Source organism: Rhopalosiphum padi, chromosome 3, assembly GCF_020882245.1.
Source record: "Rhopalosiphum padi isolate XX-2018 chromosome 3, ASM2088224v1, whole genome shotgun sequence".
Lineage (NCBI taxonomy): Eukaryota > Metazoa > Arthropoda > Insecta > Hemiptera > Aphididae > Rhopalosiphum > Rhopalosiphum padi.
Genome location: NC_083599.1, coordinates 24,391,682 through 24,463,770, shown reverse-complemented (window position 1 = coordinate 24,463,770; position 72,089 = coordinate 24,391,682). Strand labels below are relative to the sequence as shown.

Sequence of the window (72,089 nt, the reverse complement as noted above, 5' to 3'; positions counted from 1 at the left end):
AAGAACCCACTTGGAAGTTGGAAAATTTCCAATACTGAACTTCTTGTATTAAAAATTGTATAACAAATTATGTAAATTATTATTATTTCCTCTAATTTATTAAACATTCGTTATTGAATACTCCCGAAATGCCAAATTTGAATGTTTTAAGTTTTTTCACGATGTAAGACACTCAAGATTTCTACGTTATACCTAAAAAAAAATAAAAATAATCTTGCCGTCAAATCATAAGTTATGGCGTGCAATAAAGATTCTGAATACCATTTGTTGCGACTCCTCGTGAGTCGCGAAGTGGACGTTAGTAGTCGATAATTACCGATGAGCATATTTCTTATCGAACGTCTCGAATAAAATATTTTTATTTTCAGTGAATATGAATGGGACAAGACACGCTTGCGATAACAATTAATACTGTTGTTGGTATACGGTATACTTATACGGTTCAAAAATCGAGTATAATAATAGAACGATTTTATGAACTCTGAACTGTAGACTGTCCTTAATATTTTCGGTTTAATGCCATAACATTCTTTATTCCATCAATATATTTTCGTAAAAACGATTTTAAATCGCCTATAAAAATATATTGTAAATTTTAAGTCTTAAAAGAAATACTTTGTCTATTATAATTTGAAGGAAATTCCTACGTCTGTTTTAAAATGCAACATAGCGGGCCATCTGTCGATGAAAAAATATTTCTATTTATATTATTTTGAGAAAATTTAATATTGCTGCAGTGTAGGTGTCGCATCCACTTAGTGTAATCGTATTTTTCATGAAATGGATATCCATTTCATGAACAACGATCATATCGTGTAAGTCAAATTTTAGTTCATGAAATGGAAACTCTTATTTTACACTTTGTGTAATATTTTTAATTAATTACATCAATAGGTAACTTTTTGTGAAATCGAAATAATAACATTGATACGAGTACATTTTATTACATTTATTCATGATTATTATAATTATGTAATATTGTATTATAATTATATTTTATAATAATAATAAATTATATAAATATAAATAGTTATAATAATCATTATAATAATAATTAATAATTTATTATTTATATAAATAATAAATTATTACTTATTTTTACAAATATTAGAGCTATGGCAACGAATGTTGCATTTTACCGAAGCTTTAAAACAAGCACAACGTTTTGATTCACATTGGCGTTTACAAATGCAACTTAAAAAACCTTGTCCCCCAGAAATATGAAAAACTGTTTCACGTTATGTAAGCTCTTTATCATTATTAACTTCGGTAATTTTTAAAAAATTAGATGTCGCGGGTTTTTTATATACGCGTAATAATAACATCACGACAGCGCAGCGGCTATAGATATAGAAGCTTATGATTTGCGCTGAACTTTGTCGTTCAAATCGGACGGTAATGGTGTGTTTAGTTTTGTAATATTATTTCATCATTTTAATTTTTTGTATGATGTATTATGGTTCTTTATTTTTTTCATCGCACTCCTAATAAAAGCATAAGAGGACATACCCGCATTTGTTGTCTCTGTCTTACTAACGTACATCATAACAAATTTTCGTTCAGAAGAATACATTTTGTGATGTTAGCTTTAATATTAGAGTGAATTTACCTATTATCAAATTTAAAGGTAAGAATAATATCTAGACAATGACATATGCTTTTAATGATATTATTATTTTAAAGTGAGTTACAGCTATGTGAAATATTACAACTTTAAAATGTTCATAACTCTAAAATAATAATATCATTAAAAGCATATGTCATTGTCTAGATAATATTCTTACCTTTAAATTTGATAATAGGTAAATTTACTCTAATATTAAAGCTAACATCACAAAATGTATTCTACTGAATGAAAATTTGTTATAATGTACGTTAGTAAGACAGAGACAACACTGCGGGTATAGCGTCCTCTTAATTCCAAATAACATAAAACAAAATAGTTTTTTGAAATACAAGCCCTGATGGCTGATTGTTATAATTTTATTTGAAGTGTAAATATTTTGTATATTTTAACAATTACTTACATTTTTATTTTGGCCGCTAATATTTCTTCAATTATTAATTGAACCTCATTTTTGGTGGGTGGTTTTTTCCCGGGTTTGCCTACATAGTAGGCATTTAATTTTTCATAATATTCAGCAAATGAATCAAATTCCATTTTATAAATTGTATTCCTTGTAATGAACGTTAATATACGGCTCGAGAAAACGTACTGGCATCATATAAAAATAAAAATAAAAACTTTCCAGAGTGCTATTACACTCATACAATTGATGCGATTATTTATCGATAACAGGTGTCGATAACATATTACTTATTAGTATAGTACAGTAAGTTCTACAATAGGTACCTATTTAGTATCTTAATACTTACAGTTTAAAGATACTAGATTCGTGTACTCGTATCAATATTATTATTTCGATTTCACAAAATGTTACCCATTGATGTAATTAATTAAAAATATTACACAAAGTGTAAAATAAGAGTTTCCATTTCATGAAATGGATAAAATATATGTCCATTTCATGAACTAAAATTTGACTTACACGATATGATCGTTGTTCATGAAATGGATATCCATTTCATGAAAAATACGATTACATTAAGTGGATGCGACATAGGTATTAGAAAATCATTGTCGTGTGAGTGGTGTGTGTGCGCGCGTGTGTGTGTGTGTGTGTGTGTGTGTGTGTAAGCGCGCTACGCGCGGACGCACGTAAAATATCGGAATGTATATGTTCGGAGTTTCGGACCATATTTACACGGACAGTATATGCCGAGACCGTATTACACGGGAAAAAAAATTATACGCATTGACAGTAGTGACATATAGTTACGATGGTGTACAACTTCTTATAAAATAGAGATGTTGGTAGTAAAATTAACTTTTGAAATTTTTTTAATTATTATGTATATTTAAAGTATATTAATTCTTAAACTAGTTATAACTTAAGTTTAAGTAAAGTATATATATATATACATAATTGCCTGAAATATTCTTTATTACATTTATATATATAAATATAATATAAATTAAATCTTAAACGTATTTAGAAAAATAGTAAATACTTTTCATTTTACATGAATACAATTTTATTATTTGGAACGTCTGAAAAACAAAAGGAAAGCTAATTATAAGTCTACAAAATGTACGCCCCTTGGTGTTTTAATTTTTTTGATAAAATGAATGCAATTAAAGTTATTGGTTTGAGAACTTTAGGTTTTTTTCATTTATTTATTAAAAATTATTGGTTACCACTATCAAAAAAATTAAAACACTACAACACAGGTATAGTTCTTCACAATGCGATTTAAAATTTTGGCAATTTTGATATAAATATCGAGGGAGTAAAATTGTCCCGCGAAAAACAGTTTTTAACCATGTTACGCGTGTATAAGACAGAGACAACACATGCGGGTATAGTGTCCTCTTAATAAAGCCTAACAAATAAAAAACCTCTTGTCGGTTCTTGTCATTTTATAAAAATCCTGATTTGTATTATAATTGTAATAGATTGATTAAAAATACAAAAACATATAAATAAAATGGTCACTCAACTTTTTAAACGTAAAAAAATGTAAATCGTAAAATTTTTTTTTGTAAATTTACGAGACACGTCACAATAAAAAATTTAAAATCAATATTTTTGATAATAAGCCCGGAATGATAAAGGTACAATAATAATTCACTTCAATTGAATAAGAATTTTTTCTCAAATAAAATCATAAATACATTAAAAATTAAAATAATATAAATATTATAAATAAAAACGAAATATGTGCTATTAGTGTACCAAAAAGTTCACATTGTGATTATTATTTACCACAAAACTATAGGTGAAGCGTGAAGCGCTGCCTCACTCTCAAAACCGCCACTGTATATTAGGTACATACTTATTTTTAGTATTTGCTATTTAAAACGTTTATTGAACAATGTCACGCTCACGATCAAAGAATGTGTTCATTACACTTGTATATTTTTCCACTTTGCCAGCACAAACGAATTAATAATATCTTAATTCGTGTTTGCCAGGTATTGCCCACGAAGCACGAATTGAGATTTTTAGATATTATACAGAATACGAAACGTCGCCGTCGAAACGATGTTCTTAATCATATTATTTTTGTCATTTTTAAGGCTTTAACGGTTCTGTGGTTACACTTAACAAAATCATTCGATAATAAATATTAAATGTTATTAACTCACCAATTCACCTAACCTATCCTATTCACATACATGTATTATTAAATATACACTCAAGTCCCAAGTACATGAATACAGTTTCAAACGACACAAACGTCGTTGAGACACACTTTTATGTTATACAGCACAACCTATGTTTAAAGATATATGTAAAGGTCAAGCTACCGAGAACAACAAAACAATAGAAATACGATAAAATGCAAATATTAGAGTTACCTACTCCGTCACAATCATAGAGTATTACCTATATAATATGTATTTATATTTTATAATACTAGTTTAACTACCTAGGACGATACGTGTGCGTTGGTATTGTTGGTAATCAGTTATCCGAATATCAGTAAGTACTTTCAAATTTCAATGATGACCTAATTGTTTTTTCAAATTAAAAGAAATCCAATTTGAAGTTTAGTCTATGGAAAAATTATTTTAATCACTTTTATTTCAATTTAATTAATTTAATTAAATATTATTTAAAATTCATATTAAATTCATTAAAATAAAAACAATTAACTTGCATTTTTCAGTGTATTAATTAGAAGTTTTGGGGCGTAAAATCATTTTTTAAGGATTTATAGGGCATTACATTCCCAACCCTATTTATAACTAATATTTTATATTGCCTATTTGAACCTCTAAGAAAGTTTTAACTATTTTTGCAGTGATTTAATACATTACACTGTTTGGTAGCGTTAGTGTAACGTAGAATATGGGGTCCGGGAGAATACGATCTCGCATAATACGGTCCGAAAAATATTTTATTTCGGATTTATACGGTCCGGGGCTATACTTTTTTTTCCGAATTTATACGGTCCGTTGGAATACATTCCGAGATTTTACGGCTCCCCATACAAAATTAGGTACTCATCACAAAATCATAGCAAAAAATAATTTAAAATAAAATTTCAATCACAAAGCCAACTGCAAGTATACGCCATATTTTTTAAAATGTAGGTTTTTTAAAAAAAATATTCTTACTTCGTTCGACACTTAGTCGGAAAATTATATAAAATATATAACATACCTATAAATACCGCTGTAGAAAATAAATAGTACTATCAATATCATCCGTAAATATTATATTATACTCGATTGTATACTACGGTCTTAGATTTTACAACTTGATAAGTAATATTCAAACTATATTATTTTTAATTTTATAAAATAGAATTTAAAAAACCAATTTTAAATTTTCAAAAACAATTAATAAAATCGGTGCATCCCAAACGGATTCCGTCCATTGTTTGCTTATTCCAAAACGGCTACCGTCGAAAAAGGTTTTACAAACAGATAAATTCCTAAACGGCTCTCGTCGAAAAAAAAATTTACAAACGTCTAAGTTCTCAAACTGCTTCGGTAATATCGGTATACCAATTTGAGCTCCTCTAAGTCTCTATAGTATAAGTAAACGAATTTATTTTATGATTTTTTATTTCAAAAACAACAATTATTAATTTTGTTATATCTATTTATAGTATATTGAATAAATTATGCATTTTGATTGTTATTATTTTTTTTTTATTTTTACCGTAACATGTAGGACGTATTGGTATTACTATCGAGCACTGTATACCACCGATATATTGTATTTTTATATTTAAAATGTATAAAACTTTTTACTGAAAATATAAGATATATTGATAATATCAAAAATACCGAAACATTGAACATAATTTCTATACCGAAATTATATATTATACGTACTCGTGTACTCGCTAAAAATATTCGTATGAAGTATATAAAAAAATTCTGCCAAAAAAAATTAGGTATAATTTAATTTTTAATTTTTATTAAATATTTTTGTATATAAATATATGTTTTACATTTTTTTAACTTTTAAATTTAATTCGCAATAATACGATAGTAAGTATATTCTTTTTTTATATAATTTTTGTAATTTACTTAGTTTTCACCAACACATTTTTAACCATACCTCTTTTGAGACAGTTTGTATGAAGTGAAGAGGAATTTGTGTTATTTTTATAACCGGAGCCGTTTGAGAATTTACTTTTTTGTGAAACGGGAGCCGTTTAGGAAAATTGGAGCCGAATGGACTACGTCCAATAAAATAATATACCATTTTCCATTTGTCACCATTCATCGTATACACACCGTCTACTCAACATTTATTAACCGTATTTCTATAAAGTATAAAATGAATATTTTTTTCATGTTTATGCACTTCTTTATAAATATTGTAATGAGTATACGCGGAGTATATACACGCCCCTGGTCATATGACAACATAGCCTGTTTTAAGACGGCGTTTTACCTAAATTGCAAGTTGTCAGATAAAACAGTATTAATGTATTAGTATTTGACACAATATACTTTAATTTTTTGTATAAATAATTGCTTTCTTTCTGCGCATGTTAACTATAATGTTTGACAATAACATTATTGTCATTATTTTGTTTGATGTGATTTATAAATATATTACATTTTACAGTAGAGCAGTCGATATTGAATAACAATCGATCTTCTTTACGTTCTGTTTGTTATGAACTTATCATATTATTTGATATTATTATTTGCAAAAACAGTTTTCATAAAACAAAATTCAATATACCATTTCATTCATAATTAGGTAATTATTACAATACCATAAATAAAAACAATTTAAAATAAAATTACAATCACAAAGTTAATTGAAGTATTTTATTATCACTACAAAAACTTATAACTCGTGTAAAAAATTAGCCGAGTTAAAAAAATTTCCTGTAATGACATTACATTTAGTAGGAAATTATTAATTCTTTAAAATATGTGGTATAATATAGAAACTAAGTAAATTGCAATTTTGTAATATTACAAATACCTATGGGCTATGGGCGATAAATAAAATCAATTATTGTAAACGTAAAGTTAAACACTTGATCAACATATTGTTTATAAATTAATAATTTATTTACGCAAGGTGGTTATTTATTTGTATTTATTTAAGTATACTTTCACGTCCTGTCAAATAGGTAAACAATAATAATTTAATAATTTATAAAAGGTAGACAAAATTGTATATGGGATCATACTATTAAATTATTATACTATATTATTTATATTATTTTTGCTGTCCTATGTATAATTTTAGCGTTATTGCGTTTGACAAAAATAAAAAAAGAAGAACACACTACACAACTATTATACACCTATAATATAGAAAAATTGCAAGAGTAATATTATACTTTGTTCCTTCACATACACACACACATTCACACAACCGGAAGTGTCAACGGTCGTCTTCGATTTGTAGACTGTATATAATATAGTAATATACAGTAAGTACTACTGTCTACTACTGCATTAATTGTTATCACGGCCGTGTCCAACTTCATTCGTGTTCGTTAATCGAAAAATGAAACTAAATTATTTGGACCTAGTCACTTAGGATGACGACGATGACGTAATAATTAGGGCCATACGGGGAGTGCTTCAGAAAGCACAAAACGTATATTTACGTTAAATTTTTTTTAGGTAATATCCTAGGTAAATTCTTTTTTAACTAGTAATAATATGCAAATATAAATTTATTTTAATATATTTTCATACTCTTCTCCCCCCCCACCAACACCAATAGAAATCCCGAGAGCGCCACAGCAGTACAGCATCCCCCCATCAAATGGCGCGAGTGATGTAATACTTATAATTAGGTGACATGGAATAGACGATAATCACCATATTTAATTTATAATTAAATCGTTATTGTTATGATGCATTGATTAAATGACTGAACTACTGAACGTCTGAAGTATCTAATGGTTTGACTAAATTTGAAACATTTACGGTAGATGTAGCCATGTAGATTCCTTGTATATGATCGATGTCAATGCATCGCGTCGAGACTACCACTAAAACATAGTACAGTTTTTTAGTAGTATCATTGGTTATAAATATACTAGTATTTAAATTCAATGGTATAGTATATTTTCAGTTTTGTCTACTATTTGGAAGTGGTCGTTACTTAGAAGTTTCTATTAGCGGAGTTTTTTTTTCATAGAATTCAACTTCATGATTATCAATATCGATTTGCAATACTTTAAAAGCAAATTTCAGTAAACTGCCGAGCATGGCAATTTGAAAAAATTTGGTATTATTCCTATATTTTTCCGTAAATTTCACAAAAATAAAAATAAAAATATTATCATATTAATTTAAATAATAAATTGTTTTAAATTGAATAGGTACTCATAGCTTATTTATTTATTTTATTTAATGAGTATTGAGTATATGTTTTAAAATATAGACAGAAAGTGTTATCGGTGAATAGTGTTAATTAGAGCTTAAAACTTACTGCTTTTGATATTACTAAATATGCCGTTATTGTTTTTTTTTTTTTTTGTTAAATACAACTATTTTATAAAATTATATAAATGATTAAATAAATATCAATATATTAAATATTTGTAAATCAACAAAATATATTATTTCTAAAATAATTGAATAAATAAATAGCTTTAAAAATGTTCTTATAAAATAAATCTTTTTTAATATTACAATTATAGTTATATATTTGTGTTTAAAATATCAAATTGGAGATGGATCGTAGTACATATATATATTCAAACTACGTATTTTTTCAATACGGAACTATAAAGTGCACAGTGATCAATGACTTCTCACAAAATCACCATCTACATACAGTATGATCTATTTAACGTAAGAAACTATTATTTTTGTAACTTTTTTGAAAATAGGGATTCAAATTATTTTAAATCATTCTAAAACCACATATTTGATCAAATAAATTGTTTTTTTGCCATTTCTTATATCGTTTAAAATGATTTTTGAAAAACATCAACAAGTTTTATTTTTAATTCACGAACGATTCATTCATTATTCAATTTTTATGATGTAGTATCGTAGACTACGATTCGTAGTATACTCAAAAAAATATTTAGTTTTAGAATAGGAATTATAAATGCGTTGTCAAAAAAAAAAAAGCGACTTAGTATGATACAACAAAAATATATTCATATTAAAAAACGTTACTTAATAGTTTTTAAAATAATAAGTGTTTTACGTTAAATTGATCACCCGGTATGTATTTTGAATTTTTAAATTTTTATTCGGTGATAGCTTATTATTTCTAAATTATCCATAATAAGAGGACACTATACCCGCATGTGTTGTCTCTGTCTTACTAACGTATATCATAACAAATTTTCGTTCAGTAGAATACGTTTTGTGATGTTAGCTTTAATATTAGAGTAAATTTACCTACCATCAAATTTAAAGGTACGAATATTATCTAGACAATGACATATTGTTATTTTATTTATAGCTGGGGGTGGGGGATTTAGCGTACCTAACATTTTGTTTTGATCACTTGTCATATTATATGTGAATTCGAACTTTAATAAATAATAATAATAATTTACTGAATTGGAATGATGAAGACCGTCGACGGTAATCGATAATGACAATTGTAAATAATATTATCGACACGAATGCTGATATTATAACGTAGAGTAAAGTAATAATTATGAATATAAATTATAATTATCACGACAATGATTTTCTAATACCTACACTGCAGCAATATTAAATTTCCTCAAAATAATATAAATAGAAATATTTTTTCACCAACAGTTGGCCCGCTATGGTTTATTTTAATACAGACTTTGGAATTCCTTCAAATTATGTTATACAAAGTATTTTTTTTAACACTATTAACAATTGCAATATATTTTTATAGGCGATTTGAAATCGTTTTTACGAAAATATATCGATCGAATAAAGAATGTTATAGCATTAAGCCCGAAATATTGACGACAGCCGACAGTTCAGACGACATTGAAATCCTTGAATTATTATACTCGATTTTTGAACCGTTTAAATAAACATCTACACTACACGACTACAGTATTAATTGTTATCACAATCGTGTCTTATTGTCCCATTCGTATTCACTGAAACTAAAATATTTTGTTGAAGTCGCGCGATAAGAAGTATGTGCGTATAATATTAGGGACGCTCATCGGTAATTAGTAATCTACTTCGTGACTCATGAGAGCTCGTGACGAATGGTAAGTATATTGGTATTTAGGATCTTTATTATTACAATTTACCGTTTTGGAGCAGATTGAAAAATGCAGATTTAAAATGTGGCCCCCACCACCAATATTTGCTATAATAGCCATCTGTGGGAACAGGGTACTTGGCTACTTGTGCAAGTACGCAAGTATTGGCGTACTTATCAAGTACACCAGTCGTGGGAATGCGGCTTAGACAATATTTAGAAATTAATTATGATTACAATTAGCTATTGCGGCGGCACAGTCGTAACAGGCTTACCAAACGTATTTTTCGCCTTTGGTCGCGGTGGGCAGGCCGACGCGTACGTCTATATTACTACGGTCTACGGCAGTGGTCGGAACTTTTTTGGACTCCCGGGCCACATTCATAAATTAATAAGAGTTCGCGGTCCAGACAAAAATAAAAATGTTATATTCCAAATTATTTATCAAAAAAACAAATTTAAAGCGGGCTGTATACAATAGACGAGCGGGCCGGCGGTTGCCGACCACTGGTCTACGGTGTATTATATTAAATATTAATACGTTACACGGCACTAGTGTTGATATAATGAACGCATATCATCGTACTTAATTCATATAATATAAGCTCGGGATTACGAACTTTTGGGGCAACACATGATTCGCCAATGTACTTTGATAAATGATTCTCCAAGTTTTCGTTTAACAAAAGATTTTTTTATTTTACCCGAATGTGACAATCATTGTAAAAAAGTGATTTAATTATGCGATAATATTTTTTCATATTTTATTGTATTCAAAATGAAGACAATTTAGTCAAAATAACATATGTAATAATTAAAGTAATATTTTTAATAATAAATTAACCGAAATTTGATTCTCTTATTTTATTGTAGTCATCTTGTTTTTTTAATATTTGATTAATTTTCATAAGTAGATAATAAACATTTTACCTTATTATATGATATGCATACATCATTTCAAGAATCTAACTACGAAAAAAATATTCGGAACCCAATATTAAGTCCTTCTACTTTCTAACAAACGCCCCAATTGTAGTTATCGATACTTCAAAACAGAATAATTCATCAGTAGATGTTCAATTAGAAATAGAGGTTTCAGAACATTCAGAACCTCTTACAGGTGTAACTGCTTATTGTTTATTAATTCATGATCGTATTGTAGAATATATACCTTTCACTAGTGAAGTAAGAAAACGTATAAATAATTTAGAATTAAGGTTGCATAATATTTAATGAAACAACAACATATATTAATAAATGATTTTTTTATTTTAATCAAACAGTGTTCTTATTCAATAAAAAAATTATTATTTTTTAAAAAAAAGTGTGTAAAAATCAATTTCAGATGTTTTTTTTTTCGTGTTACAGGAAAAAAAAATTGGCTTGAGGCGGAAACTCCTCCTTAACTTTTAAAATCTCCCTGCCCAAAAGTGCTCAGAACATATAAATACATACTACTAATAACCGTTAATTTCTCATTGGTTGTCAAAGTTTATCCTTAAATATTTTTGTTTTTATTTACAATTTTATTAACAGCAAAATATAAATTATTTTATATAAAGATTCTACCTTTTGCTTTCATCAAATACAATACACTATACAGAATTTCTGGCTCAACTGAGAGATTACCTGCCCATGTTCTAAGTGTTGATAAACCTACAAGTTTTTATTAAATTGTTTTTTTTTTTATTAAATTATCATTACCTGGTAATGGAAACTTTTTTTTCGCGTAGATACCTATACGCTATTGGAGAAACACTTCTCAATGATATGGCAGAGGCAATATCTTCAGGTGTCCATTTGTAAATTGTTTTATTGTTATTTAAAATAGCGTCAATCTGTGTTGGTGAGAATAATTTTGAAAATACTGAATTAATCCGTAAATTAAAAGTACCATATATTTTATTAAGAGAATCCTGTAAATTTTGTTTTTGAGCTTGTTGAATAGAAATTATTTCTTTTAATTTAATTTGTTCATTTTTAAGTTTTTCATTTTCCAGTTTATATTTTTCTATTGTTTCCTGCATTCTGCATATAAATAAAGGAATTATATGTTAAATTATAGAACAAAATGTAATAATGTGCATTTATTTCTTTAATTGAATACATGCCTTAATCTACTTGTTTACATCTGAAAAAGCAAGACGACTTAGAATCTCTATGTTAAATTTAGAATTTATTATTTGTTTGTTTGTTTTGAATAAATTATTTGCATTAGGTTTAGTCTTATCAAATTTCTCCAGCAAACAATTATAGATCTCAAAGAAGCTAGTCATTGGCACAAAACACAAAACAAGAACTTAAAGAGATAAGATTGAATGCTGAAAAAGATTTTGGAGACATTTTTGAACGTGTAAAATCACTGGCTGAGAAAGTTGACATTGCGATAAACATGCCAAGAATATCGAAAAGACAAACCAACAGGTGTAACATTCAAACAGACGATACAGAAATATTTTATCGAGTATCAGTATTTATTCCATACATAGACAAATTCATTAATGAATTGGAAGAAAGATTTACAAATCACCAAAGTAAATTGACAAGCTTCCATTCCTTATTTAAAGAAAGTGGTTATGAAGAAGATTTTATATCTCTTACAAAACATTATAGTGAAGATCTGGAAGATATTGGAAATTGTGATGAGGTATTCAAAAATGAGTTCAAACTTTTGCAACAAAAACTTAAATCTCTATCAGAAATGGATAAACCAAAAAATGCAATGGACGCTATTTACATATGTAATGAAGCCATGTATCCAAATATTTTTAAGTTACTTAAAATATTAGCAACTCTACCAGTTTCTTCTGCCATTAATGAAAGGACATTCTCAACTCTCAAGAGAATAAAAACTTACTTACGCAACTTTACTTCCGAGGTATGTTTAATTTAAATAATAGTATTAATGATTATAATCAAATTAATTTAATGTTGTAATTCATTTTAATAGGGAAAACTTAATGGTCTAGCTATGCTCTTGATCAACAAAAACGATTCAATTACCCCTGATGAAGTACTGGTTGAACTATCCAATAAAAAAAGAAGACTAGAATTTTTATTATAAATAATTAATAATATAATATATATAATATTCTGTACTTGTATATATTATGTGCATATTAAATAGTATTTAACTGTCATGAGTTATGTAAACCTTTGTATTTGTTTTGTTATTTTGCCTATTAATATTTATACGTGTAATGTTTTTGATTATTAGAAAAATGGGTAGTTTTAAAGAGAAGGTTTTAGTGTTAGTTATTTTTTTAAACCCCTCCCATAGCAAATTTGAATGTGGATATTTATAAAATAATTATATTTATAACATATATCTAAAACACTTGAGCTGTGCAAATTATACACCGACTTTGAAATGGTAGGAGCACACAAGCTGTAAAGGAAGTTTTTTCCTAATATAAAACTCATCGGATGTCGTATCTATTTAAGTCAGTTTTGGTGGCGTTATGTAAGTATTTAATAAATAATTAACTCACATAAGTTAAATAGAATACTTACATAGTTATATAACAATTTTCACATAAATATACGCAAATAAAAAATTGAGGACAGTATACTCGGATGATAAGAGTATATTACGAAAGTGGTTAAAAATGTTTTTGATCTACTATTTCACCATTTCTGCCTTATGGAATAGTTGGAAACGATTTTTTTGAACTAGTAGGCAATCACCGTTGCCGGGAGGCAGATGGGCTAGAATTTTCAGACTATGTATTAAATAACTATATACAACCAAATGTTATATTTACAATTAATAGATGGCTCAAATCTATAATGCACATCCAACAATATACTTTGACATTGCGTCATTAAAAGAAATGCAAACTGAAACCGATAAAAAAGTATATTCCAAGCTATTCCAACTAGAGATATCCAAAAAATTATCCATGTAATAAAACTATACGACCAATTTAAAATAGATAGTAATGTAGGTACTAAATTTTTATTAATAACTAACTATCTAACTATACTAAAGATTTTAAATTTATAATTTGTATTATTTTAAATTAAATTTAGTAGTACATGATAGCATATTAATAATAGTATCTTAAAATATTTATGTATAACATTATTTAGGTAAATTAAAAATTACAATTTGTAATAAAATAATAAATACAGAAAAAATGGTAGTTATTCATATATGTAAATGTATGTTGTACGTATTTTCTTATTTAGAATTAAAATAAATATACAATGACATATTTCACTTACTATAAAAAGTTATTCTAAAATTATTCATGCATCCTTTTGAGTTATACTTAAAAATTATATAATATTAAAGTAGTTTAATAGCAACTATTACGAGTATAATAATACAATATTAATGTACAATTCTAAATTTAAATTTACTTTAACGAAAATTATTCAAAAAGGAGGTCTTAAACGATTGTATATTATTAAAACAGGCGATGTAGAAATTAAAATTACAAAATGGAATAACGATGAAATACGCTATTTTATGTTCATAGTTTTAATATAAATATATAATACGAGAGAATCTTAACAATTATTATTTTAATTTACATATTAAAACATATAGCTAAACAATCGATAAAATAGTTATTTATTTATTTTACTAGAAAAGTAAATTTAATATTATTTTATCTATGATATTATATAAATAATAAAAAAAAACATTAATTTAAAAACTTAAATAATCATTTTTACTAAATTTAAAATGGCATGTCATATTATACATAGTATAATCCTCCTAATGGGGACAAATAAGCAGAGTCCTGAACATTATTCGTTACTTTGTTCATAGGTTTATTGGGGCTGACGTATACGGGTTTCGACTAATCTATTTAGATCTGAAGGAGGTAATATTTTTACTATGGTTATACTTTCTATGTAGGTAAGTATTGGGGTATCATCGACTTTATCCTCCTCAGTGTGTGTAGTAGTATTTGTAGAAGTACTCGGTCTTATATAATTGGAATTCCCAGCACTTGTTATCGGCAATACGGTTTTTACATTATTGTCTAGATCTTCATCATCTAAGTTAGTCAAATCAATTTCAAGAATTGTTTTTTTTGAAGGACCACAAGATGTAGTCTGAACATCTTCAAGACTACCACCGTGCGATATACTTGGTTTCCATTTACCGTTCGCATATATTTGTATCTCCTCGCAATGTTTCGGAACTTTCAAACTATTGATAAAAAACAAAACAAGCTCGTCTATATTCAAATCAGCTAATAGACAGGACTTCTTACAAATAGGACATATCCATGTATTTTTTATTCTGTTCAAAGAAATGTAAGCTTCAAGATCAAAGCAGTGTAAATGAGCACATTTGACAGATTTGGCAGGCAATTTTATTTTTGATTTATTTATTGGACATAAAAGAGATAATCTACAGCCTGCCACAGCTGAACTACCAGTATCAACATTTTTCAAAATGTCCATAACTTTTCGTTTTGTAGTTAATGCCGAAAAATATCGATCGTTATTCATTTTAATGTCTTCCACCATTTCTTCGATATTAAGTACTTCAACCAAATGAGCTACCAAAAAATATGTTTCTGAACACTCAGGCCAAATCATTGTAATCATATTAGTATTAACAGTATCTAAGTGCAAATAATCAAAAACACCAACATATATAGGGCTTTGTCTGTCATCCAAAATAATTTTCCTAGAATTGATCCACATTTCTATTGGTTTTGGTAATATTTCTGAAAAATCTCTTATCCCAGACAATTTTTGTCCAATACGGATCTGTAATTGGAAAGACTGCTTTTTATCATATGATATGTTTGTTAGGTTCATTCGTTGAAGATCGATTAATGACAAATAAAATTTGGCGCTAATATGATTGACTACTGAAAAAAAAATTATATTAATAACTTAAAAAATGTATAAGTATTAAGTGAATTATTATTAACTATTTTTATAAATGAGCTTACTATAATCTGGTACAGAAAAATCCATAACTTTTCCGAAATTAATAGCCATCGGTGGAACAACTTCTCTTATAACACGTTGAAATGGAAGATATTTAAAGCGTATCCTGTTTTTATCTTCGGGAAATGAACCATTCATAAATAAATCAAAGGCTCCGTTCAATATGCAATCCTCCTTTGAATTGTGGTATAGACATCCTCTCTGTCGTGGTTGACTCTGTTGTGATTGACTCTGTTGCGGTTGACTCTGTTGTGGTTGACTCTGTTGTGGTTGACTCTGTTGCGGTTGACTCTGTTGTGGTTGACTCTGTTGTAGTTGACTCTGTTGTGGTTGACTCTGTTGTAGTTGACTCTGTTGTGGTTGACTCTGTTGTGGTTGACTCTGTTGCGGTTGACTCTGTTGTGGTTGACTCTGTTGTAGTTGACTCTGTTGTGGTTGACTCTGTTGTAGTTGACTCTGTTGTGGTTGACTCATTTTTGGATAGTTTTCTAATCTGAAAATCATGTCATGTTTTTTATATATTATTTTAAAATTCCATTTTTTTTCTTTAATCACTAATCACAAGAGGTAATAAAAATGAAACGTTGGTAAACCAAGTTTTCAAATAAGACAACGACTACCTTGTTAAAAAATAATTTTACAATATAAAATAAGTTAATATTTACATGGCTATAGATAATATTTTACTGGACCATTATTCCAATATATAAATATACCAATCTAAATTAATTTCAAATAAACAGCTGGAAAATCTGGTTAATGTAGATTTGTCTATAATTTGGCAACAATATAATTTACTAGGGCTAGGCTGTATAATCAATTATTAAACAAATAAACTACACTGCGCATATATATATATATATATATATATATGGAACAGTTTATATTTATTATCATAACTCTTAAATTACCGTTAGTATTTCTATCACGGCTGTTTAATTTGAAAGTAGACATGTTTATCATTACTTAGTTATCACGATGAAACGTTAAGATAACGTTATATAGGTTTAATTTGTTATGATATACGTAAATACGTTAGTAAGACAGACAACGCATGCGGGTATGGCGTTTTTATAACCACTAAGCGCGTATAGTTCCATACATGGAACAAATATTAATTTTGAATTTCAAAAATTAAAGTTATATTAATTTGCGCAGTGTAGGGTTTTAATGAATCAATAATAAGTTAATGTCCTTTATAAATATAATTTGTCATTCATACATTTTTATACATATAATTCAGCACTATTATACTATAACTATAGCACTAGGTAGTATTAATATTGATGACAATACTGTAACTTTAAATGCTTTAAGAGTCCATGGGAAGTACAAAACATGTTCAGAAAAAGGAATAGATACATTCTTGCAATATAGTTCTCATGTAACTTTTTCAAAGGAGGGGGGGAGAATAAAAAAGAATTTAGCAAAACAATCTAACAATGTTGTAAAGATCTTATACCAAATATTACATACAAAACGGGACACTTACTACTGTAATACCTGGTGACCGGTCTTATCAAATTCCTCCGAGAATGGAATTAAAATTACCTAATTTTACTCCTTAAAAAAATTATGATAATTTCTGCCGATTTTAAATATAACTACAAATTAATACTATAATATTTATGTAGATCATGATATCATATGTAATATATTACTATAAATATTAGGTATATTACATATATTGTTAATTTGGTATCAATTAACAAAACTCATAAGTTAACACTGCATAGTTATTACTTTATAACTTAACTAGTAAGTAGTAGTTATTAGTTAAATGTATTAGTTTCAAGTGCTTAACAATGATGTCTAAAAAAATATGCACTATAAGAAATTGTAAATATATTATAAATGGTCAACAGAAGTTGTCTTTTCATTCATTTCCAAAAGACATTCATATAATATGTATAAGTAGCTGTTTCTTATGAAAATTACTCATAAATCATATAACACTAGAAATATTATTTTTAATAATATAAATAACAGTTCTCAAGAATGGGTTAAGATTGCAAACAATTCAAAATTAAATAAAGTTATGAGTACTTTTGGACATTTACATCAGAGTCTAAATTTTAGTACTTGTTCAAACAATTTTAAACCAAAAAATTATGTACCCAACAGGAATCCTAATAGGAAATTGTAAGTTATATATTCATTCCATTCAACTATACATTATATAAATTATAATATATACAAGCATTTATTAATAATCTAATTTAATACAAATTATTACATTTTAAATTTGTTGTTTATAAATATTTATTAAGATTGAAATATGGTGTAACACATTCATCAAATTTTTTAGCAGTTATATCTTCTCTTTTTTCAGTAATTTGGATGTATATGTGCAACATGCTAATTAATCCATCTAATAATGCTAATTGTGAAAAAGATGCATCACAGTTTTTAGTATTATTCAAAGACCTAAGATTGAATAATAAAGTACAATTACATAGCCTGGCGGATAGTGATTCTGATTTTTCAAATAATTATGAAGATTTTCTTAGTAATATAAATATTAACTACATTCTTATGAATAGCGAAACAGCAAATAGTGTAGCATATATAAGAGAATGGGTTTGTTCTCAATTAACTCAATATGTCTTGTATTGAAAAATTAGCATCCAGTAACAAAATCTGACAAGTGCTCTATTCAACATTAATTAACCTTAATCAACATGAAGGAAAATGATGGTTGTAACTACCCTTTTGAAAAAACACTTGAATTTACAAAGCATATAACTGCATTATTTAATTCGTCGATTGAAGAATTACTCTTCTTTTCTAGGCAAAAAAGAAAATATTAAAAGTGATCTAAAAAAATAATCAATGTTATCTGTAATAAAAGATATAATATGTTAAACGAGCTGTTCCGTCACGGCGTTGCCCGTGTATTAGATGCGTTAATAATGTGTGTCACGTCGATCAAACGGTTTTCAAAGTGTATTCGAATAAATACGTGTTTAATAGTCGCAAGCTGTAATGAAAGTGAAATACTCAAATACATCAAACGGCAGCGGCGTTATTATTTAAAATCTACTATTATTTATGTATTAGTTTAATAAAAAATACTAATCGACCCGACGACCCTATCCAATAGTTGCATGTATTTTTGAAGGAAAAACATATTCTCATTTCTTAAAATAACTTTATCAAAAATTTTGGCCACCCCTGGACTCTAAAATAATCTATTTATTTATCTTTTTTTTCATCTATTTAGTAATTCATTCATTAACGTCTAGATCGAACTGCTGGGTCTAGAGACTTGACATTTTGTACAGAAGTTCCTTAAGCAATATAGGGGCGGACTAAGGAAGGATTTTTCAAAATACGACCTCTAAAGGGGTAAAAGGGGTTTTTTTTATATAGCTATAGATATATGTATTTTTTAATTAATATTATAATATTATAATCAGAATTAAAATTTTTTAAAATAACAAGGTACAAACAATATTACACACAAATTATAAAAATTGGTACTTTATTAGTTGGATAAGTCTATTAAGACTTTCGGAACTCGCGTCGTATGCTATCTACCTGAACTTTGATCGCGTTATATGTTATCTACCTTTCGGTTGATATCTACTTAATACTTTGTACGGAGACTAATATTGCAGGTGTAACCGTATAATTATAAACATCAATAATACACTCTACAGTCTACACTTTACACATATCATAGCTAGTAGACATATGACTTTTGTAAAAGTGGTGTATGCTTAAATTATTTTCAAATTAAATTATTTTATTAAATTATTTATGTAATTATTTTTTGTTAAATCAAAATGGAACATTTTATTGACTTTTATAGACATGTTATTTACAATGATGAATCTTGCACCAATTTTTTAAAACAATGTGGTGTCTTACCCACTGCTAAAGTATGCCAAAAAGTTAATTCAAAATAAAATATGGCATAAAAACACGTGGTGCCACTAACTTATTGGAACGGCAGTTGATGGAAGAGTGGTGACGTTCACTCAATGCATCAAAGAATCTTTTTGACCAGTTTTTTGAAGACATGAAAAAGAGTTCTTTAATGTAATTAATGTCTAGATGCACAGACGACACCAACAATCTACAAATTGCGGGGTGGAAAATTGTAGATAACATACAACGCCAACACACAATTTTGGTAGATACATTTTTCATGTAGATAGCATACGACGCGAGTTCCAGACTTTCAGACATTAGCAATGTTTATTCAACTAAAATCTATAAATTAAAATATAATACTCAGTATAGTTCACTACCATTGTTTAAGTATATTACTTACATTTAAATATTTAATTATATATTACATAAATATTTGTTTGTTAAAAACTAATTAGTTACTGTTATTTGCTCTATATTTTTAACTAAACATGGTAAGCCTAACCTTAAAGAAGATATTTTTTAATTGAACCTCATACGAAAACAAACATTAATAAATATTCAGACCAATCAAGTACTACATTTTTGAATCAGCCAGTTTTAAATGAATTTTTTATCTAGGTACTCATAAAAACATATAATTAGTAAACTTTATATATTATTTAGTATTAACGTGTTTATAATAAAAAATAGATTTCAAATTATAAAATATTGCAATTTGTACTCGGATCCAATTTCAGTAATTTCAGGTGTTCCTCAAGGCTATCACCTACTATCATCTATCATCTACTTATACCTACCTCTTTATAAATTATATATCTTTGGCAAAACAAAATTCGAATTCACTACTATTTGCTGATGAAAAATTTTCAAAATTATAAATTATAAATCAGACACTATGCTGTTACAATCTGATTTAAATTGCTTTCAAAATTGGTGTATTCAAAATTATATGCAAATAAATATTAATAAATGTGCTATAATTTCATTTTCTTATAAAAAAAAACTAAGATACTATATGATTAATATAATTTATTTAATTCTGCTATCAAACGTGTATTTATTATTAATGATTTAGGCATTTATTTTGGCGTGAAATTACATTTTAATTATTATATTGATAAAACAAGAAATAAAGCAGCAATAGCAAAATTAAGTTTTTTAAACGTAGCTGTTCTGAATTTAGTAGCGCACATGCTCTAAATAAACGTTTATAATTCTTTGATGAGTTACAATCTGGAATATGCTTTCTTTATTTGGTCTCATATTAACATTACTCCTATACAACACCTGGAATCAATACAAAACACTCTTCTTCGTTTTATTTCTTATAAATATAGTGTCTAGAGACCTTCTCATTCATTTATGACGGTGTATTACGTTTTTTCAATATCTCAACTCTTAAAACTCGAAGAAATTACTTTAATATAATATTCCTATATAAATTAATACATAATAAAGTACAATGCCATGAATGACTAGAAAAAATAAATTAGAAAAACTCAAGAAATAAAGACTGGGAAATACTATTAATTTAGATTTATTTTATTGTTCAATAAACGATATAAGCTCGGTATTAAGCTTATAATCATTGTCTTTAATATTTATATTAACTGATGAATTATTTTGAATTATTAAAGACTTGAAATTACTTGTTAATATCTTTAAATTATATTATATGTTCTATCGATATGGTTGTGAATTTTGAATATTTTATTTAAGACTAGGCTGTTAAGTTTTATTAATTATTACACCAATATGTTGAATTATTTTTATATATTTTTTGAAATGTTTATTATTATTTATGTATTAAAAATTGTAACACTGTTTTTAATTATAATTTAGTATACTGATGTGTAACATACATTTTGCTGCTGTGAATTGTTTTTTGTAAATGGAGTTTACTCCGTATGAAATAAATAAATAAATAATGTGTTTACAGACTCCTGTTAAATGTTGAACCAGATTATTTGGTTATAATGTGCCAGCAGATCATTAGGATTTAAGTATTCAGAGTATCGAAGAAGCATCTAAAACTGCAATTACCTCAAATAATACCTCATCATCCGGTAAACAACACGATAAATGTACAGCGGCCCCGTGACACACACGACGAATAAATAATTATTAAATTGTGAGATAAGTTAAGGCTTTTAACTCAACTTTACTCACCTTAACAATCTAAATACCTAATAACTATGGAATTTTGCAGGTTAAAAAGTTGTTAACAATAGTTATAATTCATTAAGTATCTAAACATCAAATTTTTTTTTACTAAAAATAAACTTATAGTTTATAAACATTTAAACTTAAAAAAATAAAATGTGTATTTTTAATAATTTTAACCTAGGAAATATTTTTTATTTAAAAAAATATAAAATATTTAGAAAACCATACTATGTATAGAAAATGATAATATCAACATTTAGTAAAAGTTTGAACCATTCTTTACTCAGTAAAATGTATACTGCTAAACAAATATCGTTTTTAACTGAAAATAAAATATATTTTAATCCCCAATGGCCTATTATGTGGACCTTTTTACCTGCGCGAAAAAATATAACGTAATATCTTACACTGTCCTTTGTACTTGATGACACAAGATTAGAATGTCTAAAGACTAAAAACCATGTTTATTAGGCTCTTTAACTCTTATTACAAGCATGTTCTTCACTTGTGAAAAGTTTTTAGAAATCTTAAATGTGTGTCAAATTATAAATAATATTTAGTAAACATAAAAATGTATTTGAGTATAGTTTTTATACATTATTAAAAACCATCATATTTAAATTACGGTCGATTACACATTTAAAAAATGATATGTCATAATAATATTCTAATAAATTATGACATATTTAGATGAGAACAAAACAATAACGACTTTTAGATATAACAACAATACACTGCTGGATTATGGGTCACCTACTGCGTTATGAAATTTTATATTATCTGTTGTAAGAGTAAATTGGCTACTAAGTACAAACACATAAAACACATCACATAAACGAACGAACGTCGAACACTGACTTGTTTAAGCTTTCTTGTACAAACTTGTTTTGCACAGCTTAACGGCCAACAAATTTGGTTATTTTCTTATCAGTGGAATTCAATTGATGTCCCAAATGTAAGAGCTCCGACGGTAATGTTGTTGTCGTAACCGGACATCAAATCGTACATTAAGAGGACGATACATTCGCATATTATGTTGTCTCCGTCTTATACACGTACGACATAAACAAAACACGTTTACGCAGTCAGAGTAGAACTCGCTCAATTTTGGTCAGTTTAAAAAAAAAATTAAATGTTGAAAAGTTAAAGGTTATTAAAGTTTGAAAATGTTCGCTATTTCTCAATAATATAATTAACGTTTTATTAAGAATAATGGAAAAAACTTATTGTCTTGCTCTCCAAAATATTATTATCAGGGCTAGGACTTATATGCAACAGCATTTTTTTTTGCGACTTCTAATTATTAATTTTGTCAGTAATGTCCACAAATCACCTCATGATGAGATAAATGGTGGTGTTTTTATTTCGCATGTTTTTGCATAAAATGCATATTATTGCATATATTGAATAAAATTAATATACTATAGCATATTTCGTATTTAATTTTAGCCCTGCTGATTAAAGTATAAAACTTTGTTTTTTTGTCAAACTTAAATTTTATTTTTATAAATACAATCCTATGGTACAATAGGTATGTGATAAAAGCTTCAGTCAATTTAAATCAATACTACGGTCTACGATCCAATTGCCGATCATTTATATTCGAAAATTAAAAAAAAATATGTGGTCGTAGCATGTAACACGCGTATTTTCACTATTGAATGTGATTTATGAACAGCTAATAATTGATGTATTTCAATAAAAAAATTTTATTTCTTCATATTTTGGTAAATAAAATTCACTTTATAATTGTTTATTGCATACAAATCCTAGCCCTGATTATCATTTTTTAATTTTATAATAGGTATATTTACTCTAGAACTAAAATTGAACGAGTTCTACTCAGAATGCGTAAACGTTTTGTCTATGTCATACATGTGTAAAACGGAGACAACATGGCTGCATACTTGTGTCCCCCCAAAAAGGTAAAATGTTCACGTAGTAAATTCAACAGGTAACTTGCGTCCCGTTTTGGGGATGCAACTCAATTATATTATTCTTCTCATCTGCCATAAAAGTAGTGACTAAGTTAGGCACGATACGATTGCGCACGGTCCTTATAACATTTTTAGATTCTGAACGGAGTGATGAATGTATTGATTTTACAATGATGTGTGTTTTATTTTTTATTTTTGTGTCTGTCATCACTTTTTGGAGTAGTAATAATGCTTTGATTTTTGACTTCAGCCCCTCTTTGAAAAGGAAAATTCATCTAGTTGGTACTTTGGGGAGTCAAAAGTAAAAAATTTCCAATAGTTTTTAAAAGTGTCGGGAAAAACCCTGAAAAAATTACGGAAAAACGAGAATTTTTACGCATAATCACTTTTTGACAAAATCGATTTTTTGATTTTGCTGTAACTCAAAAACGAATCATTGTAAATACTTGAAATTTTCACGAAATGTTTATATTAGCGTTATATATTTACGTTTAAATTTTCAAAATATTTAGAATTTTTTAATCTACTTATAAACAATTGAAATTTTTGACTTTTTAAAGTTTTTTTTCTTAAAATGCCGATAAAAAAAATTTGGCTATCCAAAAAATCTTTAAAATTTAAAACAAGGTTTATTATAAGTTGAACTTATCGTAGTAAAAAAAAATCAAAAATCGTTAGTCACAATTTTTGTTTATAAGTAAAGTTCAAATATTTACGAAATATATCAAAATTGCGAAAATTTGCTAGGAATTTTTAAGTTGAAAATTCATACAATTTTTGTGATTTATACTTAAGGTTCAAAAATCCAATACAAGGTTATCTATATGTTTCCTTTAAGTAATTGTAAAAAAAAATTCCAGCGTCAATATAGAAAACATTTTATGAGCGTATGAAATTTAATTTTTTACGAAATCGCGTAAAATAACAATTTATTACAATTTAAATATAGGTAATAATATAATATATCCAACTAATTATCATTGACTGACAAATCATCTCCGTTCAGAATCGTTTTTCGTATACAATGATACCCGTCATTGCATTCAAATTTAACACATCCATTATAGTGACCTACTCTCCGTCTCTACTATACAGCAGAGCGATACCCACTTGCCCATTTTTTAATATTATATTATTCTTAGTTTCTGAATGTATGTATTTGTATCTGTATTTAAATATTAAAAATAATAATGGTAAAACTTGATTTTTGTTTAATAAAAGTTTGGTAACGTCACATTCAATTTTACGCGCAATCGTATACCTAAAAAGGTACAACGCGCGAAATCGTACTCCGCTGACGAAGTTGAGTCCATAAATATTATATATTATGTTATGTCTGTGACTAACGATAAAATGTTATCAGCATTTACGCACTTAATAAAAAAGATACAAGAATACGCACCATTTTCGCCCGGAAATTTCACTGACCGCTTTGAAAAACCAACAACTTATCTTATTTGATACTTTGGTAGATATATCGTATATTATGATCGATCAAAATAACATAAAGTATTTTGTTCAGAAATTAACACTTCTTAGTACATGTTTATACGTCTCGTTTTACAGTGTTCGTTGTGGTGTCAACGATTTAATATGGAAAAATCTTTAACTCCAAATTGTGCGCGAAAAAAGAGTTTTTTAATTCATAATTATAAGTTTAGTTAACATAAAATGCTTAAAAATGAAGTACAACGGTGGAAGTGCACAAATAAAAAGCACGATAACCTAAAAATACACGGAATTTAGTGTTGGTAAATAGTTGATTGATTTTTAGTCGAATAAACTATATTTTAGGTAAAGTAACTTGTCTATTGGCCACCATAATTATTTTAATTAGGTGTAAGTACTAGACGAGTATAGGCAAACAAATATTTGTATGACAACTACATTGAATAGTTCAATACAAATCTGACTATAATATTTAATACATAATACATTTAACTTAAATGAATAGTTAGACGAGAAGTAGTCAGCTATTGAATTTGGGTTGAAATAATAATTGTTCGTTTCTATTTATAATTTTCTCGGTTCTCCCAAGACGCGCGAAAGACCGTTATCGTATTCCCCTGCTCCCCGCTACTAGACTCTTTTATATGCTCGATTCCGCTACCCACAGTCCGCACGTCGGAACTTCCTATCAAATTTGTTTTCCGTTGCCTACCATAAACGGCATAAACACTGAATTCAATTTCGTTATTATTTAATACTTATTTGTATTTATGGTTTGTGACTGTGCTTTACTGCTGTGAATTCCGTTTATTAAAATATTTAGGTAATTATTATTAATTATCATCAGTGATCAATATTATTTTCATAAATTCACCTGCCGGCTGCCAACTACTAATTGTCCAAGTGAGCTCGTGGTCGTGTGGTTATTTACTTATTAAGTCAAAGCTTCTGAGATAGGTAAGTAAAATATTTATATATATATTATATACCTATTATTTTTAAATGATTTCTCAGCCATTTTCTATTAGCCGTGTTAAGCCTAGTTCACTTGGTGACACTATAGGAAGTTGCATGACACATTTTTAAAATACGACACTATAGTAAGTTAGTTATATTAGTAATAGGCCCTGGTACAAAAAATATTATAGTGCACCTGTACTTGTATAATATTATATTCATAGATAAAAGCTTAATTTATACTGTTGTATTTATAACAGAAATTTTTTTTTTTAACTGTGATTTGAATATTACGTAAAATTACAATTAAACTATTTAAGTCTGAAAATCATCAACGTAACTAAGTGTAAAATTGTTGTAGTGTCGTACTATAATATGTACAGGAAATGAAAATTTTTATTATTTTTAATTTAGGTATACCTTTTATTGTTTACTGTCTACTCTCAAATTTATATACACATATAATTTACAAGTTATAACTTAGTTCTTTTGTTTATAAAAATATAATACACATTAGTTACAAAACAGATGACTGGACAATAAATACATTAAAACAGTGGAACATGTCTGAAACAGTGATTGCAACGTTCAAAGGTAAATTAAGTTGCAAAGTGATCTTTAAAAATTGTATAATGTATTAATATAAACACTAATAATTGGATAGGCATGCACACAGGTATATAGCCATGTAGGGTCTTGTGCTTGTATGAATAGCAGTTTGAGTAGCATAACATTTTCACAAAAATATGTTTTTATTTTTTAATAATAAATATTTTCAAGACGGTGGTACAACCATTTTTTTAAGGGCAATGGGGCATTTATATTTTTGGGGAGCTTATTTTATCAGCCGAATACCTTGCACTTATGCCTATGCTAATATTTACACTATGAACTCGATAGGTACAATAGAAGTGGCACATTTTTATTTTTAAATTACCAATTACAAATTTAAATGTTAAATGGGTACACATGCAAACAAACTGTACACTTTGATTTCCAGAGTACACACTTTGTGTCAGGGAATGGCCCTGGATTTATTTAACAAGTAATGCTTACTTCTATTTAAAAAATGAAACCCCAGAATAGAACTAAAATAATTTAAATTATTACCTAAATTTAATTTAAACATTTTAACATCTTTATAATCATAAAAATTTAAACAAATTTTATAGATGAAGAAATCGATAAAAGTACATTTTTTAAATTAACTGAAAATATGATAAAATTGTTAATTCCTAAAATAGGAACAAAAGCAACATTTTTATTAAATTTAAATGAACTTAAAAATCATGATGATACTAATATTAATAACATTACTTATCAATTCAACAAGGTAAAATTAATACGATTATTAAATTTAAATAAGGGTGTCCAAAATCAAACTTATATTCAATAAGAATTAATTGATATTGCTAATATTGATGAAATACAAGTTCTTGATTTAAATACTACTAATATTGAAAACCAAGTAACAGTACTTAATGATATAACAACTGCTGTAACACAAATTAACAATCACTTTACCCATCAGGTTTGTTTTGTTACCATATAGCTATTTGTTATTAAATTGATTAGTAACCAATTATATAATATATTCCATTATTAATTATTAGACACATCAGACTGAATCACAACACATAAAACAAATATTGGAATGTTCTCTAGAGAGAAAAAATTTGTACAATTACTTTCAGAAAAATGGATGTTTGATTTTTCTTATGAGAACTAAACTGGTTCAATTGGTTATTGATTCTGAAATTCATAAAAGTTCTGCTGAAAAGTTATCAATTAATACTATACAACAGCTAGCTAGGTATTGTTGAACTTTTTCCCAATGAATCTATTCATACATATTTTATACCATACAAAAAAGAATAACATTATGTTTGTCCTAATCGTGGAAAATTGTGGGATCTCTATTGCAACATAAGAAAAGATATTAGAAAATTAGAAAATGTTTATAATAAAATAGTAATAACGGGAATCTAAACATCTTGGATAATTTAATTGTCAACAATGAAGGTTTAACATTTATGAATTAATTAAATTAAAAAATTAAATATTCTTATAAATAGCTAAAACTAGTATCAATAACAATGTTATGTTATACAGACTTTGATGACAATCTCTTATGGCTAAAAAATAATCAGGAACTTGTACACACAGTTATAGAAAAATGGACACAAACTAGTAGTTACAAATATAATAAATTAATATCAAGCGAAAAAGAACTTTTTTATTTTCATGAGTATCCTGCAATTAGCGATCCATATGAATACCAGTTGATTAGTATAAAATATATTAGGGTACTTATCAATTAATAATTATTACTTCTTAAATATTTTTAGTTGTAAGGTTTAATTTTCTTAAAATATTAATAAAAAATCTGTACCTAACTTAAGAACTTAAAGTTTACAATCTGGTTTTATAGATAGAAATAGATTTTAATAGGATGAATCCAGGAAAAGAAATATCTTTGTTTAATATATTTCCCAATTTTGTCAAAACTATACCAAAGTATATTAATAACTTCAAACCTAAATTGGAAAAAGATACAAAATGTGCACTTTTGTTAAGAGAACTTAATACACCTATTGAACAAGGCAACTATTTGACATTACATTTTTTTATTAATTATATTTTTTTTGGTTTTTTGATTTATAAGTTACAACTTTAACATTAATTCAAATTGCAGATACTCATGTACCTGCTTTAAGTCTTTTGCCAAGAATATTTCCATCTTTAACAATTAGCAAGTCATCTTGTAAGAATTTTGTAAAAAAAAAAATTGAAAATTGGAGAGCTTCATACATAGGAGTCTAGGAAGGTTTCATTTGCTTTATAAAGGTAAGGAAACATGATGAATAATAATAACAAAATACTTATTATGATTTTCAATATTTTTTTTTCACAGAATGCCGCTCAGTTAAAAGAAACTAAAGCTAATAAGTATGGATTAACTGTTCAACCATATATAACTTTGCTTTGTCCTCATCTGAATAATGACCTAGTGATAACAGCATCGTATGTTGTTATTAACAAATTTATATTTAAAGTTGAAACACCTCTAAAAGCTGTAGATATATGTTTTAAGAGTTTTTTTGCTCTCAATTTAAATTATCCTAAAGAGTTACCATGTTTGGAAATTCGTTCAGAAGTTTTTTTATGGCATAAACACGAATTATGACAAGCAATATCAATCTGTTGATAATACAATAAATGATTTCAAGTATGTACATACAAAATTTATTATAATAAGTTAAGATTTGTTTATATTTTACCTAAGCATTTACAAAGTTTTTAATATTTCACTGAATATTTAGTTTCTTTAATACAATAATATCCATTAAAAATATTCATTTTATATTAGTAGTATTACTTACTTAATTTTTTTTTTTATTATAACTTAAAATGCCTCAGTGTTTTAAATGTAGTACTCAAGTTGATAATTATGAGCTATTATTCTTACACTTTAAGATTTATCATTCTTGTAATATAACTCATTATAAATGTAATGAAAATAACTGTTTTAGATCATTTGAAACTTTAAACTCCTTTAAAAAGCATGTTAACAAAGTCCATCAACCAGGCATTCCTTCTCACAGTATAAATTTGCAAACACATAAACCTCTTATTAATTCAATTGTTCAGCCTATTCCATTAAATAATATGTTATTTGAATTCAATAATTTAGGTTCTTCGCATGAATCTACTACTGATGCTGAAAATGTCCACTTTGAATCTCTTGTTTATAAAAATGCTATCAATTTATTTTCTAAATGGTATAATCAGTCAGGTGTTCCAAGAAATAAAATCCAATTTATAATTGATGACTTCACATCCTTTCTTAATGACTGTCTACCTTACATAAAAAACGAAGTTAAAATTTTTACTCAGGCTCAATCATCTACCACAAATAGAAGTTTTAAATTGAATACAATGTTGAATATACTAAGTGATCCTTTTAAAACATTGAATACTGAGTATTTACGATTTAAAGCTTTTGATGAATTAGGCATCTTGATTAAACCTCGAGCAGTTACTTTAGGTCAACGTCTTAATGATAAGCTTGAAAATGGACATGTTATTATAGAATCAATTCCTATTAAAGCATATAGTGTACTATTAAAAATATTGCTTAAATAACTTTTTGAATTTCCTAATATTCTCAACATGATGTTAGATCATAGTCAGGAACTATTAAAAGATAATAGTAGTATAATTCATAGTTTCATTCAACTATACATGGAAACAAAAAATTGAACAAAATCCCAATAAAATATTATTTCCATTAATTTTATATTTTGATGAATTTGGAACACATAACTCACTTGGGTCTCATGCTGGACTTAAAAAGCTGGGAGCTATTTATTTAGCTTTACCTTCTTTTCCACATGAATATTTCTCTAAATTAGAAAATATATTCTTAGTTTTTTTATTCAACTCTTTAGATAAAAAAAAAGTTGGAAATAAAGATACATTAAAACATTTAGTTTCAGAAATAAATGATTTAGAATCTACTGGTATTGAAGTAACTGTCGATAATAAATTATTCAAAATCTATTTTAGCTTGCCCCTGATTGTAGGTGACAGTAGTCTGTGTCCTACACATATGTTCAACACCCTGTTGAAGTATTAATAGTATTTTAGGATTTTCCAAAAGTTTTATTTCCAATAACCCATGCAGATTCTGTCATAGTTCTAAAGAAGAATGTTATAAAATGTTGTTTCTGATTAATGACAAGTTACGTACAATTGATAACTATACTACTGATGTTGATTTAGAAAATGTTTCATTAACAGGTATAAAAGAATTATGTGTTTGGAATAGTATTGAATAATTTCATGTTGTAAATAATTTTTCCATAGACTTAATGCATGATTTACTCAAAGGTGTATGCAATTATGATATGTCAGGAATATTGAGAAGTTTTATTTTAGATTTCAAATATTTTAGTGTTGAAACTTTGAATAATAGAATTCAATTATCTGATTATGGACCCATTGAAATAAGGAACAGACTTCTTCTAATATCTGAACAAGCACTAAAAAGTACCAAATCAATGATTTGTAAAATGTCAGCTGCAGAAATGCGGTGCTTTATTCGTTATTTTGGTTTAATTGTAGGTGATTTGATTCCAATAGGTCAGAATTTTTCATTTATATATTCTATTAAAACAAATAGTTGATTTATCAACATCTAAATGTGTAGGGATAGGGTGCCCTTCACTGTTAAAAGAACTAATAACTGAACATAATTCCTTGTACATTAGATTGATGCATACTCAATTGAAACCTAAATTTCACTAGCTAACACATTATGTATACATTATACAAAAAGTAGGCCCTTTAATAAATATATGGTCAATGAGAGATTTGAAGCAAAACACCAAGAATTCAAAATAGCAGCTCAGGTCATATCTAGTAGAAAAAATATTTGTTATACATTGACTCTAAAAAACCAATTAAAAGTTGCTCATCAGTTTTCTCAAAATTTCAATTGTTATTCTTCAAAATGGTTCTGTGTGGGGAAAGTGGTACAGTATCCTGAAGAATTAAAACAAAATTTAGTAGTAAGTTTAAGCAATACATGTATCAATAGTTTATAGTTCATTTCATGGATTGAAATAAAAGGTACACATTACACTATAAAAAATGTGTCTTGTACTTGATTTATTAAATATACCTGTGTTTGGACTTTTAAAGTAATTTGTATATAACCAAATCTTATTACTATAGCCATATGTGAAATGTTTGATACTATTTGTTTTGATGAACATTATTAATCATATGTTGTAAAAAAATCAACGACTATTACTTCTATTGGATTCAAAGAGTTAGTAAATTACAGTCCAACATTTTATTTTGTTCAACAGAATGGCTCATGCTACATACTATTGAAATAATAATAGTTATTTTCATTTTATATTTTTTCTTATATACCCTTTAAGAACATGTTGTTTAAATATATTATGAACTTAATGACATTATATTTTTAAAATTTTAAATAATAAAATATATATATAATACATATTATTCGTGTATTTTAATATATGGACTCATTCCTTTACTTGTTCTTACTTACTAAAGCTTAAATGATTTGAATTGTTTGTATTGTTTTTAATTTATACTAATACCGGAGGGGAGGAGGCTAAAATATTTTTAATACATGAACTAAAAATACATAATTATATTATTATTTTAATTAAAACATTAAGTAAAAAACAAATCGATGAATGGGTGAACCCCTAAAACCCCTCCTGTGTACATTTTGAGAACAAGGGAGGAACACAATCACCCCACTGAATACATAGTTGTTTTCTCTATAAAATATAGTTATTATAACTATAAGAACTTGTTTATGTTTACTAAACAAACTAAAATATAACTGTTAATTTTAGTTAAAATGATTATTATATTTCAGTTCTTACTACTATTTATGACAGTAAAAAGTACTATACATTCAGTTATATTAGTTATACATAATAGTTACCAATGGAATTGTTTGTATAGTAGTTACAACTATACAATAACTAACTAAATGGAAAAAGTATTTATGACTATATGAGTTGCTGTCACTAGAGCAACTTTAAATCTTGGGTTGGTAGAAATATTTAAATAGTAGTAGCAACTATTTTTTTCTGTGTATGATTTCTGAACAAACAATACCTACAATTACCTACGATACAATTGAATCTGAACACCTTAAACGACAAAAATTAAGCAACGGACTTTTAAACAAAAAATTATAATAGACATATCAATAAACTATCAAAACTTATTTGTACTGAGCTAAGTGGCGGATGTAGTACTTCTACGGTATCAGATATTAACTTAGTACGTAAAAATATATACAATGATTGGAGAATTATATTTAATTAAATGTGATGCAATAATGTAATGTATAATATAAATTATAATCAAATATACCTAATGGAATTACATACAATTAATCTATTGTGTTATCCAATAGTTTGTAATAATTAATTAATGCTATGGTTATACTCTATTTATGCTATGGTTATACTTTATTTATGCGATGCAACAAAGGTAGGTATTAAAAAAGTTACTCTTGGGTGCAAATAGGCTATGACCCTTTTGAACCATTTTTGGTGGTACGCAAATCGCCCACTGATATTAATCTCGGACTCGGACGCAAGTAGTATGCACCGGACAACACATGCGAATGTAGCGTCTTCTTAATAACTAATTCATTAATTATAATGGTTAACAAGTAGGTACGTGGCGCAATAGACGATTAACCTGTACGCGCAAGTAGATACAACAAATTAAAGACATTAATGGATAGAAAATACCAATATTAAATGCAAGTGGTCGAATCAATACAAATACAATACTTTGTGGTCGGAATAAAAGCATACTTAGTGATTTATCGGTATAAATCTAAACCCTATGTCACAATAACTCACACTTCCGCTTCATAATATAATTCTAAACCAAAAAGAGCCGATGTCCATTGTTTTATTAACTCGAATAAAAACCCGCTAATCGACAAACGGCATACGCTAATCGGAACGTCCGCCATTTTGACAGTGACGCACCCTAACAAGATGAGCGCGGCTACATAGGAAACGACATGCTACTGGATTGCGTTATTGTGTAACGGCGCGATCTAATCGTTATTATTTTGATCTGTACAATTATTTTACAAATAGTATACAGTAATGAATACCTTTAAAACAAATACTGCAAGAACGGCTTTGTGATGTATGACAGTGAACGGTATTGTTTAAACTTCGTCGGTGAAACAGCAAAGACTAGACAGACGACTGGATGGCTAACGACTGGGCCACGAAGATTTAACACAGCCCTACTGTAGAAATGCAGACCAAAAAGGCGGCGGCGCGGCGTAGCAATTCGGTCTATGCGCAGGAATACAATGGTATGCTGGGTGGTGGTGGCCCGGGCGCCGACGCGGTCTCGGCGTGCTGGATCGTGATTGGACGATGTCCGGATCGATGTCAGTGCGGTGGTGTCGAGGTGTGGGCGTCTGAAATTTGAGGCAGTGTTTTATCGATCGTAGCGCAAAAGCAATAAACAAAAAAACAATTTACCTGCCCCCCTCCAATCAAACCATATCGATAGTTATGTGTTGCGTATTAAGTAGACGCGATATACCTATGAGTTCTATCCGACGGGTTATAATGCTAAAGAATATTCCTTTATTATTAATATAAATGTAATATTTGGTATTATTTTAATATTGGCACTATTTTGAATTTTATTCGTATACTATATTTAAAATATTTAATAGACATAAGATGCTTTAGGTAAACAAACATTTGGAATATTTAATTTTTTTTTGTTTTTGCACAGAACTTAAACGAAACGCGAGAACAGCTATGTATCGCTGTAACGTTATAAGCTAAATAATTATGATGCTTTTGCCCTAAACTGATCCAGAGAATCGTACAGTCGTACTCATGGAAATACGGAATATCTTTCTTCCTTTTTTATGCGCGAGATAGACAGAGATAATAAATGTTGATGTGATGCCCCCCCGCTCCAAGTCGTTGACCTAAATACTGCGCAGGCGCTATGACCGCTAGAAGCGGTGAAAGCTTGACAGAGGCAGTAGCCGCCGACGCCCAATTCGATAATACGAAGTGCGTCTACGCACAAATATGTAGAATAGTGTGAAGAGCTCATGCGCAAAATGCCGCCAGAGACGGCCACCAGTGTTACCAAACGCTGGCCGTCCGGTAAGTAGTAAACAGCTACGCTACTCGCTAGCTGCTAGATGAGAACGGCGCGTGCACAGCTGACTGTCGATTGTCACTGTTGTCAATTGTTGTCTGTTGCGCTCGTCTGTTATCATTTGGTCATGAAGTATTATCCACACACTACATAGATGATAAACTGTTGTTTATTATCAGTGACTGCGAATTTGATTAATTTGTTTCTTAAATATTTATATTTTTACTATAATCTTCGTTCTGGTATGTCTGTTTGTATAGTAGTATAACGTATATTGTAATATATTTTGTCTTAAAATTGTTTTTTTGTATTTCTAACAGAAAATGTGTTAGTTGACTTACTTAAAAATACCAAAGCGTTCTAGGACTACCCAAGTAAAAATAAAAAAATATATTGATTTATAATACGTATAAATCATAAAATCATATTCTACAAATTAATATATCATATATTTGCCATTTGGTTTATTAAGATGTGTTATTTAATTAAGTATATATATTTTATTATACGAGTAAAAGCTTTATGGGCTATTATTTTTTTTCTAGGTTTTCTATTTGTTTATTAAGTTTTAAGTTTGAATAAAATTACAACTAAAAGATTAGTCATTATCTGTAACCAATATCATTTAAAGAACACATTTACATTCACCTATTAGACATATGCTACTGTGTAAGGGTAAGTTTATTTAATATTTTGTCGCCTTCTATAAAATTACATGTCAAAACCGCCACTATTAGAAGAATAAAATAGTACGTATGTTTTGTTACAAAGTAATGAATGTTTAGAAATCTTCTTGACATTAATATAACTGGAAATTGGAACATAAAAAACATTTTAAGAATCCAAAGTAGATTAGTTTTCACCAAGTTTGATTATATTTATTAAAAATAAGTTTTAAAGGGTATTATATATAACTAGTAATAAGTCAATATTTGTTTGCACTATAATATTTTTAATAACAATAATCCCTTGTTGATATTAAACATCTTAATATTTTGCAATTGCAACCTACTGTACATTCAAATTTGTCAATACTATATACCTAGATTACTTCAATTTAATAATTTTCAATTTTTTAATAATAAATGTTATTTTCTCTGTATTTTATTATAATTAAAGAACTGTGAAATAGAACCTATTGACAAATTAATACTTATACTATAATTCTATGCAACTGGAAGTTGTCCTATTATCATCAGTGTTTTTAAATTCTCCGCTTGTATATTTTTTGATTGAATTATTAGCATAAATTATTATTATTATTTATCAATGATGTTTTATAAAAAAATGTACTCTTTATTTTACTAGTAGATAAATATTTTTATGTATCTTGGAGTATCTTAGAAAATGGAAAATACATTTTTATTGAACGCCCAAACAGTTGTTTCACTTGATTTAAAAATAATGAATATTGTATCTCGCTGGCTAGTATATTGCGACGGCCAAATCATTTTTTGAAATTAAGATGTTCATAATTAACTTGTTAATAATAAGTAGATTTAGATAGTGAGTATACAAATATCAGTCATATTACAATTAAGTACTTTTATAAATCTTGGAGGAAATTTTGAAAAGCTTTGAGCAACATATCTATTATACACAAATTTGAATTATTTTAGATTAAACTTTTATTAGTTAATATGCAGCAATAATGTAAAATTATAATTATATAGCTTACCGTTTCCTTTTTTCCCTAGAAATAAAATATATAATAATACAAATTAGGCATTAGTTTTAATACTATAAATAGTAAGTTAAAACATTAATACTAAATTTCATAGTCTAGAAATTACTCCATAGATTTAAAATGATTATTACTTAAAAATGTAGTGAAAAGTTAAAAAGTTAAATTATAGTTTTTAAGAATTTAATTGAGTTATTAATTATTATTTATAATAAAATATTTTAAGAAATTAGTTATAAGAATAATTTTTTTTAAATTAAATATATGTTTTTTTCCAGGTTGTCTTAAACTATAAAATGTAAACGCTTGATCTTCTGTTATATTTTAATTTATTTTCATGTTATACAAGTTGCTGTGGCATTTATTATGTACCTAACAATTTCTGTATTGATATCAACACTAATTTGCTTTTTAAACCATGTTATTATTTTTATTTTTTTTGTCTTATTGTTAGTTACACATATTTAAGAAGGTGTTGTAATACCTATTAAATTTCAGTATGTGGCAGAATATGAATATTTCATTTAGAATAACATAAATTCTCACCTTGTTTTTGATGAATATTACCATTGATTACCATTATTGATTAAATACTATTTATTAATATATAATAATATTAGTATTTATAATCAATGCTATTAATAAACACACTTTTTAGCTTTGCATTTTTAAATGTTGTTTAAAGTATTTTGATTATTATCTCATAAAAAGTAATTTAAGTTATATTAGTGCTATAACTATGCAATTAAAACTGTTTTAAATTGTTATTGTATAATATTTAGACTTGCTTTGTTTTTGATTTTTAACAATAAATTATTACACATTAAAATTAATTATCTATCTCTTCTTATAAAATGGATGTAGATGATGGAAATTCTCAGTTTGCCATAAAAAATATATATATATAAAAAAAAATATATATAAATAATTTATAATTGATAAATTAATATATTTATTATTTATAGTAATCAAAGAATATCCACCAACTATATATTTTTCATAAGAAGGAATAAATTATAATTTAATTAAGGAATCATATTTAATAAACGAATATCAAGAGCAACATAGGTTTAGGTCTAAATATTATCAAAAAAAACTAAATGTTTAGAGCTTTAATGGCATAATGCACAGCATTATTAACACTTAAATTAGTGTTAATCAGATAATATTCAAAACAATTTAACCTGGTATCCTTCAAATTCAACAAAAATACTAAGAACAACATCTAAAAATACAAAATTAACATTAAATATCAGAAATAAAAAACAAGGATAGTTTTTATTATTTTAAACAAAATATTAGTTTTTTGCTGCATGTACATATTAAATAGGTTCTACAATGTCTTTTTAAATATTTACAGCTAATAATAAGAAACATTGCATGACTTCAGCTGGTGAAAAATTTGAAGACCTCGCAGAAAGCAAAATAGAGTTAGTATCTTAGTATCTTTGCAAAAACATATTGTCAGGCAATAAATGCTACAGTCATCTGTAGGACATAACACTAAATTAAAATGTATGGCAAGGATTAAAACTGGAAATTTTAAGACTTGAATTAGGAATAAAAAAAATAACAATTTAATTTAATTTAAAAGAAAATTTTCTTTTAAATACTTCCTTAAAATTTTTAACTATCAATTTATAATAAATAATAATCAAAATAATTCACACTAAGTTTTAAATTCTAAAATATGATTTTAAACAATTTTAAATTGAATTAATCATTTCCATGCTATAGGTTATAAGTAAAATATAAAAATATAAAAATAATAATAGTATAATTTTAATATGAAAGAATAATGCTAATAGAAAAATAAAAATATATTATTATTAATGTAAAATAGTAATTAAATGAAAATATAAAATATATTATTAGTGATAGTAACGGTAAATAATAAAAAAATATATTATTTTTATTTTTCTATAATAATGTATATAAGTAAGTATATAATAACTAACTTGTATTATCATTAATTTTATATTAGAGGCAATAAACCTTAAAGATTTTGTTGTTTGTTAATTTAATTTATAATAAAAACTTAATCTAAACAAACCCAAATTTGTATGTTTCAAATTAAGATATAACCTAAAGAAGTACTTGTTGCTCAGTTATTGTGTTGCACAACCCTCTTAATCTAATAACTTGGTGATTGACATTGATTATTTAATTTGGTAGTAATACTACATCTATGAGATCAAAGGATTCCATATCATTATTATCACATGCAATGTTTTGTAAAATAGAATAAGCAACAATAACAGCTTGTGAAGTAGTTATCTTCAAGCATAGACCAAGAGATAAAATTGGGAATCTAGAACTCCATACATTCTTTCAACTGAATTTCTGGTTCTAATTATTGATTCATTATAGCTCTTCAATATTTTTCTGTGGATTTATACAAAGAGTCACAGTATGACTGGTATTTTTATACCTACTGTCTACAACAATTAAGATATTATCTCATTTACCATTAGAAAGTTGATTATGGACATTTGAATTTCAGAAAATTGTTGAATTGAGGTAGGATCTTGACAGCAAACTACAATATCCATTATTTTTAAATTAGGTGAAACAACTGTTTGGATTTTCAATGAAAATATCCTTTTAGATTTTTAAAATACTCAGCAATTTTACCTCTTAAAATTATAATTATAATTATAATTATTTTATATGTTACATAAAAATATGTATCTGCTAGAAAAAAAAAATTTGTTTATGCAACATTATAGGCAATATTTTTCATAAGTTTATTTTTATAAATGAGTCATTAATTAATCATATAAATTATTTTCATAATTAGTAGGTTATAAGTATATAATATTAATATTTGATAGTAAAAAATATATACAATTGTTAATAATTGTGGTGGTGTTAGTACTAATATTTGATTGGTGAAATCTGACTTCCACCTATGTAAAACATTACAATTTAAATTATTTTTATATAAACTATAATAATAATAATAATCAATAACCTGGGCTTTGGATTCTAGTATGTGTGTAATCTACCTATAGCACTTATAGCTTTTGGAAATCTAGTAATTCTGTAGAAACATTTTTGTATCTTTATATACGACAATGTATACACTTCTTCATCAGTAATTGGCATACAAATAAATTGATGACATAGTTGTGCAATAGCTGTGTTAAAAGTTCAAACAATTATACAAGCAAATGATTTACTAACATCGATAAAATCAACAACAGTAATAAAAATACTTCCTGTTGCATAGAACTGTAGTGTTAGTAATAATTTGTCTATAGATGATATTGCTTAATTCTTTAATAATCATAAAGAAGTATAAAGGAATTAAAATAATGAAGATTATTAAATGGAATCAATCAATATAGTATTGACCGATTCCAACATGTAGTAGGTTGCCATTTAAAACTAGTAAATTGTATGATATAAATAAAGGATAAATTATAAATAAATATAGAATAGTGTAACGAATGCTGATTTGATACTTGCTAACTTATATTTTAATTTCATAAATAAAACCTTACTATTTTTTACAAAATAGAAAGTATGTACAATTATTTTTATATTTTATTTGTTTAAAGAAACATTTTTTTTTGCTTATCCAAACTCACTATTGATTTTTTATAGATTCCTTATTAATTCCAAAACTTGTTCAACAATAATTTTAGAAAGTCTAAACCTTATCCTAAGATGGGCTAGGTAGTAGCCTAGTACTATATGCTATCGTTAAGACATGTGTTAAAATTTGAGTAAAGTTATGTAATTAACGTGCTTGAATTAATAATCTACTACATCGAACAAAAAATTCTTTTAAAAGATTTTGACCTGAAGCATTTCCATCTACATATCATATTTATTAAATGTGCTATATTATTTCTTACATAGCATTTTAATGAAATGGCTTCAGATTCATTGTTTAATGCATTAAAACAAATTTCAACATATTGAGTAATACTCAAACCATTACAAAACATTATTATTACTTCTCCCATTAGTGCTCTACTCATATCAATAACTATCTGAAATAATTTTACAAAGCTATTATTTAATTTTATTATTTATTATATTGTTTATCAAAAATAAATTTTGAATTAGGTTTAAACTTTTTTATTATAACACATGCTATTATAAAAATTTTATATTAATATGAGTAATAAGGAAAGTAAATAATATAGAATAGTTATTTAGATATATTTATAAAAGTTCATAAATATAATATAATTTATTTTTTTTATTTTCTTGAAAATGGTACTAATAAAATAATAAGTAATATAATAAATATACAACTAAAATTTATAATTTGATTTAATCAAAACTCAAAAAATACTCAAAATTATTGTCTATTAGAAAATATATTCAAATTCATGGTAAAACTTATATTTTCTTAGTTAAATTTAAAAAATGTAATACATTTTTAAAATAAATTCTAAAAGAATTATGGAAAAATAAAATCTTTATAATAAATAAAAATACATTTTTATCTAAATAATAATTGTTCAGATTAATTAATTAATTAAATTTTAATTTCAGATTAATATTATCATATTATATTATTTATATTAATTTAAGTTGATACATTACATGACAAAAAAAAATAAACGTACCTCTATTGGAACTGGAACTCCGGTCATTAGCCATTTTTGTAACCAAATTTTAATAGTAGCCATGTTTTGTTTTTCGCTTAACATTTGCGCAATCAATACTTGTACTTCATGACCATATAAAATTTATTTCATATAGAAATATATGTTGAGAATTTGCTGTTGGTCGTTTTATTTTCTTAACTAAGCTACCTGTTGCATCAATTGCCAATTTGCAATGACCTTTTTTTATATGCTGATTTATAGACAGCTGACCAAAATGGTGATCAATAATGCATAAAAAAATTTTTTTTCCCAAATTTTAGAATAAAAAAAACTTGTTCAATGATGAGGCTTTAAACTATATGATTTTATGTAAATACCACGTTCATAACTCCGTGTTTCTGGTTACAATTGTCTAAAGTCATCAAAAATGATTATAAAACCAAAATTGTTGGAATCTTCTTTAAAATCATCCATATCATATTCATCACTTGGTGATTCCAAATCACTGACATTTTTTATTTATAATAGAACTATTCATCTTGGGATAGTCCAGCTTTTTCCATTAATTTATTTAATAAATTATCCCTATTTTTAAGAAAATTAAGGTAAATTGTTGGTGCTGCTATTTTGCCTTTTAATTAGTCTCTAAGTTAGTCCATATTTTATCATTAGATCTTTTCAATTTACCAATTTCATTTTCAAACAAAGAGTATTCATTACCTTCTAACACAAATAATATCTGATCATAAGAAACAGCAGGTGGACGACCATGACGATTATTTTCAACGCATTTCTGAAAATGTGTATAAACATAATTTAAAAAAAGTAAGCAAGTAGATATTACTTTGCTGTAAATTAGGTGTCGAGTGGGATACTGTTATGAGTCTGTTAAATTTGAATTCATTGATATAATTAATTTGTATACGAAAAACGATTTTAAGCTGAGAAAATATGTTAGCCTGTAACACTAAGTATATTGAATGATATGTTTTTTTAAATATAGCTCTTAAAATCTTTTATTTTACGTGGTATACTTAATTTTCCCGAAAATATTGCACTTATTATATTATTATTCATTAGTATTTAATTATTACAGTAATGTACCTATGTTTATTGTTTATATTATGTATTATATCAAAATAATTCTAAATTTATGATCATATTGTTGTAAATACTATAAAATAATTTAAAATGGATATAAATAGTATAAAATATTAAAAAGTTAATATATTAAAATACATCAAACATGGCATTGGATATAGTGAAGTTCATAATAATATTAATATAATACACAAAGACGTTTTAAATTCCTACGAATTATAACAAAATAATATTGTTATTTATAGTTCAAATAAATAATGCACCAAAAGGTTATAACTTTATAAGTCTAGTGTCTAGGGCTTGGAACTTAATGTACTTAAAAAGTACTAAATATGCTATGTTTATGCGCTTATAATAGTACAAATATGCCTTAAAAATATAAGCTTTATCTTTTTCTTTTTTACTCACATTTTTCATAAATACAAAAATTGTATTAAAAAAAATTTTTATTATAATTTATAATTCATAATATTGTGTATTAATAAAAACGGAAAATTGTATGTCAACTAGGAATTTGAAAACGATACAATAATACCTAGTGAAAACAAATATACATGATTCTGTATTTTTTTATATTGTCAAATGTTCAAATTGTATTATAAACATATAATTAATCATTAAATATAGTCTAAAAAATAATAAAAATTAAAAATATGCTCCTTAAACTACGAAATTAATAAATATGCAAACATTTTAATAGTTTTTTTGTAGTGTCGTGAAAATAATTTCAAGCTAAATCTAATAGCCTCCCAAAAAAAAACATGCAAGTTCATTGTTTTATTGTTTCACAAGTTTCATGCAATAATTTCCGAGGGAATGGAGTTTTCAGCGTGACCATTTCGGCGAACAAAATACAAGCTAAAGTGAAAATTAAATATCTAAGGTTAAGTTAGTTTAATAACATTTTTAACAAAATAAATGCATGAATTTATTTAAATAAAATAAATGTATAAAAAGGTAGGCAAGTGGATATCACTCTGCTGTATAGTAGAGATGGAGAGTAGGCCACTAATGGATGTGTTAAATTTGAATCCAATGACAGGTTTCATTGTATACGTAAAATGATGCTGAACGGAGATGATTTGCCAGTCTACGATAATTAGTAAAATATATTATATTATTACCTATATTTAAACTGTAATATATCGTTATTCTACTCGATTTCGTAAAAAAATAAACTTCATACGCTCATAAAATTGTTTCTATATTGACGCGGGAATTTTTGTTTACAGTTACTTGAAGGAAAACTTATGGATAACCTTGTATTGGATTTTTTAACCTTAGATATAAATCACAAACATTTTACAAATTTTTAACTTCAAAATAAATTCCTTGCAGATTTTCGCGATTTTGATATATTTCATAAACATTTGAATTTTAAATGCTTATAAACGAAATTTGTGACTAACGATTTTTTATTTTTTTACTACGATAAATACAACTTAAATTAAACCTTGTATTAAATTTTAAAGATAATTTGGATAGGCAGTTTTTTTTTTATAATCATTTCAAAAAAAAAAACCTTAAAAAAATTGAAAATTTCAATTGTCTATAAATAAAATATAATTGATAATTTTAGAGGTAAATATATAAATCCAATTTTAAACTAAGATTTATAATTCATAAATTTTAAGACTTCCTAAAATTAAATAAAAATATTGAATTAATTTTATTTAAATTTAGTATTAATTTTTTTTAATTAGAAGAAGAAATTGATAAAGAATCTCTTTTAAATTTAACTCAAGAAATGTTAAGAGAACTAATTCCAAAAATTGGTCTAAAGTCAAAGATTTATAATAATATTTTATTAGAAAAACAAGCAAAACAGCAAATTCCTGAAGTGGTAAAAATTATTTCTTTAAAATATTTGAATTATCTATATTCTATAAGTTAAATGGCATTTGTTTTAAGGGTACTGTTATGGAAAATATTGCTTCAGGATCTAGTAATGCTAATATAAACATAGATGAAAATCAAACATTTGATATTATTGATGTTGATCAGAGTGTAATAATTTATAACAATGATAATGTACCAATGAACCAATTGACAGATAAAAGAATAAAATCAAAAGTAAATTATTCTTTTCATTTTCATAATAATTATATTGATATTATTTATTAACCAATCGGCCTTTTAAAAAAATAATTTATTAAATTTCATATAACTACAATAGGAACAAAATTATGTTTATAATATTCTTATAAAATATGAAGAAGGAAGTACAATATTAAAATATTTTGAACAACACCAGATTTTAAGTTCAACTTTAAAAAATAAAATGACTTATTTAATAATTAGTCACTGCTTAAAAGAATCGCTAACTAAAAAAATGTCTACGCTTACATTAGAGCATTTATCTGAGCATATAATACAATTATTTCCTTCGTAATCAAAAGAATCTTATTATTTTCCTTACAAAAAGAAGGTAATAAGGTGACACCAAACCGTGGTAAATTATGGGACAAGTATTGTAACATGAGAAAAGTTATAAGACAAATAACACAAGTTACTAATACTGAAACAAACATACAACAGATACCACTGATTATTGAAAATGAAAGTAAATCTTAGTAACTATTAAAATTAATTTAAATGCTAATAATTCATATTTTTTATACAAAAATATTTAAAATACAAAATTGTTTTATTTATTTTAAGACATTGATGATGACTTGTTATGGTTAAAAAATAATGTTAACCCATGGGATATTGTAGTAAACAAATGGAAATATGTACACATTTTCCCATAGATATAGTAATCTACTCGATGAAAAAAAAACATATTTCGACGAATTTCCTCCAATTAAAGGATCTCAAGGTTTTATGTTAGTTAGTATCGACAATTTAATTATATTAAAATATATACCTAGTAGATATTTTTTAAATGTATTATTTCTTTAAATATTATATGCAATTATTTACTTATTTAGATCGAATTAGATTTCAATAAATTATTTCCAAACAAAGAATTTTTGTTTTATTCAACATTTGAATTATTCAAGATTCAGTTATATAATTATATTGAAATTTATGAACCGAAATTAAAAATGTATCATATACTAATGAATGAAATCAAAAATCCTTCTAAACCAGGCAAGTTTTTAGCCTTATAAATATTTTAACTTGCTTAGGTACCTACCTAGTATTTACAACATAATCAAAGTATGATGGGTATGTGTGTATTTGTATTTATATAATATTACATAAATATAAAATATAGATGACCAATTATAATTCAATCTAATATTTCAATCTAAGAATTATCAAATGAAAGGTTAATATTTTGAATTAAAGAAAAATCATACATTATTCAAAATCAAATAATAATATTAATATAAATCCTTAATAAATTAATTAATTTTAGGTAATGATACAATTGCAACTTTAAAACTGTTTGTTGAGCTATTTAATCCAGTGAACGTATGTTGTAAACGAACCATCGACAATACAACAAAAAAAAAAAACCGGCGTCCCTCAAAATTGAAAATCAGACAAGGATTCATCCATTACATAAATGTAAGAAAAACAAAGTCGAAATTATTAATGGCTATATTACATGTGTATTTTTATGAATTGAAATATAACTTATTATAAATTAATCTAAGCCTATTATTTTTTTTTTTAGGATATTTCACAAATTACAATTAATTTTATAGTTATAGTACCTATCTTATAATACTGATTAAATATATTGTAATTAATTAAAAAAATTAATTGTAAGCCATAATTATGTACAACTGATACAAAAAAAACAGTTAATAATAATATGCACTCAAAAAAAATTGGAATAATTAAATAATGAACTGCTTAACTGCACTAGATGACAGGCAATATTCAAATAAAACCAGAAAATCAGTAATAACCAAACAAGGATTTTAAATGGATAATAATAAAATAATAGCAATAAAATAGCTCTTTATAGAAAATATAATGTTTGGGTATTTCTAAATTTAGACATTTTGACAATTTGGTCATATGTAACATATTCATACTATAATTTCCATACTACATAATCATATGTTTTTGATGTAATTCTAAACTACCAAAAATGCGTTTGATATAAACGTAGATTATATTTTGTGTAAATAAAAATAGCATTCAGTAAAACAGTGTAGTACATTGATCATTGGCGTAACTAGGTCTAAAATAGCCCACAAATAAATACCTTATTTAATTTACTTAATTACTTTCATGCTTTCCAAAACACTAGGAAGATCGTCTGAATTATTTTCATATAAATAGTAACATCTATATAAATACCGATAATTTAAATTTTTTTTATCCATTTTTAATCACCAAAATAAAACTAAAATATTGGACGAAGACCACCACAATGCCGCAATATTTTATATTTATATACAATTTACTTTTGAATAATTCTGTTATAATAATTCTCTACGTCAGTGGTGGCCAACTACGGCCCGCCATCATTTAATATCTGGCCCGCGAAAGAAATATAATATTTTACATTTACGTAAAAAAAAAATTTAATATAAACTCAAAAATGTCTGAACTAAATCTATCTCCACCAATTGGAATTCACTGCATTGTTCACCAACAAGCACTATGTGGGAAAGTTTTAGATTTAGAAAATGTTATGTCTATTGTAGTACAAATTATTAATTTTATAAGATCACATGGATTGAATCATCGCCAATTTCAAAATTTTCTTTCAGAAATAGAGTCTGAGTATAAAGATGTTTTATATCACAGTAATGTACGTTGGCTAAGTAGAGGAAAAATTTTGAAAAGATTTTTTTTCCTGCGCCATGAAATCGAAATTTTTTTAATTGAAAAAAATAAACAATATACACAATTAAATGATGGTGAATGGCTATGGGATTTAGCAATATTAACTGATATAACACATCATCTGAATTTGTTAAATCTAAAACTACAAGGAAAAGAAAAACTCGTAAGTACATTGTTCGGTTCAGTAAAAGCTTTCCAAAATAAATTATCTTTATTTCTAAATCAAATTGAAGAATTAAATTTCTCCCATTTTGAATGTTGTGCTACTTTAAAAACAGAAGATTGTGGTATATTTCCAAAACAAAGGTGCATCAAAATTATTAACACACTTATTCGTGAATTTGAAAATCGTTTTAAAGACATTCGAACTAAAGAACCAATTATAAATTTATTTGAAAATCCATTTAATATAAATCCGGAAATTGTCGAAGCTTCTTTACAATTAGAAATTATAGAACTCCAATCTAATAATTCTTTAAGAACAACATTTAATAATTTGACAAGCTCTCAAAATCTTGTTCAGTTTTATTCAAATTTGTCTGAAGAAGATTTTCCAAATGTTCGGAAGTTTGCTGCTAAGATGTCTTGTATATTTGGTTCAACATATATTTGTGAGCAAGTATTTTCAACGATGAAAATTAACAAAAGTAAAACTCGATCTCGCATCACAAATGAACATCTACACGCCGTTCTCCGAGTAAATTCTACCAAATTAGAACCTAATATTAATTTCCTCTGTCAACAGAAACAAGCTCACAGTTCACATTAACAAATTAATACATTTTAAAATATGTTTTGTAAATATAAAACGATATTTTGTATAGTTTATATTTATTTTTATATGTGTTTTAATAATTTATTTAAAAATCATTTTTAAAATTGAAGCTGATTTAATTTTGGCCCGCGGTAAAATTTTTTTTTTTTTATGGCCCGAGTTAAAAAAAGTTTGGCCACCACTGCTCTACGTCATACGAGTACTGCATACTAGGATGTATCTCACTATTTTATGCTTAAATTATTATTTATAATCAAAAATATTTGGGGGGGAGGACTATAATATATTTTTTGAGGGGGCTAAGCCCCTCTAGTTGCGCCAATTTACAATTACATTGATTAATGATTAGTATTTTTAAATTGTTTAAAACATATATAATATATCGTAAAATACATGGATATACATCGACGTACCTAAACCCTAAAATAATATTATCTTTTCGTATACTATACAAGAATTACATGAATATTAATTAACTATGTATAAGTATTAAGTGTATACCAAAAATATTCTTGATATAAACGTAAATTATGCCTACGGATTATGTCCACTGCTGCAGGGACATATGCAAAATATTGTTTTGGGAGTGTTTTTGAAAATCAGTTATTGAGAAGTAGAACTTTTTTAAATAAATATACACAATTTTTTTTATGAAAATTAAGTAGGTAGGTATATTTACAAAAAACACCTCGCTGTGTGGGTGTATACGTGCCTGGTTCACTGGGAAACTATTTTTAATGAACTAAAAACCAATTAAAAGTTATTTGCAGTCGATGATGGCTGATGAACGACTGAACGATTGAATCAAACATTACAAAAAGTTTAAAGTATGATGACATAATCAATGAGTATAGTTCCTATAAAGCTCGCAAAAAATGTAGATAAACAGTAAATATTTATTGTTTTGTAATATTAGTTGATAAGTTAGACCTTATTTATATTAGTTGTGACTAATTTATAAAGATGGCATAATGTTTAAAGTTTAAAATCTTACTTTTGTTCAACTTGTGGAAGTAAGTCCTTTCAATTCCTATGTGTAAAGCCCTAAGTATAATTGTAATTTAAATGTATTGCAGTATAAGTTAAATATGAAATCAGTGAATGTAGACAAACAAACTGAGATATTTCTTTTTTTCGTTGATATATACCTAATCATCAATAAACCATTTAATTCTTTAGTCACTATTATATTATAAATTCAAACAAGAGTAATTTTATCTAACGATTAAAAATTGTTTAAGGGAAATGTTTGATTAAATTGTCAATTTTCCACCAGGGATTACAAAAAGTAAATACATTAAAAACAAATATGTTAGAAAATGCCAAAATGATAACGATAATGGGTGATCGACGGAAAGTAAGCTCTGATGCGCTCAGTAAAGGAACAAATAATTTATTTCTTGTGTGTATGGGGAGGGGAGGATGTCAGTGTGCCACCAAATTTCTGAATACGTCTCAGAGTGAATCGAAGTATTATTTAAACTAAGTACTTATTACGTACACAGAGTACAGACATAAAAAATTATAAATACTCAACATCTAAAATAATGTCGAACAGAGAAAAGAACTTTCTAGTTTCCCAGAAATCAGTAAATCCGAAGCTTTAGAGTTAAGATTACTTATAATTTATAAATTTAAAATATCTTAATTTGTTTAATAAAATCATATTACTCGTAAATACTAAATGTCTAAATATTTTAAAAGTTAAGTTCATAGTATTCAGTATTCAAAATAGATTAACGTTTTTCCAGATTAATTATTAAACTTCATTGAATCTTAACAGTCCTCATTATTTGATCGGTCGTAAATCGTCATAGTCGTTATATTTTGTCCGGTTTAGAATGCATGTAATGAGTGATTGTTGCCGTATAGTGTATTAGTGTTTATAATATAATTTAATATTAAAATGGAAAAAGTTATTCGTGTGATAGGATGTACCAGAACCACAGGACTCATATACAAAGATGATGATGGATATATTCATATTGGAAAAATAGACAATGTCGAATGCATTTACTATTCGTTGTGCATCCTGGAGAGCTGAGTAAATTTAATAATTTAAAACAATCAAGTATATTTTATTATAAAAAATTAGCTTTCTTCCTTTTCTTTATATTAAAATAAATGCTAACCAGTGATCTAGCTGTACTACCTTGTAGATTTTATTCTAAATGGTTGTGTTATTAAATAATATATATATATATATTTATATATTATATATTTATAGTGTATACTGTATACCATTATGTAATAATAAAATATGTGCATTATGTAATTTAGTAATTATTAGTAGGAGATCCATAGACGCAACTAGACCTCTAAAATGTGTGGTGCTAAAATTTTTTTGATGAAATTTTCCACAAGTTAAAACATAAAATTAATGGTATTTCACTAAAACAATTATGGAAGTATTTAATAGTGATACTTCGAAAGTATTTTTGATGACAATTGACAGGCCATGAAATTCATCCAGAAAACCAATTGGCATTAGATAGATTTAAAAATATTTGTAATCAACGCGCACAAGCTGAACAATTATCTCTTAAGGTTATCTATAACAAAGAAAGAGTTATACATATTATAATTATACAAATAATATACGTTGAAAGGTTAAATTCGCTCACGTGCTTTTTTCTTATTACTCCGGTAATTATAGACAGTTTTTTGTGTTCTTTATCTTATTAGATTCTAAAAAGTGCGCTTTCAGACCGGTGTCGTTTTTGAGTCAGTCAGACCAATACCCTCCCCTCAGGGGCAATTATTAGTGGTTCCAGCTTATACACGGCCGCCGTAGAAACATGAGTTTAATCTTATTATTATCGGTACAAAGTTCCAAAACCCGCAACAGTTGTTATCGCGTTATCCGAGAGATTAGAGAGATTAGACCCACGCGTTATACACTGCGTGTGTTTTATAGTTGAAGCAGCGTTGATAAATATAAACATATACATCGTGAAACAGTGATCGTTAGCTGTTCCGCTCATCAATTCTTATATTATCTCATCGGCCCGTCTAGTTACCTGCAGCTTTGGTTGCCTACCTTGTGTTACTAGGCGTATTTATTTAAATGAGTCAGAACTCTCCATCAAGGATCACTACCCGATCAACCGTTGCTGGCAATATTACTTCGGCTGACACTATTCCTAGCATTCTCTCATTCGCTGATCGTGAACGTTGTTCTCGGAACGTCATTATTCGTGGTGCTAAAGAATATTCTTCTTCTGTATTAGAAGATAGAGTCTCTAATGACATCCTTAAAATAACTGAGGCTATCAAACCGTACTTTCCCGAATTACCCTCTGACTTCAAAGCAATAAGGCTAGGTAAACCCAGTGATCGAGGTCCTCGACCACTCAAGGTTTTCTTCTAGTCTAAAGAAATAGCTCATAAACTTGTCTCTGACTATAATAAAAATATTAGAGCTACTCATACTGACAATATGCACCGTCCCATCTCGGTTACTCGCGATTGCACTCCGAGTGAGCGTGAAGCAATTCGTCTTGTATACGCTGATTTGGAAAATCGCAAAAAGAACTGTGAATCTGACTTGGTAATCAAATACAGAGATGGATTCCCCTATATTATGCCGGTTCGTAGATCATCCCAAGGCAGACACCATCAAGCATCTTACTCTGCCCTTACCCAATCAAAAAACTAGCAGTACTCGACTTGTCGCTGCCTAGGCAAGCACTCCCCTGCCTAAACAAAACTAGTTTTACCCATGGCTGTAGATAGTATGGTTGCACATCGGCCTATACCCAATACTGGAATAAAAATTCCTGTAAAAAAAATCCCTAAAGCAACTATTTAGTATTTAAATTGTAATAATATTATCTTAATACCTATATTATTAATTAATATATATATATCATTAAAATATGCAACAAATATGTAGTAAAAATCATTAATATAGGTATGCAACAAATATGCATTTACAAAATTTATATTTAAAAATTCAAAGTTGTACTAAGTATGAAAAAAATATAAATGTATAAATAAGAACACGTATAAATAAATACATAAATATTACTGTTACCGACCAAAATTTTTGCAACAGCGCATTCAATGAAATACGCAACAAATATGCATTTACGGTCAAATATGCAAAATAAAAATTTAGCAGTGAATTCCAATTAGTATGATTCTGAAGATAATTAACAAAAATATAAAAAAGTGAAAAGGAAAATATTTGCAAAAACGTGCAAATCCGGGCTCTAATCATAAGAGTCTCACGGGCAACGCCATGCGGAATGACTATAATACTATATATAACTTTACTAACTCATTGGACACTGGCTGATAAACGTTTAGTCTGAACAATGATAGACCGAGGCTTGCAATTTACACGGTACATTCGCACCACAAATAAAAGGTTCGTGGGCCGCAGGGACGGATTGTGATCAAAATTCGGCCCGGGAAATTATAAACACGGAGACCCATTTGTATTTACCAATATATAAACTTACTAAAATGATTAGTAATTTATTATAAAGCGATACTTTTAAATTCAAATTAGCACTTTATTTTTTTTTTATTACAAATTTTAAACATAGTTTAAACTTAAAACATTAGACTTTTATACAGCAAATCACTTTGTTGAGAGACTACTTTAATGATTTCATCATGGTCTAGAGAAGCCAATTTTTCTTTTTCTACGCCTTTCATCATAAAAGCTTCAAGCTTTGAATCAGTTAACTGACTACGAAGTCGGAAGTCTTGTTTTAATATTTTTAAGTTGCGAAAATGATCTTTACATATTTATATGCAAGATATAGATTTGAGTATGTTCAACAATATAAGTTATATTTTGTTAAAACAGTGTAACAGCACAAAAAACAGTTTTTACAACTCTTACAAAATGTTGTTGAATCATTGTCATTTTTTTGTGTGTCTACTAATACTTCTTCATCTTCTTCTTCATTATTATTTTTCATATAAATGGTTGCATAGGTTTCAGGGATACTTTTTTTTTAATTTGTTCCAATTCTCTGCAAAACTTATAAGTTCATTTTTAATATTTTTATTAGAAGCATTTTTATTAAACTGTTGAAGTTTATTATTTAAAATGGTTAATTCAATATCAGATAGTCTTTGTTCTGTTATTTCTTTGAAGTTTGATGGTGAAAGGCATGATAAATCAGTATATAAGTCTCGATGTTTTAGAAACCTTCTTCTCATACTTTCTGCAATAATATCTAGAATTTTATTATGTACATCAACTATATATCAATTATATAGTCTTCGACCAACTCTCTTGGCAATATTTTACGTTTCCGGCTTCTAATTCTGGGGAAATGTTCTTCAACAACTATATCCAAATTAAATTGGTTCAATTCAGAATTCATCTGTTGAACAAAAACATCCCCACTCAATTTTACTCTATCCATATCTCTTTGAATTTTAATAAGTTTTTCTAAAGCTGTGTCAACTAATTCTTGAGATTTTAAAATATCCATTTCTTTGGTCTGTAGATATTTAGAAAGTGGACCAGTTATACTAAAAATTCTAATATAAATAAATGCTGTAAGTATAGTAGAATATTTCAGAAGGGACGTTCTCATATGATCAGCTTTAACTTTAATGTCCGGTTTAGAATTATCACTATTAATTACATCACTCAATGCCAATATTACTTCTATGTACATGCCTTTAGATGGATCATTAATCTTTCCAAATATTCTATTAAGAGCAATTTCTTTTCCCCACCATCGAGTTTCACCAATTGATTGTAAACGACGATTACTTGTATATCTTTTAGTAAAATATTCCATGTGTTTATAAGATTCTTTAAAAAAAATGGCCAAGCTATTCACTAAAGTAAATAATTTTGCTGCGGCCCTACGGGTAAAGGTGATTTTGATGCATCGAACATTTCTAAGTTAAGAACATGACTGTAACACCACACATGTACTTTATTAGGTGCTGTTTCGTTTAACCATGCATTAAAACCGTTATATTCACCCTGCATATTTGCTGCACCATCTGTGGCATTTGCCACACAATTTTTTACATTAATATCATTTAATATTAAAACATTCTTAAGTAATTGACACATACCTTGACCTGTTGTATCTGTACAGTTTACCAATGAAATTAACCTTTCATGCACACTATGGTTGCCAACATATCTGATAACAATTGCGCATTGATCTTTAGCAGCGATATCTTGTGTAGTATCTAGCATAACTGAATACATTTCAGCTTTGTTCACGTCTTCGCTGATTGATTTTTTGATTAACGTACATATTGCTGAAATTACAAAATCGACTGTAGTTTTTGATATAAATGTAAGAGAATTTCTTCTTCCTTTACTACCAGCTTTATTCGCTTTTATACTTTTTTGAGTAACTGTATGTAAATGATCTTTAATGACAGAGTCATAATTATTTAAGAAATACAAATAACTCCAAAAAGTTTCCATGATCATGCAAACTATTTAAAGAATAAGCTGCCTCAAACTTATTACCTCTTTAGCTTAAGCCACGTTTGCCAATAAATATTACACTATCTATTTTCCTTTAAAAAACCTCTCTATTCTTTTTAGCTTCTTCCTTCCTTTTGTCTTTTTTTCCAGAAAATAATAAAGAGTTAATGTCACGTTTTTGAGTAAATAAAAGATATGATTTAACACAGTGGTTGTAAATTTTGCTTTCTTCGTGTTCATTGATACGTTGATAAACATACTTCCAAAAACGCATACCTGTTGTAAATGAGTTACTATCATTGGAAAATGTTAGACACAAGAAATAGAATAACTGTTTAGAATTACTATTATAAGTCAAGCACATGCGACATTTTACTTTCAAATGCTGATGTTATACAAAATGAGTAATTTAAAATCAAAAGAAAAGATGTTACAACTTTACCTTGTCGGTTTTTAGGATAGACGTGCTGCTGTTCTATGTGTAGCGATGGTTTATACCTAGAATCGTTGTTAGACAAGCACTTAGGGTTCAAGACTCACCGGATCCATACACCACATTTTGATATTAACAAGCGTGAAGAAAAAATGTTAGAATTAAAAACATGTCTTTCTTCTCAGCAACTCAATATTAAAAAAGCTACTTCTGAGTCCCTAACCGTTATAAAAGCTATTTAGGTAGTGCCATCTTTGATTGCAAAAAAATCAAAACCATTTATTGATAGCATTGATGAGTTTATTAAGGAGTGTTTGGCAAGTGTTGCGGATGTAATGTGTCCCGATAAAAAACAGACTTTTCAAAAATTAGTCTGTCTCATCAGACTATAAGTAGGCGAATCGATGACATTGGAAAGTCAATCGAAAATAAACTGCAGGAAAAAGTCCGTTCTTTCAAATATTATTCTTTGGCTATTTATGAAAGTACCGATGTAATATGTAATGGACACGGCACAAGTTACTATTTTTGTTAGAGGTATTGATAATGAATTCAATATATCTAAAGAAATAGTTTCTTTAGTACCACTGAAAGACACTAAAAAGTTCGTGATTTGTTCGCGGCAGTAGAAACTACACTTAATAAATTTTTTTTAAACTTGATCAATATATCAGGTATAGCTACGGATGGTGCCCCTGCTATGGTAGGTAAAAAAGGTCTTACAAAATTAATTGAAGACCATGCGGTTTTAGTTGGAAACAAAGGTTTGATGCGTTACCACTGCATTGTTTATTAGGAAAATGTATGTGCGAAAGCATTGAAAATGGATAACATCATGCAAATTGTCATCAAATGTGTTACATTTATTCGAGCTAGGGGACTAAATCATTGTCAATTCCAATACTACCTTCAAAGCAGATTCTGGAGTCGTTGTTTACTTTTCAGAAGTAAGGTGGCTTAGTCGAGGTAAAATGCTCAAAAGATTTTATGATTTGCAAAATGAAATAAAGTCGTTCATGGAGTCTATATATTACATATGGATATGTAATATGCACCACTGCAGGAAGTCGAAAGTAGTTTATAATTTGCACTACCCTCAGATAGTCAAAAATAGAATTTGTAATTTGCACCAAAATGATTATTCATTTGTTCGATTATTGAATATTCAATTTTGAAATATTCGATTATTTCTCGATATCCTCGTTGACGTTAAGACTAGATGGATACGAATGATTTTTTTTTATACTCATAATTATTATACGATTTTGTATAAACTTACAACATTACGTGTATAAGCTCAACTATTTTATAAATAAAAACTAATCTTAAGTTATATACATATTAGGATTATAGACATCTTTATCGAAATCTATATTGTATACTTACATTTGTTTTTTTTAATTTTACGTATAATATTTTTAATTAGCTAATTTGTTTTTATATTCATAATTATACAACTTTATATAAACTTACAACAATATGTGTATAAGCTCAGCTATTTTATAAATAAAAACTAAGCTAAATTTATAATAGGATATAGAAACTTGTAAGTTGGTACTATCGAGATGCTATCGAAAAAATAATCGATTTTTATTTTGATGCAAATTACTATTCAATTTCTATTTCTTACTACCTTTAATGGAACAAGCCGGTTTTCGACCTGGCAGAAGTAGTACGGATCAAATCGCAGCTCTCACCACTTACATCGAAAAAGGGTTCCAAAATAAGAAAAAGACAACCGCTGTGCTCATAGATTTAACAGCTGCATACGACACTGTATGGAGAGAAGGTCTACTGTTCAAACTTCTTAAAACTATCAAATGTCTGACTTTTTACAAACTATTAAATGAGATGTTAACGAATCGTAGTTTTACAGTACATATAGGAGCGTCCAGAAGTTCGACAAAACAACTAAATAATGGACTTCCCTTGGGCTCAGTACTGGCACCGACTCTTTTCAATCTATACATCAGTGATTTACCGGCTACAACCTCTCGACAATTTACATACGCAGACGACATTGCGATATCTACACAACATGAACAATTTGAAAATAATGAAGCTATACTCAATCAAGACCTAGAAAAACTCCACAAATACTTTCAACAGTGGCGCCTCAAGCCGAACATACAAAAAACGGAGGCTACAACTTTCCACCTGAATAACAAACAAGCAAAATACCAACCAACTATTACATTCGGAAACCAAATACTACCCTACCCCTAAGTATCTCGGAGTAACTCTCGACAGGACACTGACATACAAAAATCACCTACAAAATACCGTTGCAAAAATAAGGACAAGGAACAACATCATCCAGAAGCTCGCTGGCTCAACTTGAGGAACCTCAACTGATACCCTTAGAACATCCGCATTAGCTTTAGTCTACTCAGCTGCAAAATACGCTGCCCTTGTATGGCTAAATAGTGCACACTGTTCTAAAATTGACGTACAGCTTAATTCTACCATGCGCATTGTCACTGGTGTAGTAAAGACTACCCTCATTTAGTGGCTCCCAGTGTTATGTAACATATACCCACCCCACACCCGACGTCTGATAGCTACTGCAAGAGAGTGGACCAAATATACACAAAATTATACACTCCCAATACATAAGGATATACCTATGAACTGCATTTTGAGACTAAAGTCGAGAAAGCCTGTCTGTCTAACAGCAAAAGACCTCATTGAAAACCAATTCAATGCGGAGAACGACTGGAGAACAAATTGGAGCCTATATATTGGAGCCCCGATAACCATCATCTAATCAAGGACCCATGCTTCCAAATACCTTGCTTCTCTCTAAAACGACGAGAATGGGTCAGATTGAACAGAATCCGAACCGGACACGGAAGATGTGGAGAAATGCTATTCAAATGGGGTATGAAGGATTCTCCTGCGTGTGATTGCGGTCACCCGTCTCAAACAATGGAGCATATCATAGGACACTGCCCTATCCGAGCTTTCAATGGCACAATTAACGATATCCACGGCGTTTCGCAAACGGCTCTGGCCTGGTTGATATCACTCGATGTTCTCCTATAAAAGGTCATTCCACAACATAGAAGTTACCATAAACTAGACTAATTACATAATATCTTTATTATTGTTATTTATTTTAACCTCTATATATTCTACTTAAGATTATTTATTTATAATTTTATTGAGTTGTAATGCTTGTTAAGAATACCATACGATAATAATAATAACTAAATGGTGATGGTGCAAATTACAAACGCATTTAAAAAAAAAATGGTACAAATTACACATGCGACATGCTGTATATATTTTGGGTCAATTTTGGTGCAAAAAAAAATTTACCGTACAGTATTTTACCTTTATATTTTTACTACAAATCAAATTGCATTATAAATTTATAAGCATATTTTATTTAAAACATAAATGGGTAATAATTTAATATTAATATAATATTTAATAAATTATTTATTTCATATGATTAATATATTACATAAATATCTATGAGAAAGCTGTGCAAAGCAAATAGCTTGCATAATATATATAATAAATATAACACATGTATACTGAATATGTTTTCAAATTTATTAAATAAAGCAAGCAAATTTTTTCCGTATTTCCTTCTTTTAAATGTTGTTTAGTAAACACTTAAATTATCTCACTACTAGTGACAACAAAATAGTAGGAAAAGTGAAGGGTAAAATGAATTTTTCGTACCACCGTGACGGAATAGTAAATTTTTAGGTGGGACATATCACACCGTGCCGAAAAGAGTTAATACTGTTGTTATTAGTATTATATTAAGTATAACTATTACTATTACTATCTGAGATGTCAGAGCACGTAGTCATTGTAGTTGAACAATTCGATGTTTCCATGATAATTATCTAATAAATCGGTTATATCTGTGAGCATCTAAGCTTACGAATTTAAAAAAAAAATAAAATTATACACTACACTAACAGTGTAATACCAGAATAATAATAATAATAACTAGAAGTAACTTGAAACAGTTAAATTTTTATTTTATCATATCAGTAGGCATATATTTCCGAGATTTAGTGAACGGGTTTTGGCGGTCTACGTATTTGTTTGTGGCACGAGAACAATTTAAGTTACTTTCCTAGCTCCCGCCACCAACAAAAAACCAAGGAGTCCGATTACAACTATGGGTAATGCAAGGTTTAATAAAAAAGAATACGCTTTTCAGCGACGACGTCATACCCGTCTTACATAAGACAGCAAATTTACGTTCAGCGGTTCAGCAGATTCAATTTTATGCTGTTAACTTTAACCTTAGAGTCAATTTACCTATTATCAAACTTAAAGGTAATAATATTATCTAGGGCATCTCATAGGCTTTTATTGATGTCTTAATTTTAAAGTGAGTTATAGTTATGTAAAATATTAAAACTTTAAAATGCTCGTAACTAGCTTAAAAATTAAAATATTAATAAAAGCCTATGAGAAGCCCTAGATATTATCATTAACTTTAAGTTTGATTATAGGTAAATTGACTAATATTAAAGCTATCAGCATAAAATTGAATTTGCTAAACGTAAATTTGCTGTCTTAACAGACGGAACATGCGGGTATGACGTATGCAGACAGAATACTTTTTTACCGTCCAATCATACTAAAAATAATTTCATTACTTCTTCTGTCATAGAAATTACTTTTGTACTTGTATATAACCATATAAGCACCTATAATCTGTGTATATTTATATTCAAAATATTTTATAGTAATGCATTATTTTGTTTTTTACTATTTGAAACATTGAATTTGTAATTATTATTATTATTATTTAAGCCACAGCAACTTGGCTATTGGCTTAAAGTAGTTGATTATTGTACTCCTTTTTATAATAATATTGATTATATTATAATTAAATATTAATTAATAGTTTTTTTTTTTTGAAGTATCAGAATAATATGTATTTAAAATACTTTTAAAAAGTCTGGATGTATGACGTTTTCTTAATTCGTGACGCGGATGTCGAGTTGAAATCGCTACGGCAGAACGTTGCATATCGTCAGGGCGGAACGTTGCATATCGCTCGGACGAAACGTTGCATATCGTCGGGGTTCGGTTCGCGGTTTCCATTGTTCGTGTTATTTACTGTCTTTTACGTTGTAGTGTTGTCATTTGTCGCATCGATGCCGTGTAATTGACATCTCTTTGTGTTGATCGTTAATTTCCACACCACTTTTGAGGTACAGCAAATGGCGCTTTTTTTACAGTGATTTCCCCAAGAGGCCTCTAATCCATTTTATCGGCATTCGTGCCGTTTAAATATTTTACTTCATTAACTCTACGCAAACATTTTTATTACCAAATAAATGATCCTATCCTTTTCATCGAAATTAATAAAAATATACAATTTTTTTGCGTCTTGCGACGTCAATGTATTCTTACATTGCGTAATTGTGCAGTATGCCAGTATCTTTACACTATCGTCCATCACGAATAAGTTGTACCAGAATCTAATTTTCTGTCTGCATGTGTCGGTTATGGTTGCGCCATTGTGGAAAGTGATATCATCACTATTCCTGAATAATTGTTTTGTCTACAGATGTCGCAGATATTTTTTCTCCTTCAGCGCTAACTCATTTAACACGAGCAAGACTTACGCCACATGACTCAACAGTCACTTTACGAGTTTGATGAATCAAATTACCAAGTTCTGACTTATCGTAATCATTATTCAATGTTTTAAAATAAGTATAAATATGAACAATTACATTCTTCGTTTGAGAATATGCGTCTTGTTGATACGCCATTTTAAAAATATTTTTATATAATTACTGAAGAAAAAATTAAAATACCAAAAGCTTTTAAACTTTAAAAGCACGCATAATTAAAACAACCAATATGTGTACGCTGGAAATATGATCACAAACACAGTTAATAAATTAATAATATTACGACCGTAAAGCGTGTATTGTAGGTTACCCAATTTCAATCTCGTGTCATGAATTTATTACGCTTCAAACGTTACTAAAATATTGTGATATGCGCAAACTGTGTGGATGACAAACTGAAATGTGTTTCCATAATGCGAAGAACAGCACTAAATTACCATCTGCCGTTTTTAAAATGTGCGTCAAATATTTTCATTTCTGTCGGACGTAGAACCACGGAAAATGAAAAAACGGTCGATTGAGTGAGTGATGATCGCGGCCCACTTTTAGCCTCGCGAACTATTTCGTTATAGCTTCTCGGCATAATGGACAAACCAATGTATTTAACTCTTGATAGCATGCACCACATGGGACACAGACAAAAATTTCTCTAATACTTTCAACTGTAAAGTAAAAGTTAGATAAGTATAAGAATATCATTACGGTCATAGAGTATAGTTTATATGTGTTTATTTTATTTGGATTAATGATTTATGTGTGTGTGTGTGTGACAATGTAAGCATATTATAAGTTTTCTTTTATTATTTTAAAGCTCCACTCAGAAACTAAAATAATTGAAAAAAAGTAAAGAAAGAGATATGTAGTATAGAAATATTAAATAAATATTATGAAATCAAAAGAATGCCCATCTATTACCCTAATCAATAATGTTTAGATTTTGTTTCTTTAAAGGCTATAGTTTCTGCTAAGGTTTTTGAGTGAAAATAGTGTGGTAATTATTTAATTTTAAAACTAACCCAATGTTTAAATGTGTATATTATACATTGTCATATTGATAAATACATTTTATAAGAGGTAGAGTATATTTTAACACAAAGTAGGTGGCACGAGTGACACCTAGTGAAAAATTAGTGCCACCTTATGGCTAATGAATGTGCTTGTGTCCCAAGTCCCGGAGCACATAATTATTATTAATATTTCCTTATGGCTTACAGTACCACCTTGTCAAAAATTCTTAAAATATGCTTTGATAAAAGGATTTCCTTTTTCATTCTCTTCTAAAAATATATGAGACGTATTGTCGATCTCTATTAGTTCTAAAATAAATTATTTAGCTCATGTATAAAAATACATCAATCTAAAGCAGTGGTCGGCAATACTGAGTCTATGTTTACGGCCCGCTTTAAATTTTAGAACAACATTATTTTTTATTAATTTCAAAATTTTAGACAGTATTTAATGTTGGGGGATAACTTCTTATCATTACAATTTTTATGTGGATGAATATGTTACCAAGCTATGATTTGTATAATTTTCTTTGTTCCTATTTTTTTTACTGAAATTTTTGTTGACGCAAATCTTTGCTAAATTCGGGCTTTCTTTTAGCTTATAGTTGTTCATAACATTGATAATTGCTGTTTCCAATCCATAAACCAGTTACATTAATGCATCTATACTCTATAGGTATGATCAAGTGGCCTTCACTTCTGAGGTTAACAAATCGCTCATTGTCAACTAAAGAATCAATTTTCTCTGAAACAATTGAATTGTTGAAAAAAGCAAGCGGTACAATTTTTCGGAAATAAATGTTTATTTGCATTTCATGCAACGTAACCAACAAAATAAGTAAGGACACTTGAATCAATACTTAACTTATTTATATTTTGACAGTATAAGTGATCACTTAAGATTTAAAAATCTCCTTAGTCTAGTATGTAATCTAGTTTCATTTCTAGATCTGCTTTTTTTCTGATTATTTTCATGGTTGGTTTTTTAATATCAAGAAGTGTTTTGATTATTTATCCACCTCCTACATTACTACCATTTGGTAGTTTTATCAAAGAGTAACACGATAGTAATCGATATATTTGAACAAATTTTCTAGGATCTAGATGTTGGTTTGACCCGCACAATACCGAAGAAATGCTTTACAAAAATAAAACAGTAAATAATAATATATAAAATCAAATACAAATATTAGGTTATCCTTGCAGATACCTACCTCTAATTTATCTTGATTTATTATTTTTGTCATAAGATATAATCTATATAACCCACATTTTCGCTTAGCTAATCAATTAACTCTAATGTAATTTTTTAGTGACAGTTAATCGTTTTCACTTTAGTTTGTAAAGCGAAATTTCTTGTCTTAGCTTATTTGTTCCCATTCCTCCAGGTAGCTAATAAAGTCTCTAAGAACCTAAACAGTGACCAAACAAATTTATTATACTGCTGAACCCATAGTTGTAATTTTTTAAACAAACTTTATTGCTATGTGAATTTGGATGCTTTTGCAGACCATATGTTCTCTGTATTAGAATTCATTGCATCAACCAAACTATCAATTTTTCTATTAAAAATGATTGTAGGTTTAGAATCTATAAAAAATTTTTCACCTCTATCCATTAATTCCTGCATGCAGTCAGCTACTGCTATACTGTAAAACTAATTTATAAAATAAAATATGTAATGTATTATATTATTCCTATGGCTGTGAAGCTTGGACTACCGGTACAACTGAAAGAAGACTTAGGACTTTTGAAAATTTGGAGGACAATATGTGGACCAACTTATGATAACATTAATACAACTTGTAGAAGAAAATACAACAAAGGACTACAAGACAAATTGGGAATTGTATCAGTTATCAGATTTATAAGAGGGCAAAGGATCCAATATTTAGGACACGCGATGTGGAGAAGCGAGGATGATATAAGTAGAACAACCCTAAGTTGAAAACTAATGGGAAAGAGACCTCGAGAGAGACCCAGGAAAAGATGGCTGGATGTTGTGGAGGAAGACCTTGAAAGATTAGAAGTACCGGAGTGGAGGGAAGTAGTTCAGGACCGTGAAAAATGGAGGGATATTGTGATGGCGGCCAAAACTCTTAGAGAGTACTAAGTGCCAGAGGAAGAAGAAGAATATATTATATTTAATATACACCTATATTTTATTTCATTAACTTTCTCAGCCTTGTCATAATTAATACTTACCACCATAGCCATCTTATTTAACATTCATCTTTTGATAATGTTGTGGATGCAGATGATCATTTGTTAATTTATAACATAATTTAATATGGTTTAACTCGTCATATTGGTGTACAGGCATAAAATAAGTTTCCTAAAATGAACCAATAAATTAAATTAATTTCAATTGTATTATTGTAAAAAGAGTTATTTTTAGTCACTAAAATTTTTTTACTCATAAATTTCACGCCGTCACGCAACTTAAGTTTATCAATGCTCAATTCTTAAACCGTTCCCAATTAGTATTATTTATTTTTAAGTCGTTGTTGATTTTGTGATGCTCATTATATAACGTTCTAACTTTCTAAGTTCGCATTAATAGAAACCGTCTAAATCCATAACTTGATAAGTTTTATAATGGCATTTAATGTAAACAATTATTTTTTGATTCTAGGTATTTATAGGTATTCATAGGTAGTTATATTTTGGATTTAGTCAAACAAATAATAATAATTTACATGAATAGTACATTTATACTAAAAAGAAACCATTTGTATTTTAGACCAGTTCCAAGAAAATAAAATCTTTCTCATTGCAGGTATCACTAATCAATACACAAAATATTAATATAGTATAATAATAATTATTAATTTTTTTGTAATTGTTGAGCTATCATTGTTTTATGATACGTTATATGATATATGATATTGTTATATGATTGTTTTATTCAAAAGACTACAGTAAATTTATTTGATATCATAGAATAACTAAGAAAATCCATATTATTAGAGTAGTAACAATATTTATATATTTTTAATAATTCTGTGAAATGACATAATATTAATTAATAACAAATTTTATACAACATAACGAATATTTTACGGAAAAAATATTCTCCAGACAAACATAATGGCATGTGTAACGGACCGGCGCTCCTTCTATGATGGGTCTTCATATTGGGTTTATTATGTACAAATTGTACTTTATACGAAACTCTTCAATACGTCATAAAATATGTAAACAAGATCAAAGTAAATTCGTTCAATGATCGTCTGTCTGTTTTCCATGATAATGATGAAGAATTTGAGATTACTTATGCACACAACAGTAAGGTGGCTTTCCAATAGAAAATGTTTGTGCTGTTTTTTCGCATTTTTCGACTCAATTATTGAATTGCTTGACAAGATTGATCCGGTCTTAAAGGACAATTTGAAACAACGAACAATTGAGATTGGACTATTTTCGTCTAAATCAACTATTAGTAGTGCTTTAATGTCTTCATCTAGTGATTTGATATTTATTTTTTTTAACTAGAAATGTAGGGATATGAAGATACAAGTAGCATAAAAAATAAATGTAGTCAACAAGTCTTTAAAAAAAAAAGCTCATGGGAGTGGTACGACACCCAAATTCCTCCTCCCCTCCACGTAATTACACCACTGACCGGTGGCGAGACTCGGCCTGCGGGTTTTTCGTAGAACAAAAAAGAAAATTGGAGTCGTTTCTCGCGTCAGTACCACTAGCCGCCAGGTCACCGTCATCCGTCGTTTCACGTGACCTAAGATTCCGGCGTCTGCACAACCACCAGAAAGTCAAGCGCGTCACGATCACCAACTCATCGCCCCGCAAGTAATTGGAGTATGTGCTCGGGTGACTTACCATCGGACACCGTCCGTACACTTTCTCGTATCCCCTCCGTCCTTTCGTCATCGTTATCCTGTCCAATTCTTTAGCTAAAGGGGCTAAGCCTTGGACGCTATTCGCATCGGGTGTAACACATACCTATTATAACGCGCTTCACACTTCGCAACCTCGTTGTGCCACTTGACTTGATACGATATCATATCGTTCATATCTTCGACCGAAAATCCAGCGATAGTTTCCGGTTCGAGGTTTCTGACAAATCAATTGATCATCACACCGCGTTCAAACGGCGTACTGTTCTCATTGCTGTGAAGAGTGAAAATTGATCATGGTTAGTTGTACAACTTGTACATGCGTAATAATGATAACGAAGAGAAGAAAAAAATGAGCACGTAGACCAAAACATTCCCGGGATCGGTAGTACGCATACTTATTTTTTATCTCCAGATTATTTCGTTATCATCGTCATTGTAGTTATTAGTTGTAAATTAAAATATTTTATATTGTTAATGTTACATAATAGTAACTCTAAAACGATGTTATCTTTTGTTTAGTGCATTATTGATAGATTAATACAAAATTCAGCTAACTGACGTAGTGTCCGGATAGCTTGATAGGGTGATGCACGAGGCCATAGGTGACGGTGTTGAGTCGATATTGTTGAATAGGATCCAATGGATCAGCACACCATAAAATACATTGATATTTCCTGTCAACCGGGTGCGCTAGAATTTGTCAGAACATCTGTTTAATATCGGCGCTGAAGACGAATCATGAAAATCGGAAGTTGATTATGACACTTACAATGTTACGTTGTAACTTCTGACCTTTGTATAGAACGCTGATAGGCAAGCCAGTAAGAATTGTTGGTTGCCACTTCACTTTTGAATGGCAAACGCAGTATGTAACGACCCTCAGCATTTCTAGTATGTGTACTTACATAATGTTCCTCACATGCTTGTTCAGTAGGTGATATGACAGCAAGTCATGGAACTTCTTCAAGTTCCCAAAAGTTTTTTATTGTATTTTCCAATGATGCGATTAAGTGGTAGGACACAACAGAACTGTTGACATAACTGATTGTCTTTGTTGATTGCAAGGTGGGTTTTGCAAAGTTACCGCCAAACACAATCCAACCTAGTGTGGAATTTTGCAATGTGGGTGAGACTGCCTTCGATCGGTCCACGTATCTTACCATCTTGTACGATATCCATGAAAATCTTAGCACCAATAAGTAATTCAATTTTTCCTGGTGTGTGAAATAGTAGATCAGCTAAAGAGACGTCTTGTAGATGTGTCCAATGATCAACGTTCAATTTTGTGGTAGGTAAATCCACTGTGACACACGGGGCGACTAGTGCATTTAACGTATAACTGATATCTGTGGCGATACGAGATGATATACAAAATGATGTGACTTCAGACACATTAGTAGTGGCATTGGAGATCGCTCCCACAATAATAGTTTATCTATGGCGTTCTAGACCTAACCTGTTAGCTAATGAGCTGGTAATAAAGTGTGATTGTGAAGCAGAGTCCAACAGCACACGACACAGTTCATTTCGTTCATTAGGTCCATGTACACGTACCAACGCAGTAAACAGAAGTACTGATGACAGTGAACGTGACGTTCCGTGGGCTGCTATTGTTTCAACGGTTGAAGATGATGGTGCCGGAGGTGTGTTCACGTTACTATTGTCTACCGTGGACTCAGGTAAATGCAACAACGTATGGTGTTTGGTTTGACACGCTTTACACACTTTATCCATGGTACATTGTTTTTTCTGATGGCCTGGACACAGACAGTTCCAACACAGTGATGACTTCAGAGCTAATGTTCGTCGTTCGTCGAAACTAGCTTTCATGAACATGGAACATTTGTATATGCTATGTGGTAATGAACATACTTGACAAGATTGCTTACTGTCCTGTTGTCTTACCATAGTACCATGTGAAACAGTTTTTGTTGTTGTCTTTGGTTTACTAGGACCATGCCTAAACTGCATGACCTCAAGAGCATGAACTCACTCAAATTGTGCCATGTGGGAAAGTAAACATAGCTGGTTGACTCAATTTCCTATGTTTTCCTCATCTCAGATGGCAGCTTTGTAGACACCAGATGAACGAGTACGTCATCCCAATACTTGGTAGGACGTCATAATGCTTGTAAAACACGTTGGACTCGTTGGCAGGGTACCCGGAACACCTCCAGTAAAGTGTGTATATATGTATTTGTTTTTTTGTGTGTAGATCGGTTAGTGACAAATATAGGCTATTAGTTACTCGTGACATCAACAATAACAGACCTCTTACAATCATAAGTACAATTAATATTTTTTTCCTAAGTGGACAAGTAGAAAATTTAATTTAAATTAATCAAAATACGTGCTGTATTTACAATGTACTCAGGGATAAGGTCCAATTTGTTATCGAGCATAGCTTCCTATATAATACAATAGCTATCATTTATTAATTTCGGTAACCAGTCCTCTTCAAAAATATCAATAGATTACCGTCTATGTTCAGTTGCTGTACAGATTCTCTAATAATCCTTGTTGTGTTTTCTCTTTCAGGTCTGAAAGTGACATCTCTGATCTAAAAAAGTAAATACAATTTATATTATTCAATAACAACTACTGATTTTCGACAATAATCGGTCTTTCTGTTAAAAATATAAATATAGACCATTGGAAATGCCTGAATTGTAAAAGAAAAAAATATTCGTGGTGGTAGTGATTGATTCCGTTGACATGAGGGGGCCTCGTATTAAGTTTAATATTCTTGTCAATTGACTACGAGTTTCAACTTTTCTAAAAAGTGAGCGATGTGTGAACATCTAAATGATCAAATTAAATAATACATATTGTTCACGATATTTTCCCCAACCTCCATATGTTTTGCATTATTAATTTAAACGGGAAACGTGTCACCACACCGAATAATATTCGTTAAAGGAATTTTTATGTATACATAATATGATGTATTTCTGATTTGTTTACACCTTTATCAAGGTGCACCTACAATGAAAACATTAAAATAAAATTTTAGGTATTTTAAGATATTTTTTTGTAGGTAAGTATACAATGAAATATGATTTATGAACACATTATTTATAAAAAAATATACTTACCTTAAAAATTGCACTTTATTATTGGTGTTTTTCTGATATTCTACAACTTAAAAGATCGGTAATTGTTTACCAATAAGTTTTAGAGTATGGCAAAGGATCAACATAAAACTTTGTTTTGACTTCTGATTTGTACTTTTGAGTTTGATAAACTGCCCAGTAGCAGTAAATTCAATGAATATTTAAAAGTTCATAAGTCGCAAACAGATAACTAAAAATAAATACTTTAAACGTTAAAATTATTTGTTTCAATATTAATAAATGATGTAATTGTTGAAATTGAAGCCTGAGTGAACTTGAATATTGAGGTATTTAACACAAATGATTATAATAACAGTATAATATAAATGTAACATACAACTTAATCTAGTCACACGTCGTACAACGTACCGTGTCCAAGAGTGTCCGAGAGTGAGTCTTTTACACAAAAATTTGTTGAAAAAAACTTAGAATTTGTTACATCGTCGTATGAAAAAGTGCATCGAAGTTAACGGGGGTCACATTAAACAACTTTTATAGATAACTGTTGTAAATTGGTCTCACTTTACTTATGGGTATTCATAAACTCCCTGCTATACGTTTATATTGGTCACAATCAGAAATTGATTATCATCCAATTTATGGCAAAACTCTTAGTAGAAATCGTTATGAAACTATTTTGAGATGCTTATGCTTTTATGATCCATTTACAACAGATAAGTCTGATCGTTTACACAAAATTAATGTTCTTGGTCCTATAATTTCTAATATTCAAACTAAATACTATCCTAAAGTTCATACACAAAAAAGTAATGTACATGTAACAAAATGGGTTGATAAAAGAGAAGTGTGTATGATATCAACAAAACACAATTTAGGTTTTGAAAATGTAATTAATAAATTTGGTAGACAAAAATTCAAACCTACTGTGATTGTTGACTATAATAATCACATGTCAGGAATAGATAGAGCTGATCAAATGATGAGCTACTATCCAATGCCCAGGAAATGCATGCGTTGGTATATCAAAGTATTTTTTCATTTAGTGGATATCTGTTTATGGATCTCCAACTACTTATATAATTTACAAGTATCAAAAATTTCCCATCTAGAATTTAGAAGACAAAGTATAGTATCCACAGCATCCACATCTGTTGCACATAAGCAAAACTTGCATAACTTTGAATAATTTTTTTTAAAGAAATAAAATTCAGTTATTGGTAATAATATTGCAAGGACTAAGGTCCTTTTGGACTACTAGGCTCCAGGCCCGGGAAACTCTTAATCCGGTCCTGACAAGTTTGCTTAGATTTAAAGTATGTCATTATCTAAGAAATATTTAAGTTGTATAAAGTAGTTTTGATTTATTCAATTAATTTTTAGTACTTTTTAGTGAATTAAAAAATGATCAAACATAATTATATAATAATTTTGAACTTGGGTAACTATATTTACAAAAATTAAAAAATTAATGAATAAACAACAATTTTGTCATTGTAATTTGTTTTCATAAATACATTTTAATATTGATTAGATAAAATATTAATATTGGTATATTTTGGTGCAAGAGCTTAGTCAGTATATTATTAAAATATGAAATATTAGAAGTGGATGTGAATTGCAATGAAATGTTATCAAATGAAGTGGATAATGGTACATAAAATTGTATTAGGTACTAATATTTATTTATTTTATTGAATAATAGAATAATGTTTAAACAATGTTATAAAATGCTTCAGTTTAGGGAATTTCTTAGTTTTAAAGTTGCAAAAATATTTAATAATTATAGCAACAGTGTTAATAGTTAACTCTTATATTGTATATAAATAATCAAATAGTTTAAGCCTTAAACTTAAACTTTAAGGGTTTTTTTATATACCCCTATTTATTTAAGTTAATTTTTAAAGTAATTGTAAGTTACAATCTATAAATTACATAAAGAGTAAGGATGATTTAATGTAGTTCTTTTCGAACTTTTAATTGAGAAAAATCATTTATCAAGTGGTCAAAGTCTAATTCATTTGTGATGCGGTTCTCAATACATAATATGAACAAGGCATTGAGTTTTTCTTCCAGTAAATTGGCTCGTAATAATTATGTAATTAGTATAGATGTTAAGGTGTATGACCGCATGGCAGTGAATGTTATCAATTTTTACAAATATCTTAGAATGTAGACTTTTACCAGTGTTTTTTGATAAACGCAATAGTTATTTACTGAATTAAATTTTTTCTATATTTTAAATTATAGATATAATTTTATATAATTAGCTTACCGGTCTGGAGCGAAGCCGAATAAGTACTATTTACCCGAGCAGATGTCGAATGAGTTTTGGAGAGAAATGGGAATTTTCAAAATCATTTTATTTATAGTTTGATTCGATATCGATTACTCCAATAAATTATAAACAAAGTGGTATAATAACAATTTAAAATGCGTCATTATTTAACGGTCTGAACGTGAATACACTTGATGTCTAAAATGTCGACTTCATACACGGATCTAGATAAACTCATCTATACAATTTCGAGAAACAGACGGTGTTCAGAGAGATTGAAGAAACCTAACATAATCGGAAAAATATACGTTTTTCAATATATATTGACGGCCGTTATACAATATATTATTATATTAAACGGTTAGTTGTTATACACACTACACACAATGTCAATGATGTATTACAAACACCGTGTTGAGATGGTTGTCTATTGCTACTTGAACGATTTACACGTGCTCATTCGGCATGGGACCCTGGTGATTTAGTCCCACGAATGGGCCATTAATCGGGCATAAATCGGGGGTTATTTTGAGTTTTCCTTGTTTATTTGTTTGCGTGTCAATGGTATGTAGGGGTGCCATAGTCCGTAGATCATAAACGATTAATAATAAATCGATAATATTGAATAATGAATTTCGTGTATGAGGTGGTACAGAGTACAGACCATATCCAAGATTATACACGGTAAATTAGACACTGAGGCCTAATATGAAATAGATGTATAAAATAGACATTGAAAAAAAAAATAAAATTTAACAAACAGCGGAGGAAAAACGGTATTATTCATACATTTTTGACAAAATAATTTTGGCTTTTTTTTGCTAATTGTAGTTAGAAAGGTTAATAATAATTTTAAAACGAATAAAATATTACCTGTAGAGACTAAGAAACTAAAGAGATTTGACACTTTTCACCATTACGTCTACACTTAACGCGTTTTAGATTAATTTTAAGTTAATTGATACCTATCGCGAACCTATTCACATCATTCTGTGGTTAGCAGGGACGGATTGGCATTTTAGACCGGTCCGGGAATATAATTTTTTAGCGGAAAACTAGCAATCATGTTATTTTTAGGTTGACTATTAGCTATCATTCTTATATTATGGAAATGTGTTTCTAATAATTTTTAAAAGTACCTATAAATTAAATATCACAATAAAATACCTGAATAATTAATTCAATAATTATTATAAATTATAATACAATTATATGATGTAGGTACCTATATTTTTTATTATTATATAATATATAATATTTT

General features: G+C 28.0%; 3 protein-coding genes and 2 pseudogenes across 3 annotated transcripts; 3 read left to right on the top strand and 2 right to left on the bottom strand.

Moving 5' to 3' along the window:
- Window positions 1–12,615: 12,615 nt before the first annotated feature.
- LOC132924156 (52 kDa repressor of the inhibitor of the protein kinase-like) lies at window positions 12,616–13,287 on the top strand. Its single transcript, XM_060988293.1, has 2 exons — window positions 12,616–13,101; window positions 13,174–13,287. Exons 1-2 carry the CDS (start codon window positions 12,616–12,618, stop codon window positions 13,285–13,287), a joined length of 600 nt encoding a protein of 199 aa, XP_060844276.1.
- Window positions 13,288–14,843: 1,556 nt separating this feature from the next.
- LOC132924931 (E3 SUMO-protein ligase PIAS2-like) lies at window positions 14,844–16,649 on the bottom strand. Its single transcript, XM_060989369.1, has 2 exons — window positions 16,148–16,649; window positions 14,844–16,063 (listed from the first exon to the last, which is right to left on the bottom strand). Exons 1-2 carry the CDS (start codon window positions 16,647–16,649, stop codon window positions 15,006–15,008), a joined length of 1,560 nt encoding a protein of 519 aa, XP_060845352.1. The 3' UTR covers window positions 14,844–15,005.
- A 7,436-nt stretch (window positions 16,650–24,085) lies between these two features.
- Window positions 24,086–30,679, top strand: LOC132924930 (uncharacterized; annotated as a pseudogene).
- Window positions 30,680–39,098: 8,419 nt separating this feature from the next.
- LOC132924929 (uncharacterized) lies at window positions 39,099–41,555 on the bottom strand (annotated as a pseudogene).
- A 5,556-nt stretch (window positions 41,556–47,111) lies between these two features.
- Window positions 47,112–48,128, top strand: LOC132924926 (general transcription factor II-I repeat domain-containing protein 2-like). The gene has a single exon (XM_060989366.1). It carries the CDS (start codon window positions 47,112–47,114, stop codon window positions 48,126–48,128), a length of 1,017 nt encoding a protein of 338 aa, XP_060845349.1.
- The last annotated feature ends 23,961 nt before the right edge of the window (window positions 48,129–72,089 follow it).

Excerpts from the sequence above, each read along its gene's own strand:
- LOC132924931 (XM_060989369.1), bottom strand. The coding sequence starts at position 16,649 with ATGATTTTCAGATTAGAAAACTATCCAAAAATGAGTCAACCACAACAG. Across the intron at positions 16,064-16,147 it reads TTTTTCTGTACCAGATTATA|TAGTCAATCATATTAGCGCC; the intron begins GTAAGCTCATTT and ends TTTTTTTTTCAG.
- LOC132924156 (XM_060988293.1), top strand. The coding sequence starts at position 12,616 with ATGCCAAGAATATCGAAAAGACAAACCAACAGGTGTAACATTCAAACA. Across the intron at positions 13,102-13,173 it reads TACGCAACTTTACTTCCGAG|GGAAAACTTAATGGTCTAGC; the intron begins GTATGTTTAATT and ends TCATTTTAATAG.
- LOC132924926 (XM_060989366.1), top strand. The coding sequence starts at position 47,112 with ATGTCTGAACTAAATCTATCTCCACCAATTGGAATTCACTGCATTGTT.